General features: G+C 43.1%; 1 protein-coding gene and 2 long non-coding RNA genes across 3 annotated transcripts; 1 reads left to right on the plus strand and 2 right to left on the minus strand.

The window, feature by feature from the left end:
- Positions 1–18675: 18675 nt before the first annotated feature.
- On the plus strand, positions 18676–22663 carry LOC124696521 (putative B3 domain-containing protein Os08g0325100). The gene is made up of 6 exons (XM_047229237.1): positions 18676–18810; positions 20226–20964; positions 21074–21261; positions 21466–21934; positions 22094–22284; positions 22412–22663. Exons 1-6 carry the CDS (start codon positions 18676–18678, stop codon positions 22661–22663), a joined length of 1974 nt encoding a protein of 657 aa, XP_047085193.1.
- A 2976-nt stretch (positions 22664–25639) lies between these two features.
- On the minus strand, positions 25640–28131 carry LOC124699487. The gene is made up of 2 exons (XR_007001407.1): positions 27476–28131; positions 25640–26465 (listed from the first exon to the last, which is right to left on the minus strand). It is a non-coding gene; the product is annotated as an uncharacterized LOC124699487 (long non-coding RNA).
- A 1246-nt stretch (positions 28132–29377) lies between these two features.
- LOC124699488 lies at positions 29378–29916 on the minus strand. Its single transcript, XR_007001408.1, has 2 exons — positions 29583–29916; positions 29378–29490 (listed from the first exon to the last, which is right to left on the minus strand). It is a non-coding gene; the product is annotated as an uncharacterized LOC124699488 (long non-coding RNA).
- Positions 29917–72089: the final 42173 nt, after the last annotated feature.

Below are 72089 nucleotides of genomic sequence, written 5' to 3' on the forward strand. Positions count from 1 at the left end.
GAGGCTTTCCAGGGCACCCCGATGAGCTTGGGCCATAGGCCTTCGGGTGCTGGTTGCTGGTTGATTAAATATGCCGCGAGGTTGGCGGTTGCTCCTTCGACGGTCTTTGGCCTCAACATACCCGCAGTGTTGGTGGTCATGAAGGACTTGGATATGTTTGACGTTATTTCTCTTGCATCATCTTCTGAGAGCCTAGATAACCTTGAACGATGCCTCCATACACCAAGACTGCTTCGAGAGGCGCTTCCATGCGAGGCCCTTCGGTGCTCACTTGATTGATCTGCTGCAAGTATGCGACGATTGAGATTGGCTTGCTCGTTCGATAACCGTACACGATTCCTCTCCAAGATTCTCCGGTACGCATTAAGGGTTCCAACCGAAGTTCCGGCGGGAAGTGGCGTGTTGTTGGTTATGGCGTATCGAGCTGCTTCCCACTCTTCCTCCGCCATAGTGTAATCGCTATCGTTGTTACTAGCGATGTTCTCGGAGTTGCGTCGCCTGTTGGCGTGTGGAGTGCGATCTCCTTCTTCTCCTCCTCCGTTCCCCGTGCTTCCTGCATTGATGATAGCATAGATCTGGTGGTGCGCCATCCTCCAAGTGGCTGTCTTGATGGCACTGTCGATACTTTCCTCTCCCGATGAGTATATGGCGCTGCATACGAACGGTGTGTCACTTGATCCTAATCCGTGCCAAGTATCACAGTTTTAGCAGTAGTACGAAGTCTTATCGGATGACATGGAATCATCAGATCCAATCGACATAGAGGACATCGATCGGGTGATCGGTGCTGAAGAAGAATTCGTCGAGTCCGTCAAACCGACCGATAGATCGACCGACGAGGACGCAACCGATCTTGCGACTGATGGAGATGGTTTCCTGGCTGATCCGGAGACGAACGGCTCAGACAACCGAAGGATCCCTTCCGTGTTGATGTTGTAATGAATGCTTCGAAACGTCATGCCCAATCCTCCTTGCAGATCCGAAAAAGTCGAGCGGGTTGAGTCACTGTGCGGGGTGAACTCGAAGGAACCAAACCGAATCGAATTCCCTGAGGTTGGCGATGAAGGGGACGACGGTGATGCCGGCAGTATAGATGAAGCTGCAGACGACATGGCTGAATCTGCTGATGACGGGTCTTGTGCCAACAGACTTCCCACAGACGGTGCCAATTGTCGAGGGTACTCCTCGGCAATGCCCTCCATATGGGGCTTGGGTAGATGGAATCCTGTAGGCTGACACGAGACATCGGTTATCAAACAAGCGGGGAGAGAGATTTACCCAGGTTCGGGGCCCTCGATGAGGTAAAACCCTTACGTCTTGCTGTCTGATCTTGATTATGAAAATACCGAATTACAATGGGGTGCCAAAGGTTTCGGCTGTGATCTCATCGAGAGACTAAGTTCTGTAATGACCTAGCTCTAGACTTGCGGTGGCTAAGTTTTCTATGATTGCGTGTGTCCCTCGGCAGCCCCTCTCCTGGCCCTTATATTGGGAGACTTGTCCCAAGAGGTCTGTCTGGGTACGACTAGGTTACAGGGAGTCTTAGATCTAAACTTTCCTTGTATTCTTCGTCTTCTTGCCTTGTGCTTCAAGAAATCTTCTTCAGAACCGACGCTACAACCCACCTGGTCGTCGAGTGTCTTCATGGGCCCCTGGCTGGGCCGTAGGAGGTAGTGCAACGCTAGTTACCCGAAGGGTAATGCCCACATCAACCGGGTCACGATGTGAAAAGTTAACTTGAAGACAAAGTATAGAAAAGCGCGACAAGGTAGTCTCTGTAGGGTTTGTTGCATAGAAAACAAAAAATTCTACCGTGAATAAGAACAAAACCAAGATCCAATCTAGGAAAAGCCAAGATCTAATCTATGAATATCGGAGCAACGAGAAAGAAGAGAGACTAACCCTCGAAGATCCAAAGCCTAAACGAGATCAGATCTCGTGGTTGATGTAGACGATCGTTCCGGTGCTGCAATCCGGCAGCACTTCCGTACTCGGACGCGCGTACGGTGTCGATGAAGTCCTTCCTCTCCCCATTCCAGCGGGCACCGGAGGTGTGGTAGATCTCCTCGGAATCCCAGCAGCACGACAGCATGGTGGTGGTGGTGGAGGAGAAGATCCTGCAGGGCTTCACCAAGCCGGTGCAGAATTGTGTGGAGGAGGGAGAGATGCGGCTAGGGTTGGAGGGATGAAGGAGGGCTGCGCCCCTACCCCCTCCCCTTTTTATATAGGGGGGGAGGTCGGCCAGGTTTGCCTTGTCCCCTCCTCCAAGCCCTAGGGCCGGTGGCCAGAGAGGGAGGGGGAAACTTCCCCCCAAGTCACCCCCTTTAGGGTTTCCCCAAAACAATAGGGGTGGCCGGCCTGGGCCTTGAGGCTGTGGTGCGCCTGGCCCATTAGGGATAGGATGCACCCCCTCGGCTCATGTGGCCCCTCCTGGGGTCGTGGGCCCACTGGTGGACTCTCCGGAACCTTCTAGAAACTTCTCGCTCTTCCACCGGAAAATTCTCGAACTTTTCCGAACCCCAGAAATTAAGTTTCCTTATATGAATCTTATTCTCCGGACCATTCCGGATCTCCTAGTGATATCCTGGATCCCATCCGAGACTCCAAAAAACATCCGGTCTCCATATTATATTCTAAATCTACTATACGACATCTAACCTTAAGTGCGTCACCCTACGGTTCGTGAACTATGCAGACATGATCAAGACTCTTCTCCGATCAATAAGCAATAGCGGGACCTGGAGATCCATAATGGCTCCCACATATTCAACGATAACTTAGTGATCGAATGAACCATTAATATACGATAACAATTCCCTTTGTCGCGCGATACTTTACTTATCCGAGGTTTGATCATCGGTATCTCTATACCTAGTTCAACCTCGTTACCGATAAGTACTCTTTACTCGTACCGTGGTATATCATCCCTTATGACCTAGTCACATGCTTGCAAGCTAATTGAATGATATTCTACCGAGAGGGCCCATACTTATCTATCCGTCATCAGGATAGACAAATCCCAATCTTGATCCATATGCCTCAACTCATACTTTTCGAATACTTAATCACATCTTTATAACCACCCATTTAAGAAGTGGCGTTTGATGTAATCAAAGTACCCATCCGGTATAAGTGATTTACATGATCTAATGGTCGAAGGATTAGGTTACTATGTATCGAAAGCTTATAGCAAGACGAACTTGATGGGTGACATGGGCATACCCTTCGGGTACCCATTATTAGTATACCCGGCTCGGCCCAATATGGAGAAGACTCAATATGGAGAAGGCCCAACAAGGCAACCCGAAGAAGTAGTCGACTAGGACTCTTGTAAAACCCTAGGCTGGTTGCATATATAAAGCTAGCCGGGGCACCCAAAATAGAGAGGCCAACGGATAGACGAATATAGACAACATAGCTTCGCCTACGGCGGCACCACTGTAAACACATCTATGATCATATACTGGATTGGTAGCAGCACGCAGGGATCCTCCACCGAGGGGACCCGAAGCTGGGTACGTCGTGTGCCTAATCTCGTTCCCGGAATCTCCATCGTCGCTCTCTCCCGAAACCCTAGTCTACAATACGTGGGCATTGCCGAGGTATTCCCTCGTCAATTGGCGCCGTCTGTGGGAATCGCGACGACTGGATTTTGTTATCCGGGCGAGATCCGTCGAGTTCGTGATCAACTACTTCATCGGCCGACCAGCAGATTTTTTGTTTTTGCGTCGCCATCTGACTTCTTCGACAACTCGATCGGAAGAGGGCGTCCCTGCTCTGATCTAAACTACTTCGATTTCTCCTGCAACAATGTCTCGAACTTTGCATGGTTCCGCGTGAGCCAGGCGAAAAGCATCATCGTCTTCAACTACTAGAGATTGCACGTGGCCGCTGCAGTCGTGTGTCGCCCGAACAGAATCAATTCCCGTGGAGGCAATGGACTGCTCCAGAGCATCTACTACCGGCGTGAGGCCGTGTATACATCAAAGAGCAATGGTATTATTTGTCCGTCACGAGGCGCAACAATCAAATCACGTGGCCCTGCTAGGATTTCCTTGGAAGTTGATGTCACGGAGGAGTACCAAAGCCGATCAGTTTCTACCAAAAAGCTGAAGAGCAGACAAATTTCTACCAAAAAGCGAAGTCAAGGGCTGTTTGAATCTATACTACTTCGTGAAGTCAACTGACAAACGAACAACCGGCGTCTGTTTTAGAGAAGATATCACAAGTCAATCAGGGACAATCATCCGATACAAAAATATCAGGTGCTATATTTCTAATTACGCAAAATTTATTTCACCAAATATTTTTTTGTATTTGCTCGCAGTTTTTTGCACCGCGATATAACTACAGATTGAAGCAAAGTTTCGACTGCTCTGCTTGGTCGACTGTGCCCGCCATGGCGCACTTGTCTTACTCGGGGATTCGCTCGTCATGGACCCGACATCGCGGACCCGATATATTCGGGTGCTCGTCCGTCCTCTTCATCAACTATTTCCAGCCGCATATCTATTTTGACTGCGCCTGCCGCATGGACTGTCTTTGGTGGCGAAACTATTTCGACTGCGCCCTCTTCATCAACTACTTCCTGTCAGACGCCGCGCAACTTCATCGACCGTGTCCGCTACACGACCTGCTTTCACGTCGGCTTCGCCGCACCCGATAAAAAGCTAAGTTGTCCTCTTCCTCCAAGGTTCAATTATTTATTTCCTTTCGCCACACCCGAATACTCGGGGGCTGCGCCATTATGTTATTACAGCAAATTCACCCAATACTAGGGCTGCGCCATTCCTTCGTTACTATAAATACACTCGGTTACTTGGTGCAATTTCTTTTCTTCGGCTCTGGATATATCTTCTCCGGCTCAGTGGAATTATTTTCTTGGACTTAGTGGATTTATCTTCTTCGGAACAGTGAATTTATCTTTTTTGGCTTGCTGGATTATTTCTCTTCGGGTTATTGTTGGTTCAAACTTATACAATATTACCCGATGCGTTTCCGGGACAATGGATTCATCTTCTATGGTTATTACTAGAACTATTTTCTTCGGATCAATGGATTCATCTTCTATGATATCGGCGGATTCATCTTCTATGATTATTCTTGGATTCTTCGGGCCAATGAATTCATCCTCTATGATATCGACGGATTTATCTTCAATATATGCTCTATATTTAATGGCGTAATCTTCAATATGGATTCATCTCAAATACTTCATATGGGATTCATCTTCGTATATTATTGTCTATGGCTTCATCCTAAATGGCTTCACCAAATATGACGCCGCGACTCCATCAACTTATTTCGACGTCACGCCTAACGCTCGGAGGCTCGACAACGATTTCGCCTCGGGTCATGACTGCGACACAACAATCATGACATCACCTCAGCATCGCTCGAGGGCTCGGCTATTTCTTCATCAACAATATGGCGGCATTTACTTTCGATATTTGGTGGTTTTTTACTTCAGCTCGACTTCTTCTCGGCACTCGAAGATTTCATCGCATCGACTTCGTCGTGTCCAATAAGCTAAGTGTTCTTTTGTTTCACATAAAATTGATTATCATTTACTTTCGTCGCACCCGACGCTCAGGAGCTGCGCGGCATATATTCACTTTATATATCATCGAATCCGAGCATCTAACACCGCATGCGAAAAAGAGAGTCAAGGAAATATAGAAAAAGTTTGTTTATTTGTGCAGGAGAAAGCAAAATTCAAACTATATAAGAGAGAACCCGACAAAATTGTCTACGAGGGAGAACTCGACGAAATTGTCTTCAAGAAAGGACAGGACCCGAAGAATTATCTTCAAGGAGGTCTCGAAAAATTATCTTCAAGGACGTCCCGAAGAATTATCCTCAAGGAGGACCCGAAGAATTATCTTCAAGGAGGTCTCGAAAAATTATCTTCAAGGAGGTCCCGAAGAATTATCCTCAAGGAGGACCCGAAGAATTATCTTCAAGGAGGTCTCGAAAAATTATCTTCAAGGAGGTCCCGAAGAATTATCCTCAAAAAAGGGCCCGAAGAATTTTCCTCAAGGAGGACCCGATGAATTTCCCTCAAGAAGAACTCGAAGAAATTTTCTTCCAGGAGGAACTTAAAAAAATCTCTTCAAGGAGGAACTCCACGAAATTATCATCAAGGAGGAGCATAAAAAAAGAGAGGGTGGATAAATCTTCGGGTTCATTGACTCGTCATATTCTTCCGAGCAAGAGCATCGGTGATGTACCCGAAAATATAGAAGAACCCAATATATTCGGCTGTCTCATCACGCCCGAGAAAAATATAGAAGAACCCGCAAAATGGGTCATTGCATCAGCCGAACAAGGCACTTGACAAAATATTCTCAGAGCGCCAAAGTCGCGAACAATCTCTGAATGCCGCAAAACTCTGCGAAGGTAAGACCCCAGATCCGTTACGTGTGGCGTGGCATCGCCAAAGACTGCGCTCTGCTACTTTTATCCGTATCAACGGATACGAAGAAAAATCCTAACGGACGTGTTAGGTACCCGATAAATATGGCTGGGACTCGACGAGAATGGTAAGACCTTAAGCGGCACCTGTCGAAGTTTACACCAGTATCCCGAGATCATGTCCAGGGACGTGATCTTGAAGTAGGTTTTTGCGGATTGCCACTAGAGCAGTTAACTAGTACCAGATCCGTCAGATGAACTAGCCCCAATTACCATTATGCCTGTATAATATAGATATGGATGTCAAATAAAAATAGAGTCGATAAAAAGAGGGGCTGCGCCAAGTTGTCTATCGAGTAGTACAACTTGAGCCTATGCCTAGGTGCAAGCACCTGCTCATAGGCTCGGGGGCTACTCTTATCGAGAGTATTGTTCACCCTCCCGATAAGAAAGAGGAAAAATTGTGGAGTCAATTACAAGCAAGTTGAGCCTACACCCAAGTGCAAACACTTGGCTGTAGCCTCGGGAGCTACTCCCATCGGGAGCGCTGGTCGCGCACCCGATAGAAAAATAACTTCGACAGGCATCTACGACAATCAAGGTTTGTAGACTCAACTCGATTCTACGACTCGAGTGGAGCCTACTCCCATCGGGAGCACATGGATTTCGTCAAGTTCTCCAGAAATATAGTTAAGTTCTTCATCGAGTAGTACAACTTGAGTCTATGCCCAAGTGCAAGCACTTGCCCATAGACTCGGGGGCTACTCCCATCGGGAGCGCTGCCGCGCACCCGATAATTTCAAGAATCATCGACATCATCTATGCTACACATGATCTACGACACGGGCCTCACCTTGTATTTTCTTAGACTTCGGAGATGGTTATGCTTGGAGTTTCTACGCAAGTCTTCGACTTCCCTATAAACTCGGGGGCTACTGACATGGGCATACCCTTCGGGTACCCATTATTAGTATACCCGGCTCGGCCCAATATGGAGAAGACTCAATATGGAGAAGGCCCAACAAGGCAACCCGAAGAAGTAGTCGACTAGGACTCTTGTAAAACCCTAGGCTGGTTGCATATATAAAGCTAGCCAGGGCACCCAAAATAGAGAGGCCAACAGATAGACAGAATATAGACAACATAGCTCTGCCTACGGCGGCACCCTGTAAACACATCTATGATCATATACTGGATTGGTAGCAGCACGTAGGGATCCTCCACCGAGGGGACCCGAAGCTGGGTACGTCGTGTGCCTAATCTCGTTCCCGGAATCTCCATCGTCGCTCTCTCCCGAAACCCTAGTCTACAATACGTGGGCATTGCCGAGGTATTCCCTCGTCAATGGGTGTGTGTTCATTATATCATTCTCCTAATGACATAACATTGTTATTAACAACATCCAATGTTCATGATCAGAAAACCATGATGATCTATTAATCAACAAGTTAGTTTAACAAGAGGCTTACTAGGGACTCTTTTATGTTTACATAACACACAAGCATTAATGTTTCTGGTTAATACAATTATATCATGGAATGCAAACATTTATCGTAAACACAAAGATATAATAATAACCACTTTATTATTGCCTCTTGGGCATATGTCCAACAGTCTCCCACTTGCACTAGAGTCAATAATCTAGATTACATGGTAATGTACCTAACACCCATGGCGTTCTTGTGTAGGTCATGCTTTGCTCTAGGGAGAGCTTTAGTCAACATATCTGCCACATTCAGATCCATGTACACTTTGCAAATCTTTGTGTCACCATCTTCGATATACTCGCGAATCACATGAAAACGTAGCTTCATATGCTTCAGCTTCTTGTGTGACCTTTGCTCCTGTGCATTGGCTATGGCACCCATGTTGTCACAATAGATGGTCATCGGGTCCAACGCACTAGGAACCACACCAAGCTCAGTAATGAACCTCTTCATCCATATCGCTTCCGATGAAGCCTCCAAAGCAGCTATGTATTCAGATTCAGTTGACGATTTCGCCACCACGCTTTGCTTGGAACTCATCCAGCTTACTGCTGCACCATTCAAAATAAACACGTACCCAGATTGAGACTTAGAGTCATCTGGATCAGTGTTCCAACTAGCATCGGTTTAACTGGTTATGGCGAGCTCTTGGTCACCTCCATAACAAAGAAACGTATCCTTAGTCCTTTTCAAGTACTTCAGGATATTCTTGACCGCTGTCCAGTGTTCCATTCCAGGATCATGTTGATATCTACTGGTCAAACTAACAACATGTGCGATATCCGGTCATGTACACAGCATGGCATACATGATAGAGCCTACTGCCGAGGCATAGGGGATCTTGTTCATCCTTTCTCTTTCTTCTGTCGTAGCTGGACCTTGATTTTTACTCAAAGTCTTACCTAGCAACATGGGCAAGAACCCTTTCTTGCATTCATCCATTCTAAACTTCTTTAGAATCTTTTCCAGGTATGTACTCTGTGAAAGCCCTATTAGGCGTCTTGATATATCTCTATAAATCTTGATGCCTAAAATGTATGCTGGTTCTCCAAGGTCCTTCATTGAAAAACATTTATTCAAATAACCTTTGACACTACTTAGAAGTTCTATATCATTCGCAATCAACAATATGTCATCTACATATAATATTAGGAATGCTGCAGATCTCCCACTCACTTTCTTGTAAATACAAGCCTCACCATGAGTCTGTATAAATCCAAAGTCTTTGATCACCTTATCAAAGCGTCGGTTCCAACTCCGGGATGCTTGCTTCAATCCATAAATGGAACGCTGAAGTTTGCATACCTTGTCAGCATTTTTAGGATCGACAAAACTTTTGGGTTATACCATATAAAACTCTTCCTCAATGTCACCATTAAGGAACGCCGTTTTGACATCTATCTGCCAAATTTCATAATCGAAAAATGCAGCTATTGCTAACAATATCCTCACAGACTTTAGCTTTTCTACAGGTGAGAAAGTCTCATCGTAGTCAACTCCTTGAATTTGTCGGAACCCCTTCGCAACAAGTCGAGCTTTATAGGCAGTAATATTACCATCAACATCTGTTTTTCTTTTAGAGATCCATTTATTCTCGATAGCCTTGTGGCTATCAGGTAAGTCTACCAAAGTCCATACTTGGTTATCATACATGGACCCCATTTCGGATTTCATGGCCTCTTTCCATTTGTTGGAATCTAGGCTCATCATTGCTTCCTCATATGTCGCAGGGTCTTCATCATTGTTGTCCACAATCATGACATTTAGACAGGGGTCATACCAATCAGGAGTGGTACTAACCCTCGTCGACCTGCGAGGTTCAGTAGCAAATTCGTTCGAAGTTTCATGATCATCATCATTTGCTTCCTCTCTTATCGGTGCAGACGACATAGGAACATCTTCCGGTGCTGCGCTACTCTCAAGTCCGATAGAAGGTTCAGTAACCTCGTCGAGTTATACTTTTCTTCCAGTCACTTCTTTCGTGAGAAACTCCTTCTCAAGAAAGGATCCGTTTTTGGCAACGAAAACTTTGCCTTCGGATCTGTGGTAGAAGGTATACCCAATTGTTTCTTTAGGGTATCCTATGAAGATGCATTTCTCCGCTTTGGGTTCAAGCTTGTCAGGTTGTAACTTCTTTACATAAGCTTCATAGCCCCAAACTTTAAGGAACGACAACTTAGGTTTCTTACCAAACCATAATTCATACGGTGTCGTTTCAACGGATTTAGATGGTGCCCTATTTAAAGTGAATGCGGCTGTCTCTAATGCATAACCCCAAAACAATAACGGTAAATCGGTAAGAGACATCATTGATCGAACCATATCTAAGAGAGTTCGATTGCGACGTTCGAACACACCATTGCGCTGTGGTGTTCCTGGCGGTGTCAACTGTGAAAGTATTCCGCATTTCTTTAAATGCATGCCAAATTCGTAACTCAGATATTCACCTCCGCGATCAGAACGCAGAAACTTAATCTTCTTGTTACGCTGATTTTCTACTCCACTTTGGAATTCCTTAAACTTGTCAAAGTTTCAGACTTATGTTTCATAAAATAAATATACCCATATCTACTCAGATCATCCGTGAAGGTTAGAACATAACGATAACCACCGCGCGATGCTACATGCATTGGTCCACATACATCGGTAAGTATAATTTCCAATAAGTGTGTAGGTAGCTCCATTAGAAATGCTTCGCATCTATCAATTAGACATGCTTCACATCTATTCGCACCAGAGAATGGATTCTTAGTCATTTTACCTATTAGACATGCTTCGCATCTATCAAGTGATTCAAAATCATGTGATTCAAGAAGTCCATCAGAATGGAGTTTCTTCATGCGCTTCACTCCAATGTGACCAAGACGACAGTGCCACATATATGTAGAATTACCATTCAATTTACTTCATTTAGCATCAATGTTATGAACATGTGTATCACTACTATCGAGATTTAACAAGAATAAACGATTCATCTGAGGTGCATGACCATATAAGATATTACTCATATAAATAGAACAACCATTATTATCTGACTTAAACGAATAACTGTCTCGCAATAAACAAGATCCAGATATAATGTTCATGCTTAACACGGGCACCAAATAGCAATTATTCAGATTTAAAACTAATCCCGAAGGTTGATGTAGAGGGAGCGTGCCGGCGACGATCACATCGACATTGGATCCATTTCCAACGGGCATCGTCACCTCGTCCCTCGCTATTTTCCGTTTATTGCGCAACTCCTGTTTTGAGTTACAAATGTGAGCAACCGAAGCAGTATCAAATACCCAGACACTGCTACGATTACTAGTGAGATAAACGTCAATACCATGTATATCAAATATACCTTTTTTTTTTGACTTGGCCGCTCTTCAGATCAGCCAGGTACTTGGGGCAATTGCGCTTCCAGTGCCCATCATCCTTGCAGTAAAACCACACAGTATCAGGCTTAGGGCCAGCCTTGGGCTTCTTAGGAGGCGCAACAGCTTTTTTGCCGCCCTTCTTGAAGTTGCCCCTTTTGTTAGCCTTGCCCTGCTTCTTGAAACTGGTGGTCTTGTTGACCATCAACACTTGGTGCTCTTTCTTTATCTCCACCTTAGCAGTTTTTAGCATGGAGAAGAGTTCAGGTAACTCCTTGTTCATGTTCTGCATGTTGTAGTTCATCACCAAGTTCTTATTGCTAGGTGGCAGTGATTGGATGACACGATGAATACCCAACTGGTTAGGAATCACAATTCCCAAGTCATTGAGCTTCTTCGCGTGGCTTGACATTTTGAGCACGTGCTCACCAACGGAGCTACCCTCTTCCATCTTACAGCCAAAGAACTATTCCGAGGCTTCATAGCTTTCCATGACCGCATGAGTTTCAAATATCATTTTGAGATCACGGACTATCTCATAAGGGTCGTGGTTTTAAAAACGCTTTTGAAGCTCTTCCTCTAGGACGTATAGAAGGGCACACTAAACTGTGGAGTCTTGAGTCTTCCGAGTGAGGTAAACATTTTTTACATCATCGGGAGCAGTTTCTGCAGGTGGGGCACCTAGCGGTGCATCGAGCACATAGAGCAGTTGTCCAGCAGTGAGGATAATCCTCACATTACGGATCCAGTACGAAGTTGCTTCCATTGTTCTTAAGATTTTCTTTCTCTAGGAACTGATTAATATTGATGGTGTGGGACGCCATGATCTACAACATATTTGCAAATAGTTTAGACTAAGTTTATGATAAATTGAGTTTATTTTAATTCTTAAATTAACTAGGTGAACTCCCACTCAAAACAATATCCCTCACATTGTCTTAGTGATTACACGAATCAAATCCACTGCACCAAGTCCAATCTTCACGAGAGAACATGTAGTTTCAAAGGTGAACATTTAACATGTTCATCATATCATTCATATGACTCATGCTCTACCTTTCGGTATCCCGTGTTCCGAGACCATGTCTGTACATGCTAGGCTCGTCAAGGTTAACCTTAGTATTCGCATGTGCAAATCTGTCTTGCACCCGTTGTATGCACACGTAGAATCTATAACATCCGATCATCACGTGATGCTTCGAAACGATGAGTCTTAGCAACGGTGCCTAATAAGGACGAACACTTCATTATCTTGATATTTAGTGAGAGGGATCATCTTATAATGCTACCATCACGATCTAAGCAAAATAAGATGCATAAAGGATTAACATCACATGTAATTCATAATATGTGATATGATATGGCCTTTCTTCTTGTGCTTTTGATCTCCATGTCCAAAGCACGGACATGATCTCCATCATCACCAACATGGCGTCAAGGTCAGTGGCGCTGCTTCATGGTTGTCCATCACTAATAGCAACTATAACAACTACTTGAAATAAAGCTATTACATAATGAATAGACACACAAGTCTTAACAATATTAAAGATAACCATTAGGCTCCTGCCGGTTGCCATAATACAATAGTGAATATCTCATACATAAAATATAGTCATCTTCACATAGCCATATCACATCACATGCCCCCGCAAAAATAAGTTAGACGCCTCCAAAAAGTGTTTGCATGTTTTACGTGGTTTGGGGCTTTCGAGTAAGATCCGATCTACCTACGACCAAGAACCACAACGATGATACAAGTGTTGTCAAGTGCAGATTGCAAATTGGATCTTAACTATGGTGGGAGAGACAGACACCCGCAAAGCCACTTATGCAATACAAGTTGCATGTCAAGCGTGGAGCAAGTCTCATGAACAAGGTCATGTAAAGTTAGCTCGGGCCGCTTCATCCCCCATCCCGCAAGATGCAAAGTACACAAAAAGTAAGCGACAACAAGAGCATCAACTCCCAAAACCATTGTGTACTACTTGTGCAACAGATCTATGCATAGACACGGCTCTAATACCACTAAAGGGTTCGTTGCATAGAAAACATTAAATTTCTACCGTGAATAAGAATAAAACCAAGATCCAATCTACGAAAAGACAATATCTAATCTATGAAGATCAAAGCAACGAGAAAGAATAGAGACTAACCCTCGAAGATCCAAAGCCTAAACGAGATTAGATCTCGTGGTTGATGTAGATGATCGTTCCGGTGCTGCAATTCGGCAGCACTTCCGTACTCAGTCGCACGTACGGTGTCGATGAAGTCCTTCATCTCCCCGTTCCAGCGGGCAGCGGAGGTATCGTAGATCTCCTTGGAATCCCAGCAGCACGATGGCGTGGTGGTGGTGGTGGAGAAGATCCTGCAAGGCTTCGCCAAGCCGGTGCGGAATTGTGTGGAGGACGGAGAGAGGCGGCTAGGGTTGGAGGGGTGAAGGAGGGCTGCGCCCCTGCCCCCTCTCCACTTTATATAGGGGGGAGGTCGGTCAGGGTTGCCTTGGCCCCTCCTCAAAACCCGGCCTAGGGCCGGCGTCCAAAGAGGGAGGGGGGAAACTTCCCGCCAAGTCACCCTCCCTTTAGGGTTTCCACAAAACCCTAGGGGTGGCCGGCCTGGGCCTTGAGGCTGTGGTGCACCTGGCCCATTAGGGCTATGATGCACCCCCTTGGCTCATGTGGCCCCTCCTGGGGTCATGGGCCCACTGGTGGACCCTCCGGAACCTTCTAGAAACTTCTCGGTCTTCCACCGGAAAATTCCCGAACTTTTCCGAACCCCAGAAATTAACTTTCCTTACATGAATCTTATTCTACGGATCGTCCCGAACCTCCTCGTGATGTCCTGGATCCCATACGGGACTCCTAAAAACATTCACTATCCATCTGATATTCCAAATCTACTATACGATATCGAACCTTAAGTGCGTCACCCTACGTTTCGTGAACTATGCGGACATGATCGAGACTCTTCTTCGATCAATAACCACTAGCTGGACCTGGAGATCCATAATGGCTTCCACATATTCAATAATAACTTAGTGATCGAATGAACCATTAACATACGATAATAATTCCATTTGTCGCGCGATACTTTACTTATCCGAGGTTTGATCATCAGTATCTCTATACCTAGTTCAACCTCATTACCGATAAGTACTCTTTACTCGTACCATGGTATGTCATCCCTTGTGACATAGTCACATGCTTGCAATATAATTGAATGACATTCCACCGAGACGGCCCAGAGCATATCTATCCGTCATCAGGATGGACAAATCCCAATCTTGATCCATATGCCTCAACTCATACTTTCTGAATACTTAATCCCATCTTTATAACCACCCATTTACGAAGTGGCGTTTGATGTAATCAAAGTACCCATCCGGTATAAGTGATTTAGATGATCTCATGGTCGAAGGATTAGGTTACTATGTGTCGAAAGCTTATACCAAGACGGACTTAATGACTTGATCTTATGCTACGCTTATTATGGGTGTGTGTCCATTATATCATTCTCCTAATGACATAACCTTGTTATTAACAACATCCAATGTTCATGATCAGGAAACCATGATCATCTATTAATCAACAAGCTAGTTTAACAAGAGGCTTACTAGGGACTCATTTATGTTTACATAACACACAAGTATTAATGTTTCCAGTTAATACAATTATAGCATGGAATACGTAAATTTATCATAAACACAAAGATATAATAATAACCACTTTATTATTGCCTCTTGGGCATATCTCCAACAGTCTATCGTTTTCGGTTTAACTTGAGTATAGGACTCCACACTATTAAGAGGGGATCGAAACTTTTATTTGGTACTCAGCTCAAATCATTTCCTCTCTACTTCCATCAAGGCTTGCCATCTTTTTACATCAATATTTTCCACATTCATCCTGGTGTTTCTCTGTGTGAGGTTCTTGAGCTTATTGCTACCTTTTCAACAAGCCAAAGTTCATCGAAAACGGAATCCATATGCATATTTTATTGCGTTTTCGAGTTTGGAGTTTATCGGTTTATCCTTTTAGTTATGTCAAATATTTCTTATTGATGTTCTTACTACGTGATTGGAATATGATGTTTCTACGCACACATTTTTATGTCTCGTTGTTGTGATTCCAGCGAGCCCCAAGATCATCGAAATCAGAATCTGGATGAAATTCGAGTTTGGAGTTTTTCTCGGTTTATCCTTTTAGTTAGGTAAAATATTTCTTATTGATATTCTTACTACGTGGTTGGACTATGATGTTTCTATTCACAAATTTGTATATCGCGTTGTTGTGATTCCAACGAGCCCAAGATCATCGAAATCGGAGTCCGGATGAAATTCAAGTTTGGAGTTTTTATCGGTTTATCTTTTTAGTTAGGTAAAATCTTTCACATTTATGTCCTTATTACATGGTTGGACTATGATTTTTCTATGCATAAATTTATATATCTCCTTGTTGTGATTTCAACGAGTCCAAGATCATCGAAAACAGAGCCAAGATGCAAAAGTTATGGCCTTTTCCGTACCGATCGAGTGTTACTGTTTTTGTATGGCTGGTCACACCGGGCATGGATCCGGTATGACCGGCCGTGCACGATCCTGCACAATTTTGACATAAAAACGGCTAGTGTTGCTATATATGGAAGGGGCTAATTTCGTGAATTTTCATCTTGGCCATTATTTTGAGATTCATATCAAGTCCTTTATCCTCTTACTTTCTCTTGCACTCTTCTCCACCAATCCTTTGATCAAGAGAGATTTAACCAACAACTTTGACAATGGATCCATCAAATTAAAAGATCTTTTCATCCCCTCTTTTTCCACCGATCAAATTTGCGATTTGAGCTCTGTGTTAAGTTCTAGATTCGATCTTGTTACTCTTGGAGGTTGATGACTCCTAGGCGGTAGTGGTCGTCGGGAGCAATCAAGTTGTGATCCGGCCAGAAAGTTTGTACGGGATCGAAGGCCTCCCTAAGGTCTTGAAATAGGGGAAAGGGCTCCTACTTCGTGGAAGGAGCTCATGGAGAAGAAGGTGAGCCTTCGTGGCATTAGGTGTCCTTCATGGTAACCGCACCTCTCCAACGGTGACTAGCTTCCCCTCAAGAAAGTGAACATCGGGATACATCGTCGTCTCCGCGTGTTTCGGTTATTTCTTTCCACTTATCTAATTTGTGAAAGCCATCGAGTTTGAAGTTGTTGATACATGTATTTTTTCATATAGGGTGATCCACTTAGTTTTCATTAGGCCATATTATTTATCCGCATAGCCTAAAATTGCAAACAAGTCAAGGAATTTTTTTTAGAACCTATTCACCCTCCCTAAGTTACCGACATTGAACTTTCGGTAGTAGGGATGAAGGGATGTATTTTTTTGCGAATAGAACCCTGACATTAAGACAAACATCGAGCAGTACAATGAACCTCAACAAAAAAACGAAAATTAGAACAAATTTCTTGAGATGCCATTCTATTTCAACCACGAGACCGTGTCGATGGCGTGGTACCGCTCCTCCCCGAGTCGGCCTGGCGTTGTTGGTTGCAGATGGGAAGTCACCGGACGGGTCAAGAAGATCACATCTGTCCCACAAGGAATAACTGCCGATGAAACTCCATGACGATCCGAAGATCCCCCAGCCAGAAGAAGTACTCGAGAACCACACGACTCCCACAAGTTTCTCGACGTCTCCATTGAGATGGGGCTGAAGGGGGGTATTTTATTAAAACAAGACGTCGCCGCCTTCACCTGAGTGTGGCCCCACCAAACTAAAACCCTAATACCAGGGAAATGGAGCCCTCCCGCCGACTGGGGCCAGGATCCACCCCGCCTCCATGGCCCGAAGGCCACAGAAGCGAGGCAGGTCGCCGGCGATGCCGACGAGAGGCGTTTCTGAGGGGCGAAGCGGTATGGGACGCAAGGTCAAGTACTAGCAGTTAGGGAGGAAGCAATGTAGTGATGAATTATTACAGGCATGTAGATCACATCTAGATGTACATCTCGGATTATTTCTAAATTGTGTGGAACCTGAAAACCTCAACTTGCTATCTTTGTTCAATTGGAGCTTTTACTAATTGTGAGGCTATTATTTGTGGCTGAAGACCTACTCCATGTAAGTTCTTCTTAAAGCTTTAAATTGGGTGGGTTTGCTAAATCACTAACTAGCTCTGCCATTGGGTGTTATATTTGCGTTGTCACATGGGATGAAAGCTCGTTGGAGTACCGAGAAACGAAAAGAATATTAGATATTTATCATTTATTAGAAACTCTCATATTTTTGTTTTGAATAAAATATTTAGCATTTTTCATGATATATATTATTTTGGAAAATTTAAATTTTAAGGGGACACTTGAGATTCAATGATAGTAATTCTAGGATTTTGTTTCTTCTAAGATGGACGAGAATTTTCTGATAGTAAGCATTCTCCGTGCACAAAAGGATATTGAAGATTTATGTAAATTTGGATGTATTTATACATTAAAATTTAGACCAACTTGGAACATCTTTTTATGGACAGAGCTAGTAGTATTAATTTTTTAACTAAATTAATGATAGTACAAAATTACAAATCCGTGTTAAAAAGAACCTACATACAAACAGAGATAATTCCTAGAATATACAAAATCCATACTAATCTGTTCACATACGAGTTGTAAATCTACGTGATCCTCTGCACTTCCCTAGTGTTACTCTTTAACAGGCGCGAGAGGAAAAAGGAAAATCCCCGTTTCTCTTTTCTGTTCCACTCATGCATAAACCGAATCACTGCGGTCCGATGGCAGGCGCGAGAGCCTACTCCACTCTCTTCTCTCTGTCTCGGTCTCTCCCCACCCCAACCGAAGCGGGAGGGAGCCGCGAGGCCCGGTGGCCAGAGGTTTCTCACAAATTCTCACAAATTGCGCGGTCATTCCCCGCAATCCGGAGTTGAGCCTCCGCACATTCTCACAAATTGCGCGGTCATTTCTAACCTCCGCACTACTCACGAATTTTCTCGGCTGATCTAGGATCAGTGCCCCCGTTTTTCGCCAAGATCTCAGCTCGCCCATTGACTGACTTACTCAAGGTAACGGCTGCTCTGATCCGTAGGCTGATTTTGTTTCGTTTTTGTTGCCGCAGTCTCTGACCACACGTACTCGATCGTATCATCGTTTTTTCATGTCCCGGTACTGCCAAACTTCATCGCTACTGATTTGCAACGACGGTGTACCTTCATCCTCACTCCTATTAGTGATTTTTTCGCCACACCAATTCGTTTTTATATGCATTGTATTAGTACTAAATTTATGTTGACCTTTAAAGTTTCACATTCATAAGTTTTGCCGTTTGCGAGAATCACAAATGGGAACTTTATATGATTTCTATATTCACATTTTCCTTTTGTGGCCGTTTTGTTTCTGATTCTTTTCGTTTGATTTTGTATAATGTTGTACTGCATTTCTAGTGAGAAGATGGGGTGCGAAAGATGCAAAAGGAGGGATGAACTCGACTACAGCAATTTGGACGATCGGGAAAAACACTTCTTGTTGTTTATGCTCGATGGATGTACTCAAGAGATGGTAACTCGACCACATTCAAGCGAACTGCTGTTTCCTTTCCTTATTATCTTTTTTTTTTCCAAGTGCTCTGTAGTTTATAGCCATATAAGTATGTATGCGGTTTTGCCCACTTCAAAGGATCAAGGAACTTTGTTTTCCTGAGGAATTTATTTCTTTTTGTAGGAGAAGCAGTGTGAAAATATCCCACTGCAATTTTTAATGTATTATAATTATTTACATGGGTTACATAAAGCTAAAAGAGAAGGAGAATTATGTTCTGAACAAATAGTCAGGTTGTTGTACTGCGTTGCGATGGTTTACCCGATTTTTCGGTCTCATTCTTGTGTTCGATGTCAACCAGGTCAATTACTTGCTTGAAGTAGCCCAGACCCACCTCTTTATTTTTAATCCTAGCAAGTCAAAAGGGTAAAACTGACGATACATGTTTATTACACTTGGTTAGTTATTGGCTGACTAAAAAGGGAAGTTGTTTCGTGCAAAAATAAAAAAAAAGCAGATTTTTAATACTTTAACAACCCATTTCCAATCAAAAATTTCTCAATTAAACCTACATTAACACTGAAAAGACAACTTTCCTTTAACTTTTCATATGGCATTGATACAGTTTGCACGATCTATACCAACGTGCCTGTCATCCTAGAGCATTTAATTCAAATAACAAAAAGTACCGTTCTGATCTCAATTAAAATTATAGCTTATATCAACAATAAGAAAGTGGATACTTTATTTTGTATTATAACAATTTGTTAGCCTTTTACTTTTAACTTATTTATTGAGCGGGGAAATTTGATTTGACATTTTCCTGTAAAGGAAATTTGATTTTACATATAATATATACATGCACAAATTGTTGCATCATGTCTGCAAGTTTTACAATTTTTTCGCAATAAATAAACATATGTGACTGGATACATGTACATTTGGAATACTATGTGTAAACTAAGAAGCTAGTTGAATCCAAGTGATGCATTGCTCCAGGAATTTGGATTTATATATTCTGCTCATGATTATTCTTTAAAGCTAATTTCAAATTTAGCATTGAGTATTGGTTGACAGTAGATATTGCGTATTGATCATTGTCACCGTTTGGTCTTTTTAAGGTAGCAATTGTATTCTTTGGAAACATAAATTCCATATAGTAGTGTATTATTATTGTAGTGACATAGCATACTATGCAAGTATGCATTCCTTCTGCAACATTTTTTGCTGAACAGAGTCCGTAACGTGATAGCATAATCACTAAATGCCTGGTCCGTGAAAATGGAGAAATAGGCTAGCTCTTTCCCCCTCATCGTATTTTTAAGTCTGATGTTAAAATCTGAATTACACCATACTAACTAGTTGTTCAGTGACCTCGGAAGAACGTTCTCTTGAAGTTAGAACTATGTTCTTATTTCTAATTCTTGTTACTGCAGATCATCCCAGATGATTTTCTGAAACGATTCAGGGGTGAGATCCCAAGAGAGATGAAGTTAGAAACACAAAATGGTCACAGTTACACCATTGGAGTTGCGAAATATCCAGATAAACTAGTTCTTCGAGAAGGATGGGGAGCATTTGTCCAAACCTATGATCTACATACGGACGACTGTATGGTGTTCAGATACAAAGGAGACTCTAAGTTTGATGTTATAGTTTTTGATCGATTCGGTCTTGAGAAAGCATCATCTGTTATTGTGGACAATGCCCCTCCACCTCCTCGTGAACGGGAAAGGCACAACAGTGGTACTGAAAATTCGGAGCGTTCTCATGGTCATTCTCTGCCCAAGGAAACGCCATCGCCTACTGAATATTCCAACCATTCTGAAGGGCGTCATCAGCCCATGCAAAGGCAACCACCTACTGAAGATGGGAACCGTTCTCAAGGGCATCCTCAGCCCATGCGAATGCAATCGCCTACTGAAAATTTGGACAATTTTGCTGGTTTTAGTCCCCCAATGGAAATGCAACAGCCTACTGAAAATGTGGCAAATTTGTGTGGCCATAGTCATCCCACACAAATGCAACCATGTACTGAGACTTTGGATCACTCTAATTATCATGCTCAGACCGTGCAAATGCAACTGCCACGTAGACGTACCAGGAAACAATCAAAACTTCAAAGTGATTACTCAAGTCAGGGCAACAAGACAGCGATGCCTTCTTCTTCTTCAGGCATTTTCTCTAAGTTATTTCTTGAAATTTGTGATTATAGAGATACAATTCATTTCCAAACAAATCCAATGTTTCAACATTTTAGAGTATTTATTTATTTTTTGCACAGGAGATTCTTTTTCGCCAGCAGATGATACTGAAGTACGTGATGCAGCTAGATACACACTTGGGTGGCACTGCACTCTAACTACAATGCAGAAGAAGGAAGTTGATGAGAAGGTCCAATTTATTCATTCAGACAATCCAAAGTTTGTGGCTGTGATGAGGAATTTCAATGTTACAGGACCGGTCACTCTAGTGAGTATCGACTCTTACTGTTCTACAACATTGCTGCAATCTTTTTAATTAAACTATAGTTTTATGTTGACAGTACTATTTTGTATGATTTAATTTCTTCACCATTCCATGGCTAAATTACATTAATGCCATTATCTAATATACCGGGTTTGCACTTTACTTGAATGCCATTATCTTATTATCTTTCACCAATTCTGTAACTAGACTTTCTCCAAACAATATGTTAAGACGTATGTGGGTGATAAGGAGCGAAACATATGTCTTCAACGACTTAACAAGAGGTGGAAAGTGCATTTTGGTGGTAGCCCTATATTAAAAAGGATTGAAAGTGGCTGGCGGAAGTTTGTACAAGAGAATGATGTAGAGGTGGGTGATATCTGCATCTTTGAATTGCTGAAGATCTATGAGCTGTGCACAATGGAAGTCCATATCATCCGTGCAAAGGATTTTGGTAGGCCCTCCCAAAGTGGTGACCCAAGAGTGGAAGAGAGGCGCAAAGATGGTACTGAAACTGTGGAACATTGCCATTCTCGTTCTCATCCTGTGCAAATGCAGTTAGGTAATGCAACTGTAGATGATTCTCCTGTTCATCCTCGGCCAATTCAAATGCAATCACCCCCAGCGGAGAGAGAAAAACGAGTTCAGAGGGATAACTGGAGTCAAGGCAACAAGAGTATGACGAGTTCTTCCTTCTCTTGCAGTTGAATTTAATACATTCAAAAATAATAATGCAGTCCATGTTACTACAGATGCAGTTCCTTCCAATTCATGCATCGTATTTTCATCTTCGGCAGCTATACTGAGTAGTTTTTTTTTTTGGTGCTTTGTGTAGGAGATTCTTTGATGGCAGAAGATAGCGGTGATGATATGGACGATTTGTCTGGTTGCATTGGCGTGGGTTTGAAGCACCTAACCTCAATTCAGAAGAAGGCAGTGAAGGAGAAGGTCCAATGTATTGATTCTGAAATTCCCATCTGTGTGGCTGTGATGCCCAGGACGAGTGTTACAGGAAGTTTCAACCTAGTGAGTTCCATTGTTTACTCTATAATAATTTCCTTCGATACAAATATTTTACTGTCATTCTATGCTTACTCTGCTAGTGTTACTTTCCATTTGACATTCCTTTCTTCTTTTCCACATCATTAACCAGACCATGTCCAAGAAATACGTTGACAAGTATTTGGGAGATGAGGTGCGGAGCATCTGGCTTGAGAGACATAGGGAGAAGTATCATGTCACCTTGGGACGTAAACCTCTAAATAACAGGGTTGTTAGGGGATGGGCCAAGTTTGTGAGAGACAACGAGCTGGAGAAGGGCGATATCTGCCTCTTGGAGCTGTTGAAGCATTGCAAGGTGTCTGCAATGAAAGTGCATATCATCCGCGCGAAAAATACTAGTTGAGCAACATTCTATCTCTACTGGTTGTTGTAGCACGTGGATAAGATAAGTTCACTCGGTTTATGCATGTTGCATAGGAGAGTACTCGCTACTGAGCCATACTTTAGGGAGTTGAATAAGTAATGTCAGCGAGCCGCAATGAATTTCAGTTAAGTTGAAAAGTTTGTAGAGCAGCAGATGTAGGTTTAACACTGAAAACAGGATCGGATGTGCTTGTAGCTCCTTCAATTTGTTATTTTCTTCTACATTTTCTACTGCGCCCGTTTTTACCTGTGATGAGAGCCATCTTGCGTTTTCCATAGTACTAGATGGGCCCTACGCGCGTTGCTCCGCCCGTTTTATACAGCTGCGGTTTTTATTTGCGTTTGTGCGTGTCCCAGCTATCCTCAACTTGTTACCAAATGGTGCGGAGACCTCACACCTTTGCCTCTAGTTAAAATCAAGAACCACATTTTCTGTATGATTAGGTGCCAAGTCATTTGGTTTGTTGGAAGGAATCAACAAAAACTTATCTAGCATGTTAAGATTCAAAAGTTTATAGTAACACCAAATTTTATTTTTATTTTTCATGATATCATCATTCACAGTGGGGTAGGTCGACTTCTTTTGCAAATATCCTGAGAAGATCAAATGGCAGAAAAAATGATAATGACTACACATATATTTCTCTTTGTGGGATTGATCCATAGATGAAAAAAAAACAATAATTTATCTACAAATATTAGAATGAACACTCCATGAAGTATTGGATACGAAATCATACTTCTAGGGGCTCCAATATTAAATTGAGGTAAGAAAGGCCAATCCTTATGGCTGAAGCAATAAAATGGCAAGGTATGAAAACACACTAGACAGAAGGTGAGCCAAGTAACATAACTCCATAGCCAAAACTATACAGGCCACACACCAAGAAGATGCATTATGCATTATTATTTTTGGCCTAAGTATGTATATACTGCATCAGTTTTCTACAATAAGCTGAAAATAGGCAGAACCCGCTGAACAAATAACTAAGTGACACAATGCATGGCATAATAGCAAAATTAGGGGCTAACAATTGTGAAAGTGACATCAATATGCATGTAGAAACATCGGCTTATCATATTCACCATTGCTTGAATTTGGTTACTGATGTCATCGTCTCTTGGCTCCTCTTACCTATGACCTTCCCATTTTTGTAGATCTTGTGGTTGTTCTTTATATATGATTATGTTGTTTGCTAAGTTATAAAGACAGGAGATGAAAAGTAATTGGATTCCCATATTTGAAGAGAAAATAAATATAATAGCCAAAACATATGACGAAGCTTCTAACCTATTTTGCAAAATTACAAACACAAGACTGGTATGCACAGATCTGTAGTTTCTATGCTTATTATGCAAAATTATAAACATAAGATTGATATGCATAGATTTGTAATAACTGGACCTTTAAATATAGAAGACATAAGAGCATGAGCATGATATCTGACTGTACCTAACCTCCTTATATCTACTATCAAGCATGATTAGTTATGGGAAATTTAGGAGTGGTTCCAACTTTATGTGGACACACAAAATTTAGCACACCACCTGAATATTGGTACAAAAAATAGGGGAACTATAAGACTTCTAGCATACTAACTAATTGCAATTGAACATGATATGTGAAATTTAGGAGTAGTTTTAATTTTTTATAGACATGAAACTACAAAAGGAAGGCAATATATAACCTGAATTTTGTTATACCAAAGAGAGTAGGGAGGACAGGAACTATCAGACTGGACGGGCACATGAACAACAGTTAAACCTGACTACAAAATTCTGATGGGTAAACCCTATAGTAATAACCACTAAGCTTCCTCCAACCAGAATGCAGTAAACATGCAGCTATTTAACTTTGACTAAACACATGATGATTTCTGTCAACATCTGATTCAATTATCCAATGTCAGTGTAATATTCAAAAATCATTCAGTTTAAAAATCATCATACTTCGAGCAATCAATCAGGAAACTTGAAAATTGTGGAGAATAAATTAGGCTTGTTTTTGTATCAGCTGCACATGGTTTATCTCAAGTCATTAGCAGGTCAACTTATTTTCCTATAACCTGCATAATGAAAAAACTCTTAAGACATGCATAAGGGATACCTGATCCATAATTCCACATACAATAAACCATGGTTTAGCATCAGATATAAGCAAAGTAGAAAGACTAAAGGGATTGAGGGAGCACTGAAAATAAGATGAATCGAGGTTGCGTAATTCTATATCGACAGTGCACATTAATTCAGATATCATAGCAGGAAAAAGAAGAAATAATTGTATTACTCGTTGGTTTGTAACAGCGTCAAGCCGAGATTGAAGATTTGTTCATATCCATAGCTTCGTTGGTGAGCACATCGCACAGGACCTCCTATATGGCCAACAACATGACCAAAACGAATTCTGGTACACCTACTACAAATTATGACGGAACAAGAAGTGAAGGATGCCTACTATAGAAGTTATAAGCTGTTTACAATGATTTTGAAAACCAGGAAATCTCTCTCCGCATTCGCCTAGCATAAAATCAATTATTTTCCCTAAATTTACACATATTATATTATTGAAAAAATAAAGACTGCACCTACCCTGTGGCTGAGGTAACCTAGCTTGCTCTAGTAATAATATTCCCCTGAATTCCTTAACAACAAACTCAGTGTAAGATTCATTTAGTATACTATTACATTACAGAGTGACCAAATTGGTTGCCAATGAAACTACTTACCCAGAGTGTAGCCACTAACTTCCTAAGGGCTGAATCCTCTAGTAATAAAATGCATGGTTGCATGATTGATACAGAAGCATCAACTACAAATACTTAAAGTATACCTTTTGCACAAAAATTAAGGCTCTCACACCAAATGATTGCAGGTGAATGGAGTCTGAAGGTTTTTGCTGTCCACTGGCAGTGAGAAAAAAAATCCAGGATGGTCTTTCTATTGCCAAACATGCACATTGATGAGGGCTTTCATATATAATAACTCATGGTAATATTGTGGCAAGCTATATTGCAACATCTTAACAGGAGGAACAATTAATCAAGAAGAGAAAAGAAGAAGAAATACACTGTCTCGGAAGAAGAGCAGGACATGGCATGGTGAGCTCCAAAAGGCGAAACAGCTAGGAGCTCACTGCTTACACACAAAATTTAGTACCAATAAATCATCTCAGTTCTGCTCTGCTACTTTAGGTTCAGTGTCCTTGAGCAGGCCAACGATCTGAGTGGCCTCTTGGATGGCAGCTCAGCAGTGCAAAGGTAGGCAATCCTTCACTTATCCCCATGTCACAGATCTTCACATCGATGATGCTCGACCTTGGTTTTCCCTAAACATTGGCCCCACCAAGTTTACCAGGTTCGCCTCCTTCCGGTAAGGGGACTCATCAGTCATCACCCAGTGGCTCGTTGCCGGTGATCAGCTCAAACAGCATGATGCCATCAGACTTAGCGTCCTTTGAATTTGAGAATTCTGCCGGAGCATAGCCAGGAGAATGGTGCAGCAGATCCTCGTTTGTGCTAGTCCCATCGATCTTTGATGACTCAAAATCAGAAAATCTAGGCTCCATATAGAAGTTGAAGTAGATGTTTCTTACCTTCAACTCCCGGTGGACGATCTGTGGAATGCAACCATGGTGGAAGAATGCCAGTGCCCTTGCAGCGCCAAATGCAAATCTTGTGCCAGAACCTCAATGTCACAGTGCCCTCTGATGTGATGTCTCAGTGGCCTAACCAACATTATTTTCCTCCCATGTGTCGGTGCTCCAATCTTCATTGGCCTGAACGCTAGTGACAAAACACATAGCAGGTTATGTAAATTGATGTTCTCCATGTACTCATATATGCAGATTCTTCCGACTCCTACTAAGCAGTGATCAATCAGGAGAACATTAGGATGTTTAACGTCCCAGCTGCTCTAGCTCTCTCACGGAATCTTGATCTGACATTACCGAACCATGGACAACATGTGTTTGTTTGCAATTCTCGAAAGATTTGACAGAATCAGGGTGCCTTTAAGTTATTCTTTCAAGATTGCAGAATGTATATTATATTAGTATAGTACAATAGTGATCATATGAACTGCACGTTTTGTTTTACCAAAATCACGATGTATCTAATTTGCACGGTTGTCCTCTTACATGTGTTTCTTTTTTTACCGTTGGGGCTGATTTGTTGAATTACACTTTCAGCTGGCAAGAAGTGTTAAGGAACCAAAGTAACCAGGAATAGTTAGTCGCAGGGAATCGTTATGTGGACAAAGTGAGTAATGCTCTGTTTTACTCGATTTTGTAGGAAAGAACCTTTCGGTGTTCAACTTCTTTTTCATCTTTGAAGGACACATTTGTTGCATTGTTCATGTTGCTACATAGCTTGCTTGGACATGCTTAATAGGCATACTCTAAATTCTTTGCAACTTCTAGAACAACTACGGTTTTTTCTGATGTACTTTAATTGGCTTCGTTAGTGTAATGACTGCTACTTCCCAATGAAAATGAATGATCTTATTTCTTTTGCTACCTTCTTGGATGCTATACACAGATTTTATATTTTTTTTATTCTGATCCCACGCCTTATAGGTTGTACTGCAAAAACCTGAATCACCCAGCCCGCACTAGATGTTGAACAACGAATGGGCGACAAAAAATTTGGTGGACTCAACTACCCCATCCAACCCACTTTGCTGATTCCAGACTTTAGAGGACATCCTCATCCCCAAAAAAACATGCTCAGCATCACCCAGGAATCAAGAACTGGAGTTGTAGCAGAAAAACAGAAGGAGCTCTGACAATACGAACCTGGATGGGAGTCTTGCTGCAAGGGTGAGAAGAGGCCGGAGCCGTTCCAACATTTTCCAACGAATCTCTCGATGGCGGCGTACATGGCCTGATTCTCCTTCTCCACCACCGCGGTGCAGGTACATCGCCAAGAATATCACGGTGAGAAGCATAGGCGCCTCACCAGTAAAGAAACGGAGCCACGGAGGTTTACGGAGATTTCGATATAACTGTCAATTGAGGCCACAACAGCGCTGTCCTATCGACGCCGGAGTCAATGAGGATGTCGCTGAGCAACATCATTGGATAAATCCAGCATCAACACGAGAGGCCAGCCGAGGTAGGGATGCGGAGATAGCGCGAGTGTTCATAGGAGCAGGTCGTCGGGGTGCAGCGCAGGCAGGGCCCAGCCGCTGCCCATGGCTAGCCCACGCCATATCACCGACGCGGGCGTCTAGGGTTTGCCACGGGGTTCGTGCAATGGCAAAACGCATCAGCGGCGGGTAATCAGCGGAGAACTCTAGGACCGAGGCGAACTCGCGTCGGTGTGCAGCAACGCCGGAGGTGGCGGAGGTAAGCTGAATCAGAGGAGATGTTTTTCCGCGGAATAGAGAAGAGGAAGGGGAATAGGAGAGTCGTGCAAGAGCAACAGAGCCTGAGAGTTGACTTGCGTATGCGTAAACAGACTGGGTCTTTGATCTCAGATGAACCGACTTGGGCCCATAGACAAAGGAACCACCGCCTAAGGTTGTAGGCCCACTGAGAGCGACGTCTCGATCATCCACAAGCGTGCGCAACACAGGGAGCTTAGGGTATCTCCAACCGAGCGACCCAAACGGACGCGCTGGTCGTCTGTTTTGGGCCGTTTGCGTGCCCGAGCGGACGCGCGGACGGATCCCCGCGTCCGCGCGTCCGTTTGGGTCGCACGCTGCTCCCAACGCAGCGGCCACCCATTTGGCCATTGGGCCTGGCTACACGGTGCCCAGGCACTGTATAGTCTTCGGCAGTGCCCCTCCCAAAAATAGTAAAAATTCTGGTCCCCTCTTCTGATGTTTCCTAAAATAGAAAGTCCGGTCCCCCATACCACCTTCCTGCCTAATTAATCTTACTGAGACTTTTTACTCCGCATGAGACAAGATAAGGGACCCCAAAAACACCATAGTTCACCTTTTCTTCCACTACATGATTGAAACCTTTGCTTATGGAGAAGTATCCCAACATACGTCCAGATTTTTAGAAAACGCCGATTCGAAATTCAGTAATTTGTAAATTCTACTTCTTACATGTAACAAGCATGATCATATATACATCGCCATATTCCTCTCTCTTGCTAACACAAAAAGTGAGAAATTGACTAGATTGAGAGCAGATTATAAATTTGCAAAAGCAACAATATTTTACATGTAGCAACGGAGAGTAAGAAGCATAGGAAATTGCATGTTTTTTCCATCGCCAGCTGAGAAAACTTCATCACGGTACAACCAGACTTTTGTGGGAACTACATCTCTATATTGTAAAACATCAAGAACCAAAAATACATCAAACTGAACTAAAAATACATGGAACTGAACCTGAAGAACAGAGCAAGGCCATTAATGTAATTTACTACATCTATGCTATTGCTAGATGTAACAAAACAGTTTTATCCTGACGCTACAAGCTAATTAGATGTAAAAAATACTAATTAGATGTAATAAAATGTTAATTAGTTGTAAAAAATTAGTTAGATGTAAAAATAATCAGAGATCTGCAACTACTTGTTACATGTAATAAAATAGTGCTTACATGTAATAAAAAAGTACTTGGATTTTACAAATTTTAGAGATGTATTTAAATCCTAAAAATTACATAGAACATGTTTTAGGTCTTGGGATTGCAGGAGAGTAGTAGTAGACAGGAGACTATTACTAGAACAAAATCAAATGCAATGAGGATGCCCTACCCCAGCTGTTCTTATTTCATAATAGGAGGCAAGAGGCCACACCTTTCAGTCAGCATGCAAAAAAAATAGATCAGATGTCTGCAAAAGTTACAACCTGTAAATAGACAGGGAGGGGGATTGGTGATTCACGATGATGCAGAACAGCACTAGCATCATCTAGTACTAGTAGTTCTCGTGGCCGCATACCGCTGTTTCCGGCCGTCGCTGTTGCCGGATGCAAGCTCAATGTCGTCCTGGATGCAGAACGCTGCACGAAGCATGTCGACGGGGACGCTGGCGGGGAGCACAGAAGAAGGTCGGTGATGGCAGCGGTGGACCTTAGCGAGAACGAAGACCATGGTCACGAGGCGGCGGTTCAGATCCTACCACCCCGCCGCGGATTAACCGCCACCGCGCCGCCAGGCCGAACCCCGCCACCCGCTCCGCCGCCTGCCCGCTCGATGCGGTTGCGGGTCTTCGCCGCTATGAAGAGGAATCGTGAAGGAGCCCGGCGCCGCTGCTCACAGCCACCGCGCCTCCAGCCCCGATCCCCCGCCGATTCACCGGCACCGCCCCACCAAGCCCGAGCCCCACTACCCCTCCGCCTCCCCCCAGCAGATGCGGCTGCGGTCGCCTCCGCGAAGAGGAATCGTGCAGGTGAGAGTTTCCAGGGAGGAGGAGAATGGGGGGATTTCGCCGAGGTATGTCTCTCTCCCTCGTCGGTCCGAGTCACGTGGGATTTCTAGACGTTGACCACTTGGTCGCCTCTACTCCAGTTCCCACCAGCCGCACGATTACGATCCGACGCACGCGAGGGGGAGCACTTTGTAAGACCGAATAGTGCCCAGGCAGTTATTAGAAATTGGGTTGGCCATTTGGCTATTTGGCCTATTTCTTTGGAAAATAGGTCCTGTGGCCACAGATCCTTAAACAATGTCTAACAAATATAGAATAATATCTCGTAAACATAGAATAATATATAATAAACATAAAATATTATCAAATACCATAAAATATTATCAAATGTACCATGATAAATCAAATAAAATGTGCCATAGTTTGAGAAAAATATAAAAATTACAATTGAGATTATCTAACTCAATTTGGGCGCTCGAGGATCTCCTTCTTCTCGAACCAAGCTCTCTTTGCTTCGCTCATGTTGGTCAAGTCGGCGTTCATGATGAGGTTGTCCTCGGCTTGGCGTTTGAGCTCAACTTCCTTCGCCTTCAGCTCCACCTCTTTGGCCCTTGCCATTGCTATGAGCTCAAGTTCTCTCTCTTTGAGCTCAAGTTCTTTAGTCTGGACATCAAAGAATTTCTTCTCTGTCCTCTTCTTTCTCCCGGCGCCTCCTCTCATCCCTCTTGTCCGTGGACACCTCTCTGTCCGCATGCATCTCCTTCAAAGTGCCATACAATAGCATGGACGAAGCATCACGCTTCATGTCGGCTTTGGTTGACTTGTGGCCGCGTGGACGACTTGCACGAGAAGCGGAGCTACCGCAAGGCTGCCCACCATCAAGGTCAATGACCGTGGCATCTTTGGCGGGATTGTTGCCAGTCAAGGTCGCCATGTACCCCTCGTACCCCTCCTGGAACTTGGGGGTGCCTTGGAGTTCCTTCCAACAATGAGGGAAGGCAAAGGTCTTCTCTCCATTGTTGACTTTGTAGAATTCCAAAGCTCGCCACACCTAGAGCAAAGCGAGACAACAACGATAAACAGATGTGCAAACATCAGATGAATAAGTTGAGGTTAATAATCATACCAAGTCCTTCACACCCATGCCACTAACGGGGATCCGCTTCGCGTGATCATACGCCGCCTGGAACTTGTTGCATTCAGTTTGAATTGCTCCCCACCTCTTTTGGAGCGATATTTTGCTGCGGTCGCTCTCAAATGGCTCCTGTCCATACTTGCGATGTTCATGGAAGTATTCATAGATCCGGCGCCAGAATGCGGTCCCCTTCTGCTCGGCACCCGTCAACGCATCTTGCCCGATGGTCAACCATCCATCGACGAGCACCTTGTCCTCCTTCTCCGTGTAGTTGGCGGTTCGTTTGCTTACCGGCGACCTCGAGCTTGTGCAGCTGCGGCTTGTGTGAGGCCCTCACCGAACAACGGCTCCTCCTCGATGTTTATGCTGCCGGGACAGGCGGTTGTGCCCTCATGTGTGTCAATGGGAGGTGGCTGGGGAGCCTCGCTGTGTCGAAGGATATGGCAGGGTCGTCGGCATTGTCCGCGCGAAGACGGAGGGGCTGCACGGTGGACGGTGGCACGCGCGCGCGCGGCCGACAAATCGTCGAACAGGTTGCGTGCACCGGACATCGCAGCTGCTCCTAGGTTCTTGGGGCCTTTGGAGTTCGCCGGCGCACGGTTCAGGTCAATGGACGAAGGTGACGGCCCCGTCATGGACTCGCCCACCTCCGGTGACCCATCCCGTGAGCGGGTACGCGTGCCGCCCATGCGCCCCCATTTCGTGCCCAAACGGGGCAGTCGGTGGGGCAGTTGACCTTGGAGGAAGGGGCCGGGTCACGGAGGAGGCCGAGCTCCCCCCCGAGGCCGCGCCGGTGCCGGGGATGATCATGTGCTGGCCGAGCGCTGCGTGGCCGTAAAAGAGCATGGTCTGCGCCTGCTGCTCTTGAAGGACAGTGCTCTTCGCCTCCGTCTTGAGTTGGAGAAGCTGCTCCGCCGCCCGCTGCCGCTCCTCCGCGGCAGCGGTTTCCCTCTTCCGTTGGTCGAGCGCCCTGCGGCGGTCGGCCCTCTTCTTGCTCTCGAGCTTCCTCTGCTCCGGGGTGAGGTCGGCCTTCGCCTTCTTCGTCGGCGGCCCGGGGGGGAGCTCGGCCTCCACGGCAGGGAGCGGCAACGGCCGCGGGTGCCTCCTCTCCGATGGTGGCGGTGGTGGCGGGGGCGGCGGCGATCGCTTCGTCGGCCATCTCTAGGTTTTGGGAGTACGGTGGAGTGTTTCTGTTTTGGGAGGCGGACATGCGGGCCAGGGCGGACAAGGGGAGGACGCGAGCGACCAGCCTTTCGCGTCCGCGGCCACGCAAACTCGTCCAAGATTTGGGCCGGGTTTGGGTCGTCCCGGACGCCGCGGCCATCCGTTTTAGGGATGGGTCCGCGCGCTGGGCCGCGGTTCTGTCCGTTTCGACCCATCCGGACGCGCGGGCGCGGGATGGGTCGCCCGGTTGGAGATACCCTTAGAGCTCTTTAGAGATTTGCAGTTTAAGTTTCTTTGCATAGGTGAAAATGTTGAGCTACAAGTTGAGTGTAGATGTTCCTTGGTTAAACAATTATATGGTAGTAGTAGAAGAATACCTGTGCGTTGCTACTTGTGTTTTATTTAAAATATAGTCTATGTAGAATTTTAATATACCATAATAAAACATCATGTGTTTCCAAAATCTATATAACATCAAGAAGTCCTTATGTAATACAAAATGCTGTAAAACAGACAACTAAAAGAGAGGATCAAGCGAGAAATAAAACTTTTAAAATCTTTTGACGTGTTGTGGAGCCAAAATGGGTCCATTGAGCCATCAATGTTGCTGGTCATGTAACAATCTGTTGAGCTGATGATAGTCACCTCCCTTCTGCAATGGACCTACAATGTGCATACATATATGCTTAGAAAGCTTTTGCTATTTTTATACCACTCATATAAGTATTATTTGTTCTCTTTCATACCTTTCTCATAAGTACTCCCTCCGTCCCGTGGAAAGTGTCGGAGGGTAGTACAAATGTATTTTTATAAAATCCCCCCTACCAACTACATTCTTCTCCATCTGGGTCCCTAAAGTCTGAAATCAAGATCCCCTTTTCCCGTCTATCCTTCCGGCCGTCCCCAGCCGTCTCCGGTGTCTCGTGCAGCCGCCTTTGCGCCCGGCGTCTCCTGCAGCTGACTTTGCGCCCGGCATCCCCTGCAGCCTCGTCTGCGCCCGGACTTCCCGCGCCCGGACTTCTCGCGCCCGGCATCCCGGGCGGGAGTAGCATCACCAGCTCGCTGTGCTCGTCGACGCAGAGCTCGAGCAAGGTCGCGCCGACGGAGGGCTAGCACCGGCGCGGGGGAGCAAGGCCCCGCAGCTCCCATTCAAGCTCAGTCCTCCTTGCCACGTTCCCGTCCCCGACGTCGAGCTCGACCTCCGCCGCCTCTTCTTGGTCGACTGCCGGAGCTCCTCGGCGGTGAACTCCCCCCTCTTCCTCCGCGCTCTCCGGCCACGCTTGTTGGGCGCATGTCCACCATGGCCGATGCCATCGACGCTTCTCCTCGAGCGCACGCTCTGCACCCAGCCTCCTACAGTTTCACTGAAAAAAGTTCCAGGGTCAGCTCATAGTTTTTCAATGCACCAATAGTTCAGTTCACTGCGAGAGGGAAGGCTAATGCTGCAAATCATCATTAACAATGCAAAACTTGTTCTTTCAATTTGGATGCCGTTTGGTCCAAATTGGGCAGCGTGCATCCTTGCTAACTTTGATGTGATCAGGTGAATTTTTGTCATGCCCATTATATTATACCCTATATAAAAGCTAAACAATTTAGTGCATCTCATATTGATTTGGCTACTGTAGATGAGTAATTTCCGTTCCTTTTCATCCATCCTGCGTGCGACGCGTGTTCTGTTATTTTTCCATCCCCTTCCATAGTTGTTTTTCCTCGATTTTTTCCTGGGGACGGGTGACCGGTTACCGGCAGCAACAGATTTATACCGTGTATTGTTGGGGACCTTCTTCCGTTTCCCTTTTCTTAGTGAACGTAACTGATTTATTAGATTGGTCAAAGCGGTGGTAGATCTCACCACAGAACAATCGAGCAGTTCTAGATTGGGTCGTGGGGTAGGGTCCAGCGCTCTCTGGAGTTTCCCCCGCTATCTCCACTTCCATTGGCCTCCCCTACGAGCTTTTCCTGGCCGTGATCTTTCCATTGACCATCTCAATGGCGCCCCTCTGGTCATCACCCAACGCCACCACACCTGAGGGCAGCATGAGGAGGTCGGCTGCGTGGGGGAGCAGTAGGATGCGGAGGGCGACCGAGATGGCCGTTCGCATCACCTCTGGCCCTGGCCGTTTCTCACGCGCAACCCACGTTGGCCGCTCCGTGCGCGCCGCACTCCGCCGCCAGAGTCCTGACATGGGCTGCCGAGCGATCTCCGCCCTGCGGGCTGGCCACCCGCACGCCCCTACGCGTGGCCCGCGCCGCCTGTGCTGTAGGGCCGATCTCGGTGGCGGTAGGCAGCCACGGAGATGCCGGCGGGCGCACCGGCCTCCTCTACGGTGGACGGCGGGGGAAGCTGCTGCCGCTTCATCTCTTATCCCTGGCAGGGGCGCCGACCTCCTCGACAGTGGAGACGGGGAAGGCGGCTGCTGCTGCTTCATTGAAGGCGGGGAAGGCGCACCTGGGGGAGTGAGGATCCCGCCACGGTAAACGGTGGTACAGGGGCGCTGGAGTCTTTTTTTCTATCTCGCCTTGGTGATCTCTTTCCCTCTCACTACTCCTGTACATTCTCCCCGGCTATCTCCTTTTTGGTTATTATCTTACTAATTTTACCTCCCTGTGTTGCATTGTTCATCTGATTGTTGTGTTTCAACCATGGCATAGAGCATCACTCCAAACTATTAAACGTGATACTTGAGAGAAGAGGTTTAATCATTATCTTAATTTAGTAATAGAAAATCTGGAGACAATTAATTCGTTTTCTGTGTGTTTTAGCTGACCCTATTTGACATCAAGAACATCTGCAGGAGATGTGAGCTCACTGCCTTCAACGAACAGATGGAAGTTCATAGTGAAAGAAAGAGGCTGGCTGTAACTGTCTCTGCACCGTGCCATTGAGTTCTTTAGATTGTCAGCCTTATTTCCAAAATGAGTGTCAGCAAGACTTCTGTTCAGAACGTGAGTACAGAATGATACATTGTGTTTTATTTTTCTAATCTGTTAGCTTTCCGCGGACTCATATTAAGTACATATTGGATTGGTTAGTTCTTTCTACTTTCCAAAATGATTTACATCTATAAATTTTATTTGAGCAAGAGGACCTCTTTCCAGTTGGTCAGATATGTTATTCTTCAGTTGACCTCTCTTCTTTTGTAGAGGACATCCCTGAAAAAATATCTGCTCTAAATATATTGTTAGCAATGACCATGTTTCTCTTTGCATTCCTGAAATTATTTAAATGTTACCGATTTCATGTGCATCTCAGTGTCATGCTGATTCTCCTTGAGTACACTTTTTTTTTCAGTAATGAGCTATATGGTAATATCTCTATTGTTCATTTTATCATGTTATTATCTTCTATCTAACCTACCCTGATCTCTCCTGTGCAAAATAGGAAGATATAAAAAACCGTTAGGAGTAGTATGTGCAGTAATTGTAATATGTCCATTTGTGTATTAAAATTTTAAAACACGTGTGTAGGCTATAAGTAAATCCATGTTCATTATGTAGATGATAGCTGGGAATACCAACAACGATGATGCTGAGAAGGTACAGAAAGAAAAAGTGGGAGAAGACGCTGTTCATGAAAGAGACAAATCAAGCGAGCAATCGTCTTGGCATTCGACCTCGGCTGGTGTCAAATTTCAGCAAGAGATATGAAGTAGATGATGCATACAAAATATATAAGACGAGGTGCGGACGAGCCAACCTCGGCTGGTGTCAAATTTCAGCAAGAGATATGAAGTACATGATGCATACAAAATATATAAGATGAGGTGCGGACGAGCCACGGTGATGGAAATCATAATAAAGACTAACTATGATTGTGGCCAGCTGAAAATGAAAAATCTGCTGTTCAAGGTTCATGGTGTCCCTCTGCATATGCATCCTGGCAGCAGTATATTCACACGTTTGTACATGAAGATGTCCATTCTTTGAAATGTGATCTTTTGCTTAGTGCTAAAGCATTTGATTTAACATCTGATTGGTGTATTGGCACCAGAGAGGAACTATACAGAAGATATTTTGGAGCTTATGACTTAATTCTCCGCTTCCCCGAAGGTATGCAATGTCCGCTAAATTATTTGGTGTTTTTGTCTAACCAATTTACTATATCTTCTATGCATCAAGTCTCCACGTTAAGAAAATTATGGAAATATGATGTTTTCTAGAGCATGCATATGTCCGCCGATCCATGTTACCTGTACACTGTAGCTAGGGAGTATGAGATGCATGAGGAGTACATTCTTTAATTATGTGGTCTCTAATTTAGAGTATTTATATATTCTATTCTTCAGCTACCCTTCCATTTGGTTTTGTGTGCAAAATACACACATAGCTTAGTTGGCCCAAAAGAGTATTGCAGGATTTGACCCTTTTTAGTTGTATAGGATACAAGTTTCATTTTTTTATTCACACATTTAGAGATCTTAGAAGATGTCTATCTTTACCGGATATAGTTTCTTTGAATTCAAAAACTCATGTTCCAATTATTTTTTGTGGGATAATATAACACCATTTAATTTAGTGCTGGCTCCTACAAACACCATTCATGTAGGGTGACCAGGTCCTTTTCATGGGAGATTGAATGCATATCAATCAACTCGATATTTCTGATCAGAGTTCCAATTCTGCTAGGGGTGTTCTCTTTGTATCGGATCATGGTGGTACAGGGAAGACATATTTTGTGGAATTATATTATTGCAGCCCTGCGAGTCGATGATCATACTGTTTTGGCAATTGCTTCATCGGGTGTCCCCTGCTTTTACTGCCAGGTGGGAGGACAACTCTGTTGCAGGATACAATATGAGATTAATAAGCTTTCATGTGTAACATTTCTGGAGGCACTAATTTAAGTGAGTTGATAGAAAAGGCAACACTAATACTGTCGAATGAAGCTCCAATGACACGAAGACGCTGCTTTGAAGCCGTCGATAGGAGCATAAGAGATATCTTATTTGTGAATGATAGCTCCCTAGGTTCTCTTCCTTTTGGCGGAAAGAGTATAGTTTTAGGGGGTGATTTTTCCCTATTCTTGCGTTTTCCAGCGAGTGTTTATCTTCTTACGATCTTCTGTTCGTTCTGTTGGAATTGTTTTGCTCCCTCCGATCCATAATAAGTGCCAGCGTTTTGGTTCAATTTAGCTAAAATGTGAACAAGGACCATGGCACTTACTATGGATCGAAAGGAGTGGCTTATTGGTTAATGTTTCTATTCATTCTGCTTTTATCCCAAGGGTTCTGCTTATGATAAAGTTGTCATATATTCTATCATCTTTCGTGTTGCGATGTATGCTACGGATTCACAGTGGGTGGTTACTTATTAGTTGTAGCTGTTGGCGCTGCTGTCTTGCTAAAGAGGGATGTATGGCTCATCCAACCATCTCTCCGTGTGAATATTACTTTTTGTGTTCTTCTGCGTCATTCAGTAGGCGAATACATTAGGTTTCCTCCTATGTTTGTTACCATTCTGCAGATTCTGCTCTTTACCCTGCCTATTCTTATGCTCAGGTGTCCTTCGCCGCATGGCTTGCTTGGCTGTCCATGGACTATTATGCTGGTACCTGGAATACATGGTTTTAATTGCAGGAACAGCTTCATGTTCAGGCCATGTAGTTCAAATTGCAGGAGCAACATCGTTTTCAGCCTTTTGTTCAAATAGACAGCAGCTGACGGGGATGGTCTGTGGGTTGACAAACTAAACACGAAAGTTTCAAAGCTCAAGTCACTTAATGCATTTGGTTCACATGTAAGGGGGCACTTATCCAGTGTTCAGTTTTCTGCACATCTGTAGGCGTTGGAATGTAAACCATCTTCTCCGTATGTCTACCCACTGCCGTGTATTATATCTGCACTCAATGTATAAAAAGTTAACTTATCTGTTTTCGTTTTAGTAGTACTTTCCATTGTTAGTATGAGTATATACGATCCCGCTCATGAGAGGGCTTACTGAACAACTGCATACAACCATCACAAATATCACGATAAAACACAACTGCATTTTGCAGCCTCTCTATACTATTCTACCTATCAGGTCTTACTGAACAACATCTAGACCACCACCCATCAAGATAACCACACCACACACTAATACTTCTTAGCGATCTCCACAAACTCACAGATGTCCTCTCGCACCCCTATGAAGATAGCCACTTCGACATCTATAAGACTATAACATAGGAGGTAGTGAACGAAGATTCATGCTCAACTCTTTCCACCATGCTAAGTTCCCGTCCGTCAGCGCGTAAACTCTCACGGGCGCGGCGTGCCGCCGCGCCTATGCCTCCTGGTTGACATCATAGTGCCCCTCGAAACCGTGTGCACTGAGCCTTTGAATATTTTATTTAACTAGTCCGTGATCTTTAGCTTATCTGAACGTTAAATTACCTTTAGCCTGCAATAGGGAAAGAGGGACGAATTCAGAAACTAAACTTGTAGCGACCTCTATAGTAACAGGTATAAAACCAGTGTTGCAGTGACATGCCGTAAGTTCAGAAAGACCAGCTTGGCGAATTTTGCATCATCACATAAACTACTTTGAACATTAGTGATCTGACAAACCACATAATACGCCCAATCACATATCTTAATAATCAGTTTGATTCTGAATTTCCATGAGGAAAGGACAAAATAACAAGAAAACTCACCGAATGCAGCCAAGCAACCTTGTATCAGTTGCATTTTGACATAAGTTAGAACTTCTGAAAACTTCGAATTCAGCAATATAGTTGTGCAGCACTCCTAAGGGGCACTTCTTTTGGGCTTCTAGAGCTGCTTCTAGGTACCAAATGGGTGAAGCCCAAAAGAACTCTCCTGTTTAATTCAGGCTTATTTCTACCGAGAAGCTCACTCATAGTGCAATTTCAGAAACTGGAAGACAGCAGTTTCCCGAGCTTCTGGGTCGAAAACCGAATCGGTATGTGAACCCACCCCTCTAGAGCAGTTCTATTTACGGCACCATGCCACTCCACCAGTCCACCTGAGGTAACGTTTCAGCCAAAGAAAAAAAATCGCACCGGAGCAAGCCAAATAGGATAGGGTTCATCGCTCCCGCGGTCTCGCCCGACGCCGCCAGCACCTCGCCCGCCGACGCCGCCAGCACCTCGCCCGCCGGTGCCGGCGCCGCCAGCACCTCGCCCCTCGCAGCCGCACTTGCCCGCCGGCGCCGCCAGCACCTCGCCTCTCGCCGCCGCCGGTTGTCAGCTCCGCCGTTTGATCTAGGAGCGCCGCCCTCGAGCCGTCGCCGTGGTGCTCCACCTCTTCACCGGACACTTCACCTTGCCGTCTTCGTGGAGCTACACCTCATCCCCGACCAATTCCACCATGCTGTTCCCATCTACAGAGACGGAGGTTCTTATTTTAGAGGATTTGGAGAATTGATGGGTGTATGCTAGTAATGATGGGATTTATCCGTTAAACAAGATACAATTCCTGTCTAGGGGTGTTGTAGACTTTGCACAACAAACATGCTCAAATTCAAGAAGCCCAAAAGAAGGGGAAGAATAGTTTCTAGGAGCTTCTTCTCACCGAAGTTTCTCTCCACCGGTATCCATAAGCTAGCTTCTCTATAAGCATAAGCCCAAAAAAAATGGCCCTAAACCTTCTACGTCCCGGCAGCTACGTCGACGTCGTGCCCGGCTGCTCGAGCCAAGAGGAGAGTGCCGTCTGCCGTCGATGGCATCAACGCTCGTGGCTGGGAGCGGTGGCCGCAAGCGATGCTGCTCGTGTACACGCACAACGAGGAAACCGCTCCAAAGACATGCGCATGTGCCTGCGTTCGAGAAACCAACAAGCAGGGCTAGCCTTTTTAACCAGCGGAATTATTTCCACCGGAGTTAGAGTATACTCCGTAGATCCGATAGAACGAGCTCACATCTAACAAGGACTCCTCGTCGGGACAAGGTTAGGCCATCTCCAACGGTGCGATTCACCCCGTGTCCGCGCATCCAGATGATTTAAACCGGACAAAAATACGGCCTAGCGCACGGATATCCCAATTCCTATGAATCAAAGGAGCCCGATTCACATAGGATTCAAGTAGACATGACATCCCAATTCTATGATTTTCCTTCTCTTATACTTTCCATTTCCTATGAACCAAAGGAGGCCTAACTACTTGGCCATACTGAAACAATTGGCAAATAAATGCCATGCATCCTATGGCCCCCGTGAGTTTGACCTAAATTTGAAATCATGGTAAAAGGTGCTTAAAATAGACAAAAAAAGCATGGAGTCAACCTTTTTTTTTGATATACTACCTAGGGAAAATACCTAACATGCCATAATGCAAACTGTGTTTTAGAGAGAAACCCTTCAAAAAAGTTGGCATCCACTTGTTGATTTTGCTATCGATATGACAAAATAACTGATTAGATGACCAAGTGGTGAAATTTGCAACATATTAGACCACCACATGGTGGAAACTGCTAAAAATCGTGAAAACTGCAAAGAAAAAGTTAAGGTGGTGGTTTGTGCAGTATATGGAGGATTGAGTAGTACAAGTTGGATGTGCACTGCCGTGGGCCCGTGGTAATGTTCGCCTATTATGATGATGCCAAGAAAAAATGATATTTTCTCTGCTGGTCGAAACTGTCCCGAACTGATTTGGCGAGACAAAATACAGCTACACGGCGTGCAAGGGATAGCTATACAATACATTAGCTTCTTCTCGGGTCACACGCCTAAGTGCAACAAAGACAAGAGAGAGAAGAAACGCCTGTAGTATATTTGATTTCAATTCACATTGTTTTTTTCCATGACTCTCCGTCTTCTTCACCTCCATCTTCTCGGTGTTTTCAAGAGTGATTATCAAGTGGAGAGACAATTGCATTGGGAAAGTCTCTCCACTTGATAATCTCTGTTGAAAAACTCGTACGTCTTGTGAAGGATGCACGCGTGGGCGAAGGGAGACGGAAACGCCGCACCGCATCATTAGTAGTACTAGTATACCTTTCTCTCCTCACCCCGGCTGGCCGCGCGCCGCAATCGTTCCTTCCATAGCGCTTGCCCTCTCCTCCAAAACCCCCCAGCGCACTTGCATCCGTCATCCACCTAAATCCACCGCCGAGTATCTTTCTGTCCTCACCACCGCCGCTGCGCCTATTCCCCTGTCCAGCAGATCTGCTCTGCTACCTGCTACACAGTTCGACCAGACGACTGCGGCGTTGCGTGTGTCGCCGCCGTGTCAGATGGAGGCGGAGCCGCTCAACTCCTAAAGGAGGATCGATCCAGATTGGGAAGAGCCTCCGTCGAGCATCGACCTCATCAGCCGCCTCCCCGACGAGATGCTACACATCATTATCTCCCTCCTGCCCATGATATCCGCAGTAAGGACAATCTTGCTCTCCAAACGGTGGCGCCACCTCTGGCGCTCCATCCCACTTAACCTCCTCGTCGACGATAACAACGTACCTCATCAGCCGCCTCCCCGACCAGATTCTCCACATCATCATCTCCCACCTGCCCACTATATCCGCTGTAAGCACAACCTTGGTCTCCAAACGGTGGCGCCACCTCTGGCACTCCATCCCACTTAACCTCGAGATCGACAACCAACTCGCCAAGCAAAACCACAAACACATCGCCGCGGTCTCCAGTATCATCGCCGCTCACCCTGGCCCTGCCAGAAGCGTATCCATCGACCCCTTCAGAAGCACTTGCAAGGTCGACACCACACTCGACAGCTGGTTTCGGTCCAGCACCCTATCTTGCGTCGAGAACCTCAGATTCGAAGGTGGAATAGCGATGCGCTCGTTCCCGCTGTCCGCGCTCCGCTGCGCACCCACGCTGCGCATTGTCAACATTTTACTTGCTATTTCCCCGAGATTTATGTCAACTCCATGCTTCTTTTTCCCCAACTCAAGAAGCTCATGCTCTATGACGTCTACATCTGTAAGGCGGCGAATATCGACCTCCTGTTCACCCGATGTATTGTGCTCGAGGCACTTCACCTTGAGGGGGTCCACGGGTTCACCCACCTCAACATTCACATGCCAATTCTTCGTACAATTAGTGTGGCTAGCTATTGAAAACGTAACACCACCGAACTTATTCAGTTAGACACTGTGCAAATTATGGATGCATCTTGCCTCGAGAGATTGGTCATATGTGTTCATGATGTTCCACTACTAATCCAGGTCGCCAACACACCAAAGTTGATGGTGTTGGGCTTTGCGTCGTACCCTGGCTGCCAACTTGTTATTGGACGCATAAACTTTTTGGTAGAACAGCCTTCTTCTTGTTGAATTAACTCACATTTTTGTTATTTTTTTGACATATGTACCATTGTCCTGTAGAGGATGATTCCCATAAGCTTGGAACATTCTCTGTGCACAGTGAAGAACTTGGTTCTAAAATCTGACGGCCCTCGTCTGGATCAACTACTTGCATTTCTTAGATGCTTTCCCTACATGGAGAAGCTATATATCGAGGTAAATTTGTTGGTGTTAACTGTTTACCACTATGAGCAAAAAGTGTAGAGTTACATGGAGTTAACATGTTATTAGCCTAGATCAGTTGAACAATATTTTGTACTAGAAGAACATCCACAATGGAGTTATATTATGTTGGTTCAAAACTAAATTTTTTGTCATCCAATGTATTGTATCTTCTGCATCTGTGAAGTTTCATATAAACACATGATAATATGTGATCTGTGTAAAAAAGAGAAGACATATGTAAATAGTGTGACTTAATATTTACACATCATTTGTTCTTTTTTTTTGTGTGTAGATCACACATTATCATATTTTTGGATGAAATTTTACAAACGCACATGATAGAACACAATGTATGTCCAGACTTTTAGTTTACATTTTTTTTGGAGACTTGGAAGTGTTAAAAGAAAAATGGGGTGCACCCGCAACTAGTTGCGGATTGGAGTTTCCCATGTTGGTAACCTTTCCCCAACTTTACAATGACAATAACAGATGTAAAAAAGTGCATCTATCAAATTGGAACGTGTCAGGGATTATGTTGTTCCACGGTTCTCAATTAACACGTGATTCAACTCACCTGAGATATTCATTAGTTGACAGCTATGAAGTACTTTGTTATTGTGCTAACTACTTAATTTGACTTCTTTGCAGTTTTATATAACCGGCGATAAGGTTCATGTGCTGCATAATGAGCCAGTCTGTCCCATTAAATGCCTTGATCTCCACGTCAAAGAAATTTCGATTTCTGACTACCGAGCAAGGAGAAATGATGTTATTGTCTCCAGATTCTTTATGTAGAACACTAGAATGCTCAAAGTAATGAATTTTGGCGTAATAAATTATCACAACAAGATCTGGTGGGATACCCAGTTCAAGAGCCTAGACCTGAAGAACATAGCTTCTAGAGATGTTGATTTTCAGTTTAGATATTTACCATCCTTAGATAAGTTCAGCCCGGACGGTGTTCGTAGTTGGTTGATACATGACTTGTCAGTGGCTGATCCCTTTGCTAGAGAAATATATGCAAGAGATGTTATGCCAATTTCTGCATAGTGTTACTTTAACTCCCTATATTTTGTACTGGATCACGAACAATATACTTTATCACTCGGTTAATGTACTTCAGACTTGATGTTATTCTTGTGAATATGGTCTAATATTCTAATGCTTTCGGGATATATGTACTACTAGTGATATATATAGAAGCTAGCAATTGGTTGACAGAATCTACTAAAAAAGCCAGTAACAGATGTTCACATTCAGTTCGTCAATGCTATATCATGTATGCTTGACGAAGGCGATAATAGAACCGCCGCAGAACACCGACTGAACAAAACGAACGATGAACAAAGCTTCTGTTTAAATATGTTTGCCAGTAACACCTTATTTGTCCATTTCTAATGTTGCAGCAAACTTGAAGCTGCCGTTTGTAATCCCGCCACCGGTGGTGGATTATCAGCCTTACGAGTGGTTCTTCGCTCGATCTGCTGATGGCAAGTGTTTGATGATCATCCTTACAGTAAACCACATTGTGATTGCCCATGGTGAAGTACATCCTGACATTCCCTATGCTGCTAATGGCAGGGTGTCAGCTACGGCAGTATCCTCCTATTACCACCTACGTCTTTAAGCGGGATTCCATATATACTGCACCTGCAGGGGACTTAGTTTCCAGACAGCTTAACAGCCTCGGCGACCACTCTCTGTTCCTCGGACTCAATTACCCTATCATGGAAAACCTGAAGAAATGTGAAGCCAATGCTCCTGATGGCACATTGGTTCCATTCATGAGGAAAAACTGCGCCTACACATCATACATGACGTTTCTTTGTAATCAATACCTTAACATTTTGCGCTGCAACCGGCAGCCAGATGGAGGTGAGACTGTGGGAGTCATCAGCCTTCCTGGAGATGGTTGGGCTAGTGTCCCACAAGCGTCTATGTGGTTTAAGCCTGGTTTAGACTTTGCTCATTCAGTGTTATCTTTAAAAAAGACCGACACACCTTTTTCTTGTGCTTGAAGTGTTGAGAAGTAGTACACAGTTTTTAGTATGTACTATATTGAATCAGTTTATTTGAACACTGCACTGCTTTTGTATTTTGTGTTGCCTTTAGATATAAACCATGTATGGCTGTTTAATGTTTGAATTTATTTCAGCACTATAATTACAATGTGTGTATGATACGTCTCCGACGTATCGATAATTTCTTATGATCCATGCCATATTATTGATGATACCTACATGTTTTATGCACACTTTATGTCATATTCATGCATTTTCTGGAACTAACCTATTAACAAGATGCCGAAGAGCCAGTTGCTGTTTTCTGCTGTTTTTGGTTTCAGAAATCCTAGTAACGAAATATTCTCGGAATTGGAAGAAATCAAAACCCGGGGTCCTATTTTGCCACGAAGCTTCGGAAGACCGAAGAGGAGTCGAAGTGGGGCCACGAGGTGGCCGGACTATAGGGCAGCGCGGCCCAAGCCACGGCCGCGCCGACCTATAGTGTGGGCCCCTCGTGTGGCCCCCACGTTGCCCTTCCGCCTACTTAAAGCCTCCGTCGCGAAACCCCGATGCGAAGAACCACGATACGGAAAACCTTCCGGAGACGCCGCCGCCGCGGATCTCCTCCGGCACCCTGCCGGAGAGGGGATTCATCTCCCGGAGGACTCTACACCGCCATGGTCGCCTCCGGAGTGATGAGTGAGTAGTTCACCCATGGACTATGGGTCCATAGCAGTAGCTAGATGGTTGTCTTCTCCTCATTGTGCCTCATTGTTGGATCTATTGAGCTGCCTAACATGATCAAGATCATCTATCTGTAATACTATATGTTGTGTTTGTCGGGATCCGATGGATAGAGAATACCATGTTATGTTAATTATGAAGTTATTACCTATGTGTTGTTTATGATCTTGCATGCTCTCCGTTATTAGTAGAGGCTCTGGCCAAGTTGATGCTAGTAACTCCAAGAGGGAGTATCTATGCTCGATAGTGGGTTCATGCTCGCATTGACACCGGGACGAGTGACGAAAGTTCTAAGGTTGTGTTGTGCTTCGTTGCCACTAGGGATAAAACATTGATGCTATGTCCGAGGATGTAGTTATTGATTACATTAAGCACCATATTTAATGCAATTGTCTCGTTGCTTTGCAACTTAATACTGGAAGGGGTTCGGACGATAACCCGAAGGTGGACTTTTTAGGCATAGATGCAGTTGGATGGCGGTCTATGTACTTTGTCGTAATGCCCAATTAAATCTCACTGTATTTATCATGACATGTATGTGCATTGTTATGCCCTCTCTATTTGTCAATTGCCCCTGTAATTTGTTCACCCAACATGCTTTTATCTTATGGGAGAGACACCTCTAGTGAACTGTGGACCCCGGTCCATTCTTTTATACTGAAATACAAATCTGCTGCAATACTTGTTTTTACTGTTTTCTCTGCAAACAATCATCTTCCACACAATACGGTTAATCCTTTGTTACAGCAAGCCGGTGAGATTGACAACCTCACTGTTTCGTTGGGGCAAAGTACTTTGGTTGTGTTGTGCGGGTTCCACGTTGGCGCCGGAATCCCTGGTGTTGCGCCGCACTACATCCCGCCGCCATCAACCTTCAACGTGCTTCTTGGCTCCTCCTGGTTCGATAAACCTTGGTTTCTTTACGAGGGAAAACTTGCTGCTGTGCGCATCATACCTTCCTCTTGGGGTTCCCAACGAACGTGTGAGTTACACGCCATCAAGCTCTTTTCCGGCGCCGTTGTCGGGGAGATCAAGACACGCTGCAAGGGAGTCTCCACTTCTCAACCTCTTTACTTTGTTTTTGTCTTGCTTTATTTTATTTACTACTTTGTTTGCTGCATTATATCAAAACACAAAAAAATTAGTTGCTAGCTTTACTTTATTTACTGTCTTGCACTCTATATCAAAAACACAAAAAAATTAGTTTACTTGCATTTACTTTATCTAGTTTGTTTTATTCACTATCTGCTAAAATGGCCACCCCTGAAAATACTAAGTTGTGTGACTTCACTAGCACAAATAATAATGATTTCCTATGCACACCTATTGCTCCACCTCGCTACTACATCAGAATTCTTTGAAATTAAACCTGCTTTCTTGAATCTTGTTATGCGAGAGCAATTTTCTCAGTGTTAGTTACGATGATGCTTGCTGCCCATCTCAATAATTTTGTTGAACTATGTGAAATGCAAAAGTATAAAGATGTAGATGGTGGCATTATAAAATTAAAATTGTTCCCTTTCTCATTAAGAGGAAGAGCTAAAGATTGGTTGCTATCTCTGCCTAAGAATAGTATTGATTCATGGACTAAATGCAAGGATGCTTTTTGTAGCGACCTCACCTTTTAAGGTGCCGATCTCTGTGCGTATCTATGCTAGTCCCTGGATCAATCGCTAGCACACACAGTACAAGATGTAATACCAAGAAACAAAGGTCTTTATTACATTGTATGATCCAGAATTTACATAAAGGATTACAAATTGCATAGCGCAAGGCTAGCATATCATCAGAGTTTCACAACGAGTAAACTTATACATCATGGAGTCCTTCGTCTTCATGTGCCACAGGCGAGCATGTTAAGGATAGACTCGTAACCCTAACCATCGTAACTCACTCGTCTTTCAAAACATCTGCAACATGAAAAGTTACAGCCACGAATGGTCAATACTTTGAATGTATTGGCAAGATGACACTATAGTGGACTCAAATGGCAACCTAACACTTAAGTGTATATTTGGCTGGTAGAGCTCAGGCATATTTGCATAAAGCCAGTTTTCTCCTATCATTTGTCAAATCATTTTCTTTCATACTAATTAAGCGGTACCATTGATAGAAATCAATGAACCTGGAAACCACCGGTAAATCCCCGGTGAATCCTCCTACCCATGATCAACTTGGTTTGGGCGAACTACCCCTGTAGACTCAGACCATAGACATGGCACGGGACCTACTAGCCGATAGTCACTTACACCAATTGTCATTTCCCTGTTCACCCATCAAGTTTTATTTAAGAAGTTGGGACGAGGAGACTTTCGAACATGTGCCTTGTCAGTTCGCTCAAAATGTCCGTAACCGGGGACACGGCTAAGTACTTAGATTTAACACTCTGCGAGAGGTTGTACAAATTTACCCACATGACCTAGTCTGCTCTTCTTCCATGATGCACATTTTGCTCAAATGGACAGATGTTGACTAGGACGAGACTTTTCCGAAGTGATCACCCAGACCTTTCTCTACGGACCCGCTCCAACCTACATTCCCCTACATCATCATGTCACGTAGGGCCCAGGTTCACACAACATACTCCGTCAAGCCAGAGCCCATATAGCATGTGGCTGTACGGTAAGCTAATGAGCAAGGTTGTCTAATATCTCTTTGTTCCTGGGTGGCCGTCCACAAGTGCGATACACACGACCGCCATAGATATGACTCCGGTGTAACCACTCAACATAATCCAATCCAAGCCACATTCCACCCAGGTAGTTCATTGAATTTAGTTGTTTTTCCATAACCACTACTAAAACATTTCATAGCATAGCTAAGCATCAACTAAATTCAATGGCGACAAAATATAGTCAGGTGGAAGTAGCTATCTACTGGGATTACAAAAGCAAAGCATATACCTAGACTTACAACAAAATCTCTACGGTGCATAAATAAAACTGGGACATTTGTGAGGGTGTGTCACTTGCCTCTTTGTAGTCGAAGAGTGTTCTCTTTTCTTTCAACAAAACACGTCGCTCTTCAAACGAACTATAAAATAAAATATAGCACACCATAAACACATAATTCATAACAACATAATACAATCAAGAAAAACAATTTGGAAAACGCTCTATGGTACTAAGGTGTGGCATGAGGTTTGGTTTGCAAGGTATGGTTTGATAGATTGGAAGGGTCATGTACTTTGAAATAAAAAGATTATCCAAGTCAAATGCTTAGGAGGAAAAGATTGACAAGGGCATATGATCAAGGATTGTTGGCTACACCAGAACGAACAATTGGAAGCATTGATATGCTATACTAATATGTGGAATGACCCATGTGAATAGAATCACACAAGTATCAAATGCAATTTGACATAGTGTGACAACACATATCAAAGTAGCACAAGATCTCACATAGTATTGAGTATGAACTAATGAGATATTGAATTACTCAAATAACTCATTTGAAATTTGAATAGTTCAAACTAAGTGGAAGCGTTGAATGGCATGAGGTAGGATAGGCGTGGATGATATTGGGATTTGGTTCACGGAGCCTAATGGATAACAAGGGTTCATCACATGAGATATGGGGTAGAGTATCTCCGCCCCACTAGAGCAAGGTAAAAGTCTACAATAAGGCATGCCACACTTACTCAAATAACTCAATTGTTATTTCAATAATATGGACTAGGATAATATGTTGTGGAGAGATGTGATCATGGAACAAGATGAACATGTCTAAAAGATTTTCATATTCGAAGAACGATATTGCGGACGATAAAAATACCACGAAAATAAAGTGTGTAAATCCGACATACAAAATGTCCGGAATGATCTATGCATTTTACTTGGTTCTAACGGTACAAAGTATATCAAAAACCGACGGGTATAACTCAAGATATGAATTTTACAATACGCGGTTCAATTCTAGTGGTGTCAGAAAAGTTGTCCGAACAAATTGTTGGGATGGAGAAACTTCCTACATAAAAGTTGTAGAGAATAATTTTATAAACTTAACGCAAGAACCAGTATTTGAAACGGAGCTCTAGATCTATACTTACGGAATTTCAAAGTTTTCTCATTAGCTAGATCAAACTACTAACAGGAATGGATCGATCGGATCGATCGGTCGTGCAGCTAACTCAAAATACTTGGATTTAGATCTAACGTTTTAAGATGGATCACCATACATCTATTCTAAACTTCACACTACAAAATCAGACTAAACCGTGAGGGGAACATGGGATTACCGCGGCAGAACGTGGACGATCGATGGAGCTAGCAACAGCGTCGTGTGCTGCCCCTGCGTGCAGCACTACGGAAGAAAGAGCAGCAGCCAGTTAGGAAGAAAGTAGAGAGAGAGGCGTGCGTCTGGGACTGCTGGGCAGGGGTATTTATAGGGCATGGAGGCTGTCCAGGTTCATCAAATAAATGGTGGCACGCGGGGATCGCGCGAGCGATAATCACGCTCAGGCGGTGGCAGCTGGGGGCGGTGCTGCGCGGGGCGCTGTGCGCGCGGGACTGGCGCTCGTGCGCGCTGCTGTGCGGCTGGGCCTGGGCGAGTTGGCCGGGGGAGTGGGCCGCGGGTGGTTGGGTCGCGCGAGCTGGGCCGGTCGGTCTGGCTGCGCTATTCTTTTTCTTTTCTTTTTCAGAACTCGAAAATACATTTTTGGAGGAAAAAAAATTAATCGGAAGAAAGGAAAAAAAAAGTACCCTTGGATTCGTCATGAAACATACTTTAATATGAATCAAAATTTAGGACAAAAATATAAACTTTATAAAAGCAAAATTTGACCTACATCTCTATGTGGCTATTAGTGCCTTTTTAGGGTTGAAATGTTTTCACAAAATAATGATTTTATAATTTTCAAAACCTCCGAGCAAAATAGGGTATTGTTGGCAAATCTTTTGAAAACCAAGGTTTATGAAAATACTATTTTGTTGGAAATATATTTTCAATAAACACAAAAGTTTTAATTCCTTGCGAAATTTCAACTATGACAAACAAACAAACACTCGCTTTATTTTATTTTCACATTCCAAATTTTTGGGATGTGACAGACTACCACCCTTAAAAGAAATCTCGTCCCCGAGATTTGAAGAGGCTAGAAAGGAAATAGGTTTGGCATATGTCGAGGTGGGCTACCACCCTTAAAAGAAACTTTTGTAGGTAGTCTTAGGTCTTGGGTTTAGGTTAAGCTCAGCTTGGGTATGACTTGGCAGATCCGAGGATATTGGCTTGGCACCAGGTCATCTTTTGAAAGCATCTATGACTTCTGAGTTAAAAACCAATAGGTGGTTTTTTTATTCACATATAGTGAACAAGATATCTCTTCACGGTGACTTGAGTAGGTTTTTCCTCATGGTTGGGTTTCTAATCCATATGTGTTGGCTGTTGAACTACTTTGACACTGAGGGGTCACTCTTTGGGTCAAACAGAAGACCAAGGTGGGGGTACTTCATGGCATTCCCCATCTTTTGTTTGTTGGTGTCTTCGACGGTCTTCCACTATTTTTCGTCTAGTGGCTAGATCTTCAAACTAATCGTAGTCCTACGCTTGGCAGCACTTGCCTACTATAAGAGTATAATATTTTTCCACCCTAAGGTTTAGGCTTATTCGCCGACATCTCTTTTGTAGGTATATCTCTCTAGATTCGCAAAGTCAACATTACGAAAGCGAATAATAAGAGTAGTAGGAATAGTGATCAATCCATCCTGCACCCAGATTATTACTCCGCATTTGATTTATTGAATCTCGTATTCTAACACTTGGTCAACCTCACCAGTTTGATAAAAACTTTAATGGAAAATTGAATCAATGTTTCAATCCCCATTATTGAATTGTTTTGAAAACACCTCTATCGATCCTTAACTAGGGTTTTGCGTATCTCACACTCCTTCCTTCTTCATCTTGATAAGGAACATCAAGGTTGGTTTTGCTTAGGTTTTCTTCATGACGATTTGTCGAGAAGACACTTGCTAGGTTGGGGTATAGATGAGAATGGATAGAAAGGTTCTAAAGAAAATTTCCTACCCAAACACCACATATCACAGAATTCGGAAAACAACAATCATCTAAAAAGCATCAAGAAACATGGTTCAAACAGAAACAAAATAGTATGGTCATACCACAAGTCGGTATGATCATAATAGTATCATAATGCCATCATTACATAGTCTTTAAATGGAGGTCGAACTAAGGCTTCTTGGTTCACTTCAGGTAGATCCACTATTCTGCAACATTTGTTTCCTCAGGGTTGCAATCTGACCGTCCTTGGCTTTATTGAGCTCCTCATAGACACAAAGTTTAAGGGATATGTCTACCATGTCGCTTCGGAGCTGACTTATGGTAGTATTCAGATTAGCAGTCTCCTCCTTTTCTTCCTTGAGGTCCTTCTGGGTGTTGTGCAGCCTATACTTGAGTCTTTCTCCAAGTTCATGGATAGCTGCCCAGGCAACACATCTTGCAGAATCGAAGAAGGACGTGTGGAGTTCAGCATTGGTGAACATCCAATGTTCCATCTTCTTATGGTCGTCTTCTTCGTCCTTGTATAGGTGAAGTTGTACCCACCAATACTCTTGCCCATTTTCCATGAAAGGAAATCCCTTGTACACTGCTTCTCCTTTGAGTCCCATGCTCTCCATGATATTCTTTAATGCCTTTGGAAATTCAGTGTCACATTTCAGGGTCATGGTCATCACCGGTCCTTTCTTGAGGGATTCAATGAGGCTGGTCATCTAAGAAAAGAAGGGAAATGTTTTAGAATGATTGGGGATTAGAATATGAGACAAATTTGAAGAGGAAACATTTGGTTAATGAAGACAAGATAATTGGATTTGTGTTCCTAGGGTCTTCCTATTTCTAATCCAAACCTAGGGTCACGAACCTACGGTCAACACAATGCTCTGATACCATTTGTAGCGACCTCACCTTTTAAGGTGCCGATCTCTGTGCGTATCTGTGCTAGTCCCTGGATCAATCGCTAGCACACACAGTACAAGATGTAATACCAAGAAACAAAGGTCTTTATTACATTGTATGATCCAGAATTTACATAAAGGATTACAAATTGCATAGCGCAAGGCTAGCATATCATCAGAGTTTCACAACGAGTAAACATATACATCATGGAGTCCTTCGTCTTCATGTGCCACAGGCGAGCATGTTGAGGATAGACTCGTAACCCTAACCATCGTAACTCACTCGTCTTTCAAAACATCTGCAACATGAAAAGTTACGACCACGAATGGTCAATACTTTGAATGTATTGGCAAGATGACACTATAGTGGACTCGAATGGCAACCTAACACTTAAGTGTATATTTGGCTGGTAGAGCTCAGGCATATTTGCATAAAGCCAGTTTTCTCCTATCATTTGTCAAATCATTTTCTTTCATACTAATTAAGCGGTACCATTGATAGAAATCAATGAACCTGGAAACCACCGGTAAATCCCCGGTGAATCCTCCTACCCATGATCAACTTGGTTTGGGCGAACTACCCCGTAGACTCAGACCATAGACATGGCACGGGACCTACTAGCCGATAGTCACTTACACCAATTGTCATTTCCCTGTTCACCCATCAAGTTTTATTTAAGAAGTTGGGATGAGGAGACTTTCGAACATGTGCCTTGTCAGTTCGCTCAAAATGTCCGTAACCGGGGACACGGCTAAGTACTTAGATTTAACACTCTGCGAGAGGTTGTACAAATTTACCCACATGACCTAGTCTCCGCTCTTCTTCCATGATGCACATTTTGCTCAAATGGACGAGATGTTGACTAGGACGAGACTTTTCCGAAGTGATCACCCGGACCTTTCTCTACGGACCCGCTCCAACCTACATTCCCCTACATCATCATGTCACGTAGGGCCCAGGTTCACACAACATACTCCGTCAAGCCGAGCCCATATAGCATGTGGCCGTACGGTAAGCTAATGAGCAAGGTTGTCTAATATCTCTTTGTTCCTGGGTGGCCGTCCACAAGTGCGATACACACGACCGCCATAGATATGACTCCGGTGTAACCACTCAACATAATCCAATCCAAGCCACATTCCACCCGGGTAGTTCATTGAATTTAGTTGTTTTTCCATAACCACTACTAAAACATTTCATAGCATAGCTAAGCATCAACTAAATTCAATGGCGACAAAATATAGTCGGTGGAAGTAGCTATCTACTGGGATTACAAAAGCAAAGCATATACCTAGACTTACAACAAAATCTCTACGGTGCATAAATAAAACTGGGACATTTGTGAGGGTGTGTCACTTGCCTCTTTGTAGTCGAAGAGTGTTCTCTTTTCTTTCAACAAAACACGTCGCTCTTCAAACGAACTATAAAATAAAATATAGCACACCATAAACACATAATTCATAACAACATAATACAATCAAGAAAAACAATTTGGAAAACGCTCTATGGTACTAAGGTGTGGCATGAGGTTTGGTTTGCAAGGTATGGTTTGATAGATTGGAAGGGTCATGTACTTTGAAATAAAAAGATTATCCAAGTCAAATGCTTAGGAGGAAAAGATTGACAAGGGCATATGATCAAGGATTGTTGGCTACACCAGAACGAACAATTGGAAGCATTGATATGCTATACTAATATGTGGAATGACCCATGTGAATAGAATCACACAAGTATCAAATGCAATTTGACATAGTGTGACAACACATATCAAAGTAGCACAAGATCTCACATAGTATTGAGTATGAACTAATGAGATATTGAATTACTCAAATAACTCATTTGAAATTTGAATAGTTCAAACTAAGTGGAAGCGTTGAATGGCATGAGGTAGGATAGGCGTGGATGATATTGGGATTTGGTTCACGGAGCCTAATGGATAACAAGGGTTCATCACATGAGATATGGGGTAGAGTATCTCCGCCCCACTAGAGCAAGGTAAAAGTCTACAATAAGGCATGCCACACTTACTCAAATAACTCAATTGTTATTTCAATAATATGGACTAGGATAATATGTTGTGGAGAGATGTGATCATGGAACAAGATGAACATGTCTAAAAGATTTTCATATTCGAAGAACGATATTGCGGACGATAAAAATACCACGAAAATAAAGTGTGTAAATCCGACATACAAAATGTCCGGAATGATCTATGCATTTTACTGGTTCTAACGGTACAAAGTATATCAAAAACCGACGGGTATAACTCAAGATATGAATTTTACAATACGCGGTTCAATTCTAGTGGTGTCAGAAAAGTTGTCCGAACAAATTGTTGGGATGGAGAAACTTCCTACATAAAAGTTGTAGAGAATAATTTTATAAACTTAACGCAAGAACCAGTATTTGAAACGGAGCTCTAGATCTATACTTACGGAATTTCAAAGTTTTCTCATTAGCTAGATCAAACTACTAACAGGAATGGATCGATCGGATCGATCGGTCGTGCAGCTAACTCAAAATACTTGGATTTAGATCTAACGTTTTAAGATGGATCACCATACATCTATTCTAAACTTCACACTACAAAATCAGACTAAACCGTGAGGGGAACATGGGATTACCGCGGCAGAACGTGGACGATCGATGGAGCTAGCAACAGCGTCGTGTGCTGCCCCTGCGTGCAGCACTACGGAAGAAAGAGCAGCAGCCAGTTAGGAAGAAAGTAGAGAGAGAGGCGTGCGTCTGGGACTGCTGGGCAGGGGTATTTATAGGGCATGGAGGCTGTCCAGGTTCATCAAATAAATGGTGGCACGCGGGGATCGCGCGAGCGATAATCACGCTCAGGCGGTGGCAGCTGGGGGCGGTGCTGCGCGGGGCGCTGTGCGCGCGGGACTGGCGCTCGTGCGCGCTGCTGTGCGGCTGGGCCTGGGCGAGTTGGCCGGGGGAGTGGGCCGCGGGTGGTTGGGTCGCGCGAGCTGGGCCGGTCGGTCTGGCTGCGCTATTCTTTTTCTTTTCTTTTTCAGAACTCGAAAATACATTTTTGGAGGAAAAAAAATTAATCGGAAGAAAGGAAAAAAAAAGTACCCTTGGATTCGTCATGAAACATACTTTAATATGAATCAAAATTTAGGACAAAAATATAAACTTTATAAAAGCAAAATTTGACCTACATCTCTATGTGGCTATTAGTGCCTTTTTAGGGTTGAAATGTTTTCACAAAATAATGATTTTATAATTTTCAAAACCTCCGAGCAAAATAGGGTATTGTTGGCAAATCTTTTGAAAACCAAGGTTTATGAAAATACTATTTTGTTGGAAATATATTTTCAATAAACACAAAAGTTTTAATTCCTTGCGAAATTTCAACTATGACAAACAAACAAACACTCGCTTTATTTTATTTTCACATTCCAAATTTTTGGGATGTGACACTTTTATTGGTAGATATTATCCCCCTGCTAAAATTATATCTTTGAGGAGTAGCATAATGAATTTTAAACAATTGGATAATGAACATGTTGCTCAAGCTTGGGAAAGATTGAAATCTTTGGTTAAAAATTGCCCAACCCATGGATCGACTACTTGGATGATCATCCAAACCTTCTATGCAGGACTAAATTTTTCTTTGCGGAATTTATTGGATTCAGCTGCTGGAGGTACCTTTATGTCCATCACTCTTGGTGAAGCAACAAAGCTCCTTGATAATATGATGGTTAATTACTACGAATGGCACACGGAAAGAGCTCCACAAGGTAAGAAGGTAAATTCTGTTGAAGAATCCTCTTCCTTGAATGATAAGGTTGATGCTATTATGTCTATGCTTGCGAATGATAGGACTAATGTTGATCCTAATAATGTTCCGTTAGCTTCATTGGTTGCCCAAAAAGAACATGTTGATGCAAACTTCATTAAAAATAATAATTTCAACAACAATGCTTATCGGAACAATTCTAGTAATAACTATAGGCCATATCCTTATAATAATGGTAACGGTTATGCTAATTCTTATGGGAATTCTTACAACAATAATAGGAATACACCCCCTGGACTTGAAGCTATGCTTAAAGAATTTATTAGTACACAAACCGCCTTTAACAAATCATGTTGAGGAAAAGCTCAATAAAATTGATATTCTTGCTTCTAAGGTTGATAGTCTTGCCTCCGATGTTGATCTTTTGAAATCGAAAGTTATGCCTAATAGGGATATTGAAAATAAAATTGTTACTACAGCAAATGCCATCCAAGTTAGAATTAATGAGAATATAAGATTAATGGCTGAACTGCGTGCTAGGTGGGATAGAGAAGAAAATGAAAAACTAGCTAAAGAGAAAAATGTAGCTAAAGTTTGGACTATTACCACTAGCAATGCTAATGATTCACATGTTGCTGCACCTCCTACTATCAATGGTAAAATAATTGGTGTTGGTAATGTTTCTACTCCTAGTGCAAAGCGCGCAAAATTACCTGAAACTGCTAAAACTCACTGAAACCGCTCTGTGATAAAACTGCTGAAATTTTTTCCAACCTTGGGGATGATAATCCCATTGCCTTGGATTGTAATGATTTAGATTTTGATGATTGCCACATCTCTGAAGTTATAAAGTTCTTACAAAAACTTGCTAAGAGTCCCAATGCTAGCGTTGTAAACTTGGCTTTCACAAAACATATTACAAATGCTCTCATAAAAGCTAGAGAAGAGAAACTAAAACTTGAAACTTTTATTCCTAGAAAGCTAGAGGATGGTTGGGAGCCCATCATTAAAATGAGGGTTAAAGATTTTGATTGTAATGCTTTATGTGATCTTGGTGCAAGTATTTCTGTTATGCCTAAAAAAGTCTATGATATGCTTGACTTGCCACCACTGAAATCTCGCTGATAATGCTAAAAAGAAACCTTTGGGGAGAATTGATAATGTTCATATTATGGTTAACAATAACCTTGTCCCTGTTGATTTTGTTGTCTTGGATATTGAATGCAATGCATCTTGTCCCATTATATTGGGAAGACCTTTTCTTCGAACCGTTGGTGCTACTATTGATATGAAGGAAGGTAATATTAAATATCAATTTCCTCTCAAGAAAGGTATGGAACACTTCCCTAGAAATAGAATGAAGTTACCTTATGATTCTATTATTAGAACAAATTATGATGTTGATGCTTCATCTCTTGATGTTACTTGATATACACTTACTGCGCCTAGCTGAAAGGCGTTAAAGAAAAGCGCTTATGGGAGACAACCCATGTTTTTACTACAGTATTTTTGTTTTATATTTGAGTCTTGGAAGTTGTTTACTACTGTAGCAACCTCTCCTTATCTTAGTTTTGTGTTTTGTTGTGCCAAGTAAAGTCGTTGATAGAAAGGTTGATACTAGATTTGGATTACTGCGCAGAAACAGATTTCTTTGCTGTCACGAATCTGGGTATAATTCTCTGTAGGTAACTCAGAAAATTAAGCCAATTTACGTGAGTGATCCTCAGATATGTACGCAACTTTCATTCAATTTGGGCATTTTCATTTGAGCAAGTCTTGTGCCTCAATAAAATCCATCTTTACGGACTGCTCTGTTTTGACAGATTCTGCCTTTTATTTCGCATTGCCTCTTTTGCTATGTTGGATGAATTTCTTTGATCCATTAATGTCCAGTAGCTTTATGCAATGTCCAGAAGTGTTAAGAATGATTGTGTCACCTCTGAACATGTTAATTTTTATTGACCACTAACACTCTAATGAGTTGTTTCGAGTTTGGTGTGGAGGAAGTTTTCAAGGATCAAGAGAGGAGTATGATACAATATGATCAAGGAGAGTGAAAGCTCTAAGCTTGGGGATGCCCCGTGGTTCACCCTCGCATATTCTAAGAAGACTCAAGCGTCTAAGTTTGGGGATGCCCAAGGCATCCCCTTCTTCATCGACAACATTATCGGGTTCCTCCCCGAAACTATATTTTTATTCTGTCACATCTTATGCATTTTGCTTGGAGCGTCGGTTTGTTTTTGTTTTTGTTTTGTTTGAATAAAATGGATCCTAGCATTCACTTTGTGGGAGAGAGACACGCTCCGCTGTAGCATATGGACAAGTATGTCCTTAGGCTCTACTCATAGTATTCATGGCGAAGTTTCTTCTTCGTTAAATTATTATATGGTTGGAATTGGAAAATGCTATATGTAGTAACTCTAAAATGTCTTGGATAATTTGATACTTGGCAATTGTTGTGCTCATGTTTAAGCTCTTGCATCATATACTTTGCACCCATTAATGAAGAAACACTTAGAGCTTGCTAATTTGGTTTGCATATTTGGTTTCTCTAGAGTCTAGATAATATCTAGTATTGAGTTTTGAACGACAAGGAAGACGGTGTAGAGTCTTATAATGTTTACAATATGTCTTTTATGTGAGTTTTGCTGTACCGTTCATTCTTGTGTTTGTTTCAAATAACCTTGCTAGCCTAAACCTTGTATCGAGAGGGAATACTTCTCATGCATCCAAAATCCTTGAGCCAACCACTATGCCATTTGTGTCCACCATATCTACCTACTACATGGTATTTATCCGCCATTCCAAAGTAAATTGCTTGAGTGCTACCTTTAAAATTCCATCATTCACCTTTGCAATATATAGCTCATGGGACAAATAGCTTAAAAACTATTGTGGTATTGAATATGTACTTATGCACTTTATCTCTTATTAAGTTGCTTGTTGTGCGATAACCATGCTTCGGGGACGCCATCAACTATTCTTTGTTGAATATCATGTGAGTTGCTATGCATGTCCGTCTTGTCCGAAGTAAGAGAGATCTACCACCTTAATGGTTGGAGCATGCATATTGTTAGAGAAGAACATTGGGCCGCTAACTAAAGCCATGATTCATGGTGGAAGTTTCAGTTTTGGACATATATCCTCAATCTCATATGAGAATAATAATTGTTGCCACATGCTTATGCATTAAAGAGGAGTCCATTATCTCGTTGTCCATGTTGTCCCGGTATGGATGTCTAAGTTGAGAATAATCAAAAGCGAGAAATCCAAAATGCGAGCTTTCTCCTTAGACCTTTGTACGAGCGGCATGGAGGTACCCCATTGTGACACTTGGTTAAAACATGTGTATTGCAATGATCCGGTAGTCCAAGCTAATTAGGACAAGGTGCGGGCACTATTAGTATACTATGCATGAGGCTTGCAACTTGTAGGATATAATGTACATAACTCATATGCTTTATTACTACCGTTGACAAAATTGTTTCATGTTTTCAAAATAAAAGCTCTAGCACAAATATAGCAATCGATGCTTTCCTCTTTGAAGGACCATTCTTTTTACTTTTATGTTGAGTCAGTTCACCTATCTCTCTCCATCCTAAGAAGCAAACACTTGTGTGAACTGTGCATTGATTCCTACATACTTGCATATTGCACTTGTTATATTACTCTATGTTGACAATTATCCATGAGATATACATGTTACAAGTTGAAAGCAACCGCTGAAACTTAGTGTTCCTTTTTGTTGCTTCAATACCTTTACTTTGATTTATTGCTTTATGAGTTAACTCTTATGCAAGACTTATTGATGCTTGTCTTGAAGTACTATTCATGAAAAGTCTTTGCTTTATGATTCACTTGTTTACTCATGTCATTACCATTGTTTTGATCGCTGCATTCATTACATATGTTTACAAATAGTATGATAAAGGTTATGATGGCATGTCACTTCAGAAATTATCTTTGTTATCGTTTTACCTGCTCGGGACGAGCAGAACTAAGCTTGGGGATGCTTGTTACGTCTCCGACGTATCGATAATTTCTTATGATCCATGCCATATTATTGATGATACCTACATGTTTTATGCACACTTTATGTCATATTCGTGCATTTTCTCGGAACTAACCTATTAACAAGATGCCGAAGAGCCGGTTCTTCGTTTTCTGCTGTTTTTGGTTTCAGAAATCCTAGTAACGAAATATTCTCGGAATTGGACGAAATCAAAACCCGGGGTCCTATTTTGCCACGAAGCTTCCGGAAGACCGAAGAGGAGTCGAAGTGGGGCCACGAGGTGGCCAGACTATAGGGCGGCGCGGCCCAAGCCCTGGCCGCGCCGACCTATAGTGTGGGCCCCTCGTGTGGCCCCCCATGTTGCCCTTCCGCCTACTTAAAGCCTCCGTCGCGAAACCCCTGATGCGAAGAACCACGATACGGAAAACCTTCCAGAGACGCCGCCGCCGCCAATCCCATCTCGGTGGATTCTGGAGATCTCCTCCGGCACCCTGCCGGAGAGGGGATTCATCTCCCGGAGGACTCTACACCGCCATGGTCGCCTCCGGAGTGATGAGTGAGTAGTTCACCCCCGGACTATGGGTCCATAGCAGTAGCTAGATGGTTGTCTTCTCCTCATTGTGCCTCATTGTTGGATCTTGTGAGCTGCCTAACATGATCAAGATCATCTATCTCGTAATACTATATGTTGTGTTTGTCGGGATCCGATGGATAGAGAATACCATGTTATGTTAATTATGAAGTTATTACCTATGTGTTGTTTATGATCTTGCATGCTCTCCGTTATTAGTAGAGGCTCTGGCCAAGTTGATGCTAGTAACTCCAAGAGGGAGTATCTATGCTCGATAGTGGGTTCATGCCTGCATTGACACCGGGACGAGTGATGAGAAAGTTCTAAGGTTGTGTTGTGCTCGTTGCCACTAGGGATAAAACATTGATGCTATGTCCGAGGATGTAGTTATTGATTACATTACGCACCATACTTAATGCAATTGTCCGTTGCTTTGCAACTTAATACTCGGAAGGGGTTCGGACGATAACTCGAAGGTGGACTTTTAGGCATAGATGCGGTTGGATGGCGGTCTATGTACTTTGTCGTAATGCCCAATTAAATCTCACCGTATTTATCATGACATGTATGTGCATTGTTATGCCCTCTCTATTTGTCAATTGCCCGACTGTAATTTGTTCACCCAACATGCTTTTATCTTATGGGAGAGACACCTCTAGTGAACTGTGGACCCCGGTCCATTCTTTTATACTTGAAATACAAATCTGCTGCAATACTTGTTTTTACTGTTTTCTCTCGAAAACAATCATCTTCCACACAATACGGTTAATCCTTTGTTACAGACAAGCCGGTGAGATTGACAACCTCACTGTTTCGTTGGGGCAAAGTACTTTGGTTGTGTTGTGCGGGTTCCACGTTGGCGCCGGAATCCCCGGTGTTGCGCCGCACTACATCCCGCCGCCATCAACCTTCAACGTGCTTCTTGGCTCCTCCTGGTTCGATAAACCTTGGTTTCTTTCTGAGGGAAAACTTGCTGCTGTGCGCATCATACCTTCCTCTTGGGGTTCCCAACGAACGTGTGAGTTACACGCCATCAGTGTACATCCTTTATAATATAGCCATCTCCTGTTGATCATACTTTGAGAGGATCATTCATATTTTTTGCTTAGATAAGCGAACGTACATCCCTGCGGGCAGCTGTTCTTGCTGCAGGCCACGAAATGTGCCTCAACTGGTCCTGATTGATCGAGGTCTTTACCCCAAACCGGGACGAGTCGGGGCAAGGAAGTAGATGTGCGACCTAGGTGACTGTGTGCGGACTCCACATGTGAACCATACATAATTTTCGAAAAAAAAAACATGTCACTCAGGCTCACTTTGACATCTAAGTTTTTCTAAAATCAAAGTTATAAAATTGTAGTATTTTCTGTCTAGGCAACAGATACTTCAGTTTAGAAAAAAGAGGTCAAGATCTTGTTTTTATACTGCAAAATTAGTGTAGTTTTGGGAAACACGATGTATAGAAAAATTTAGTTTATGCTAAAACCAAATACCTGAAACGAAACATCTTCATAGTTTCAGGTAATAAACTTGGTACTGACTCAGATCTACTGTATGTGAAACGAAACAGTCATGCTCTTATTTGGTCATCCAATATGCTGTGATGTGCTAGTATACAACTGGTTATTAACTGTCTGACCTGGATGCGCTAAATCTGTTAAATAGTTCATCTTAATTTGTATGCTAAGGCCCAAGGATTCTGATCCAGCAGATTGAACTCATGATGTTATTCAGATTTTTCGATCAAGACGTGATTCATATAGATACAAAGAGTTCGCCGGATACAATCCGGAGGCACACCACGCCACACACTAGACAAAGGAAACTCACTAGAGCGAGCTAACAAATGCGCCGCCGCATTCAGCTCGCGGCGAACATGAACAACATAACATGTTGATAATGTAGAAATAAGGTGCTTGATATCTTGAACAACTGGTCCACAAATCGAACGATCCATCTCACCGGTGTTTGATGCGCTAAACCATGGAGAGGCAGTCAGTAGCTAGAGACACGTGATCCAGGCTCTCATCCTTAGCAAAGATTAAAGACCTCCTCATCGCCATGGCTTCAGCTAGTTCAGGAATGGTAACCTCCTGGTAAGAGTCGCTGCAAGCAGCAACACAAACTCCATTATGGTCCCGGATCACCACCCCCGGTCCCATGCGGCGAGAAGAAGCAAAAAGAGCAGCATCAACATTGATCAAAACCATTCCAATCGGCGGCGGAACCCAACAAGAAAGTGAAGAGGGTTCACGGATGTGACTAGGCTTGGTTCTGAATAAGTGCTCAACAATAATGTCAACATAAGCTTTGATCTTTGAGGCTACGCTTGTGGGAGACACCTTCGTATGTTCTTCTCTTATCTTATTACGGGCATCCCAAATGTGCCAACATGTCACCGCCATGACTGTAGCTTCAAGGTCACCACCTCTATCCAAATAATCAAAGATCCACATCTTGGGAGAGGCAAAAGCCTTACGGTTTAGGTGAATACCATAGAAGCCTTTAACTTCAGACCACACCTCACGTGCAGCAACGTCCTCTTAGATTCAAAGGCGGCAGGGGATCGAAAAATGCAAGTACCCAGTAATTACTGTAAAAAATAAATCCAAGAAAGAAAACTTTTATTGTTCATAGAGGCTGACATGTGGGACCCATGAGCTAGCAACGTCTCAAGGTTTCAAAGGCGCCATGCGATCGAAAGAAAATGGCAAATAGCTAGAAATTATTGGTCAAAAATAAAACCAACAAAGGAAAGGTTTATTGTTCAAAGAGGCAGACATGTGGGACCCATGAGCTAGCAGCGTCCTCAACGTTTTAAAGGTGGAATAAGATCGAAAGAAAAAATAAGCCAAAAATTAGTTGGTAAAAAAACAAGAAAAAACACATTTATCATTTTGAGAGGATGACATGCGGGACCCATGAGGCAGTAGCATCCTCAACGTTTCCAAGGCGGCATGAGATCCAAAAAAAAAAGGAAAATAGCCAGAAATTAGGGGTAAAAAATAAATCAAAGAAAGAAAAGGTTTATTGTTCACAGAGGCTGACATGTGGGACCCATGAGCCAGCAGAGTCCTCAACGTTTCAAAGGCGGCAGGGGATAAAAAAAAGGAAGTAGCCACAAATTAGGGGTAAGAATAACTCCAAGAAAGAAAACTTTTGTTTGTACATAGAGGACGACATGCGGGTCCCATTCTGCCGCAGCGGTGTCAACGTTTCAAAGGTGGCACGGGATCGAAAAAAAGGCAAGTGACCAAGTATCAGGAGCCAAAAATAACTCCAAGAAAGGAAAAGTTTATTGTTAATAGAGGATGACATGCAGGTCTCATCTGGCAGCAGTGGCCTAAACGTTTCCAAGGTGGCACGGGATCAAAAGAAAAATAAAGTAGCTAGAAATTAGGGGTAAAAATTAACTCCAAGAAAGAAAACTTTTATTCTACATAGAGGAGGACTTGCGGGACCGACGAGCCAGCAGCTTCCTCAACGTTTCAGAGGCGGCATGAGATCGAAAGAAAAAAGGCAAGTGACTAAATATCAGGTGCCAAAAATAATCAATGAAACTTTCATTGTACATAGAGGATGACATGTGGGTCCCATTTTGCAGCAGCGGTCTCAACGTTTCAAAGTCGGCATGAGATCGAAAAAAAGGCAAGTAACAAATATCAGAAGCCAAAAATAATCCAAGAAAAGAAAATTTTTATAGTACATAGAGGATGACATGCGGGTCCCATGAGCCAGGAGGTTACTCAACATTTCAGAGGCGGCATGAGATCGAAAGAAAAAGGCAAGTGGCCAAACATCAGTAGCCAAAAATAATCCAAGAAAAGAAACTTTATTGTACATAGAGTATGACATGCGGGTCCCATTTTTCAGCAGCGGTCTTAACGTTTCAAAGGTGGCACGGGATCGAAAGAAAAAGGCAAGTGACCAAATATCAGGAGCCAAAAATAACTCCACGAAAAGAAACTTTACTGTACATAGAGGATGACATGCAGGTCCCATTTTGCAGCAGCGGTCTCAACATTCCAAAGGTGGCACGGGATCAAAAGAAAAAAATAAGTAGCCATAAATTAGGGGTAAAAAATAATAAATCCAAGAAAGGAAACTTTTATTCTACATAGATGATGACTTGCGGAACCCATGATCCAGCAGCTTCCTCAATGTTTCAGATGCAACATGAGATCGAAAGAAAAAGACAAGTGACTGAATATCAGATGCCAAAAATAATCCAAGATTTTTTTTATTGTACATAGAGGATGACATGCGGGTCCAATTTTGCAGCAGTGGTCTCAACGTTTCAAAGTTGACATGAGATCCAAAAAAAGGAAAGTGACAAATATTAGGAGCCAAAAATAATCCACGAAAAGACACTTTGTTGTACATAGAGGATGACATGTGGGTCCCATTTTGCAGCAGCGGTCTCAACGTTTCCAAGGCGGCATGGGATCAAAAGAAAAAAGAAGTAGCCAGAAATTAGGGGTAAAAAATAATTTGAAGACAGGAAACTTTTATTCTACATAGAGGATGACTTGCGGAACCCACGAGCCAGCAGTTTCCTCAATGTTTCAGATGCGGCATGAGATCGAAAGAAAAACGCAAGTGACTAAATACCAGGTGCCAAAAATAATCCAAGAAAAAAAATTTATTGTACATAGAGGATGACATGCGGATCCCATTTTGCAGCAGCGGTCTCAACGTTTCAAAGTTGGCATGAGATCGAAAGAAAAAGGCAAGTGACAAATATGAGGAGCCAAAAATAATCCACGAAAATAAACTTTTATTGTACATAGAGGATGACATGTGGATCCAATTTCGCGGCAGCGGTCTCAACGTTTCCAAGGCGGCACAGGACCAAAATAAAAAGGAAGTAGCCAGAAATCAGGTGGTCAAAAAAATCCAAGAAAAGAAAGATTTCAATTGGGCTACATCTGGCCATCTGGGTCTTCGAACTATCCTGTAGGACCCCTTTTGACTCATACAATTTCATCCCACTCCAAAACAGGAAAGTCCTATGCTTCGCAAAAACAAAAAACAACGAGATTCAACATATACGTCTGTTTATGTAAAAACAAAGATTTAATTTATCCCTTTGCAATAGCTCATAGCGAAATACACTGTTTATTGTCTGCAAAATAATCCAGATATCACATGTTTCTTGTACGGGGAGGCTGACATCGGGGACCCATGAGCCAGCAGCGTCGTCAACATTTTAAAGGCGGTAGGGATCGAAAGAAAAAATAAACCAAAAATCAGTTGGTAAAATATCCAAGAAAAGAAACATTTATAGTTCTGAGAGGATGACATGCGGGACCCATGAGGCAGCAGCACCTCAGCGTTTATTCTTCATAGAGGCTAACATGTGGGACCCGTGAGCCAGCAGCGTCCTCAACATTTTAAATGCGGCAGGAGATCGAAAGAAAAAATAAGCCAATAATCAGTTGGTAAACTAAATTCAATAAAAGAAACATTTACCGTTCTGAGAGGATGACATGCGGGACCCATGAGCCAGCAGGTTCCGCAACGTTTCAAAGGCGGCATGAGATCGAAAGAAAAAGGCAAGTGACCAAATATCAGGAGCCAAAAATAATACAAGAAAAAAAAACTTTATTGTACATAGAAGATGACATGCGGGTCCCATTTTGTAGCAGCGGTCTCAACGTTTCAAATGCGGCTTGAGATCAAAACAAAAAGAAAGTAACCAGAAATTAGGGGGTCAAAAAAAACTCCACAAGAAAAGAAAGTTGATTGTACATAGAGGATGACATGCGGGTCCCATGAGTCAGTAACAACGTTTCCAAGGCGGCAAGGGATCAAAAGAAAAAGGAAATAGCCAAAAATCAGGGTGAAAAATAATCCAAGAAAATAAACTTTTATAGTACATAGAGGATAACATGCGGGTCCAGTGAGCCAGCAGCGGTCCCAATGTTTCAAATGCGGCTTGAGATCAAAAGAAAAAGGCAAGTGACCAAATATCACCAAAGAAAAATAAAGTAACCAGAAATTAGGGGGTCAAAAAAAAACTCCACAAGAAAAGTAAGTTGATTGTACATAGAGGATGACATGCGGGTCCCATGAGTCAGCAGCTTACTCAACGTTTCCAAGGCGGCAGGGGATCAAAAGAAAAATAAAATAGCCAAAAATCAGAGGGTGAAAAAAAATCTAAGAAAATAAACTTTTATAGTACACAGAGGGTGACATGCGGGTCCCATGAGCCAGCATGTTCCTCAACGTTTCAAAGGAGGCATGAGATCGAAAGAAAAAAGGCAAGTGACCAAATATGAGGAGCCAAAAATAATCCAAGAAAAGAAACTTTATTGTACATAGAGGATGACATGCGGGTCCCATTTTGCAGCAGCGGTCTCAACGTTTCAACGCCGGCTTGAGATCAAAAGAAAAAGAAAGTAGCCAGAAATTAGGGGGTCACAAAAAACTCCACAAGAAAAGAAAGTTGATTATACATAGAGTATGACATGCGGGTCCCATGAGTCAGCAACTTACTCAATGTTTCCAAGGCGGCAGGGGATCAAAAGAAAAAGGAAATAGCCAAATATCAGAGGGTGAAAAAAAATCCAAGAAAATAAATTTTTATAGTACATAGAGGATGACATGTGAGTCCCATGAGCCAGCAGGTTCCTCAACGTTTCAAAGGCGACATGAGATCGAAAGAAAAAAGCAAATGACCTAATATCAGGAGCCAAAAATAATCCAAGAAAAGAAACTTTATTGTACATAGAGGATGACACGCGGGTCCCATTTTGCAGCAGCGGTCTCAACGTTTCAAATGCCGCTTGAGATAAAAATAAAAAGAAAGTAGCCAGAAATTAGGGGTTAAAAAAAAAACTCCACAAGAAAGGAAAGTTGATTGTACATAGAGGATGACATGCGGGTCCCATGAGTCAGTAGCTTACTCAACGTTTCAAAGGCGGTAGGGGATCAAAAGAAAAAAGGAAATAGCCAAAAATCAGAGGGTGAAAAAAATTCAAGAAAATAAACTTTTATAGTACATAGAGGATGACATGCGGGTCCCATGAGCCAGCAGGTTCCGCAACATTTCAAAGGAGGCATGAGATCGAAAGAAAAAGGCAAGTGACCAAATATCAGGAGTCAAAAATAATCCAAGAAAAGAAACTTTTATTGTTCATGGAGAATGACAAGCGGGACCCATGAGGCAGCAGCATCCTCAACGTTTCCGAGGCAGGGGATCGAAAGAAAAAAAGAAATAGCCAAATATCAGAAGGTGAAACATAATTCAAGAAAAGAAACTTTTATTGTACATAAAGGATGACAAGCGGGTTCCATTTAGCAGCAGTGGTATCAACGTTTCAGAGGCAGCACATGATCGAAAGAAAAAGGCAAGTGACCAAATATGAGGTGCCAAAAATAACTCCAAGAAAAGAAACTTGATTGCACATAGAGGATGACATGCGGGTCCCATTTAGCAGCAGCGGTATCAACGTTTTAGAGGCAGCATGGGATAGAAAGAAAAAGGCAAGTGACCTAATATGAGGTGCCAAAAAATCCAAGAAAAGAAAGTTTTATAGTACATAGAGGATGACATGCGGGTCCCATTTAGCAGCAGCGGTATCAATGTTTGAGAGGCGGCACGAGATCAAAAGAAAAGACAAGTGACCAAATATCAGGTGCCAAAAAAAACTCCAAGAAAAGAAAGCTGATTGCACATAGAGGATGACATGCGGGTCCCATTTAGCAGCAGCGGTATCACCATTTGAGAAGTGGCACGGGATCGAAAGAAAAAGGCAAGTGACCAAATATCAGGAGCCAAAAAAACTCCCAGAAAATAAACTTGATTGCACATAGAAGATGACATGCGGGTCCCATTTAGCAGCAGCGGTCTCAACGTTTCCAAGGTGGCACGGGATCAAAATAAAAAGGAAGTAGCCATAAATCAGGGGGTCAATAAAAATCAAAGAAAAGAAAGAATTTTCGTTCGTAGAGGATGACATGCGGGACCCATGATCCTGCATCGTAAACGGATCGATCGGAGAGCGTTGAACGAGATGGCGCGATCGAGCAAAAAAACAATGCTAGAGAGGCTACCATCTGGGCCCTACATCCCTGGGCGATGCGGATTGCGTTGACTCGGCCAGCGAACCCGAGAATTCGTGATGCACCACGTCCCGGGCCACCATACGCGACGTTTTGGACGTTTTCGTCTGGCTAGGTGGCCTCAAAAACGAGAAAAAAAGTTTTGACATGCACCACGGAGAGACCAAAAATCGTCGGCCATAGTGCTGCAGCAACCACGGCGCGACTTCAACTTCGTCGGCTATGGCAACATTTCTTGTAGTGAATATTAAAGAAAATCGGAGATAAAGGATCCCCTTGTCTTAAACCCTTTTTTGTTTGGAAGTAATGACCAACATCATTATTTACTCTAACACCTACACTTCCACGCCTTACAAAATTTTGGACCATTGACACCACTTGGGGTGAAAACCCTTCATGCGCAAAGCTTGTTATAAGAAATCCCAATTAACCTTATCATATGCCTTTTTGAAGTCAATCTTAATAAGAATACCGTCCATCTTATTACTATGCATCTCATGAATGGTTTCATGAAGAATCACTACTCCCTCTAAAATATGCCTCCCTGGCATAAAAGCCGTTTGCGTCGGTTTAACCACCTTGTGTGCTACCTCTGGCACTCGATTTGTGCCTACCTTAGTAAATATCTTGAAGCTTACATTTAGAATACAAATAGGTCGATATTGTTGGATTTGTATTGCATTTTATTTTTTAGGTAACAGAATAATGGTTCCAAAGTTAAGATTGATGGGATTCGTAGCATAGAAAACAAAAAATTTCCTACCGCGAGGACGCAATCCAAGCCAAGATGCAATCTAGAAGATGGGAGCAACGAGGGGATGAACGAGACTAACCCTTGAAGATTTCCAAATCCTACAAGAGGAGGCTCTCGTTGCTGCAGTAGACGATCACTTGCCGCTTTCAAAAGCGCGTAGAAGATCTTGACGGTGCCACAATCGGGCAGCACCTCCGTACTCGGTCACACGTTCGGTGTTGATGAAGACGACGTCCTTCTCCCCGTTCTAGCGGGCAGCGGAAGTAGTAGATCCTCCTCGGAATCCCGGCAGCACGATGGTGTGGTGGCGGTGGTGCTGGAGATCTCCGACAGAGCTTCGCCAAAGCTATGTGGGAGAGAGAGGGAGGAGGGAACCGCTAGGGTTTCTGGGAGAGGGGGCTCTTGGGGGGGGGGGGGGGGAGGCCATGGTGGTCTTGGTGTGGCCGGCCAGCCCCTCCCCTCCCCTCTTTATATAGGTGGAAGCCCCAAGGATTAGGTCAAAAGTCTCCGAATAAGACCCCAACATAAACCTTCCATATGACCAAACCTAGGGGGAGTGGGACTCCCCCCTTTCCTTTGGTGGGGTGGCCGGCCACCATGGGGAGGAGTCCACTTGGGACTCCTCCTCCCTTAGGCTGGCCGGCCAAGGTGGGTGGAGTCCCAGAGGGACTCCACCTTCTATGCTAATTTCTTCCGGACTCTTCTAGAACCTTCTAGAACCTTCCAGGAAAATACCGGATCATTTCCAAACTTGGAATATGACTTCATATATATGAATCTTATTCTCCGGACCATTCCGGACCTCCTCGTGATGTCCTGGATCCCATCCGAGACTCCGAACAAAAACTTCGAACTCCATTCCATATTCCATATCTACTTAAACGACATCAAACCTTAAGTGTGTCACCCTACTGTTCGCGAACTATGTAGACATGATTGAGACCTCTCTCCGACCAATAACCAATAGCGGGATCTGGAGATCCATAATGGCTCCCACATATTCAACGATGACTTTAGTGATCGACTGAACCATTTACATACGATACCGATTCCCTTTGTCACGCGATATTTTACTTGTCCTAGGTTTGATCATCGGTATCTCTATACCTCGTTCAACCTCGTCTCATGACAAGTACTCTTTACTCGTACCGTGGTATGTGGTCTATTATGAACCATTCATATGCTTGCAAGCTATTAGACGACATTCCACCGAGAGGGCCCAGAGTATATCTATCCGTCATCGGGATGGACAAATCCCACTGTTGATCCATATGCCTCAACTCATACTTTCCGGATACTTAATCCCACCTTTATAACCACCCATTTACGCGAGTGGCGTTTGATGTAATCAAAGTACCTTTACGGTATAAGTGATTTACATGATCTCATGGTCGAAAGGACTAGGTAACTATGTATCGAAAGCTTATAGCAAATAACTTAATGACGTGATCTTATGCTACGCTTAATTGGGTGTGTCCATTACATCATTCATATAATGACATAACATTGTTATTAATAACATCCAATGTTCATGATCACGAAACCATGATCATCTATTAATCAACAAGCTAGTTATACAAGAGGCTTACTAGGGACTCCTTGTTTGTTCACATAACACACATGTATCAATGTTTCGGTTAATACAATTATAGCATGGTATGTAAACATTATCATAAACACAAAGATATATAATAACCATTTATTATTGCCTCTTGGGCATATCTCCAACAAAGATGGAATAAAGGTAATTCACCATTTTGAAAATATTCAAACATTCTCATTAAATCAACCTTAATCACATTCCAAAATGTTTGGTAAAATTCAGCCGGGAAACCATCTGGTCCTTGTGCTTTATTTTTTTCCATCTGCATAATTGCATCATACACCTCTTGCTCAGTGAAGTCAGCAGAAAGAATATTGTTTTCCTCAGTAGAAAGTTGGGGGACATCAGCCTTGTCTGATTCCCTCATGGAAAAATGATTTGGGATTGGAGGCCCAAATAAACTTTTGTAATATTCAGTAATGTAGACCTTTAGATTATCTTGCCCAACAATAGTTCCATCATCTTGTTCTAGCTGAAAAATATTTTCCTAACCTCTCATTTGCATTCTTGAGTTGACCATGTTCATAATCACTGAGAGGCATTGATTCAGCTTTCATATCAAGTATATCAATTAGATAAAGCAAGTGGTCTCTCTCTTTTTTATAAAGACTACTTAATTTTTGTGCCCATCCTCTAACGAAACTCCTAAGATGACGAATTTTCTTTTGCCATGTCTCCATAGGACTATTCCCATAAGTTATGGGATTCCATTCCCTTTTTATAATGTCTGCAAAACCCTCAATGCGCAACCAAGATAGTTCAAACGAAAACTGAGCTGTATTCCCTAGGTGAGCTTGTTCACCCAAATCAAGAATAAGAGGGGTATGATCCGATTCAGCTCTTGCTAGAGCTCTAACATTTACTAGAGGAAACTTTTGTTCCCATTCAACACTTGCCAAAACCCTATCTAACTTATCATATGTGGGTGTATTT

The sequence above is a fragment of the Lolium rigidum genome, chromosome 3, assembly GCF_022539505.1.
Source record: "Lolium rigidum isolate FL_2022 chromosome 3, APGP_CSIRO_Lrig_0.1, whole genome shotgun sequence".
NCBI lineage: Eukaryota > Viridiplantae > Streptophyta > Magnoliopsida > Poales > Poaceae > Lolium > Lolium rigidum.

Coding starts and splice junctions, on each gene's coding strand:
- LOC124696521 (XM_047229237.1), top strand. CDS start 18,676: ATGTTGTACTGCATTTCTAGTGAGAAGATGGGGTGCGAAAGATGCAAA. Junction 18,811..20,225: donor ATGGATGTACTCAAGAGATG/GTAACTCGACCA, acceptor TTGTTACTGCAG/ATCATCCCAGATGATTTTCT. Junction 22,285..22,411: donor TTACAGGAAGTTTCAACCTA/GTGAGTTCCATT, acceptor ATCATTAACCAG/ACCATGTCCAAGAAATACGT.